Source organism: Theobroma cacao, chromosome 3 (genome assembly GCF_053813885.1).
Source record: "Theobroma cacao isolate CCN51 chromosome 3, ASM5381388v1, whole genome shotgun sequence".
In the NCBI taxonomy this organism is placed as follows: domain Eukaryota; kingdom Viridiplantae; phylum Streptophyta; class Magnoliopsida; order Malvales; family Malvaceae; genus Theobroma; species Theobroma cacao.
The window spans coordinates 2285095-2352329 of record NC_142641.1 but is presented as its reverse complement, the minus strand read 5'-3'; the positions used below and the strand labels follow the sequence as shown (position 1 = coordinate 2352329).

The window sequence follows — 67235 nt, the reverse complement described above, 5'->3', positions numbered from 1 at the left end:
GGTAATGGGGTTCTGGCACCAAGGAGTTGGTAGCCAGAGCCCCATCACTCATGGTGGTTGAGGAAGGGATGGCTGGGCATACGCCCAACCATTTCTCTCTTTTTTTTTATATTTTATATTTTATTATTATTTTTTAGAGGTGTCTACAGTTGCCCCTCTTTGTACATTCTTGAGAATCAAGAATAGTGCAAAGACGTAGACACCACATTTGACTTATTTCGAAGCCAGTTGATTTAATCAATTCGATTTAGACTCGACTTATCTCAAAATAAGTTCGATTTAAACAAAATTGAAATTTCTAGACTTAATCTAGGCTTGACCCATATTAGAACAAATTCGATTAAAATTTCTAGACTTAATCTAGGCCCGACCTATCTCACAACAGGTTTGATTTAAACAAAATTGAAATTCTTAAACTTAATTTAGGCTCGACCTATCTCACAACGGGTTCAATTTAAAATTAAAATTTCTAGACTTAATTTAGACTCGACCTATCTCACAACAGGTTTTTAAAAATTAAAATTTCTAGACTTAATATAGGCTCGACTTATCTCACAAACAGGTTCGATTTAAAAATTAAAACTCCTAAACTTAATCTAGGCTCGACCTATTTCACAACAGGTTCGATTTAAACAAAATTGAAATTTCTAGACTTGATTTAGGCTCGACCTATCTTAAAATATGTTTGATTTTTAAGATTAAAAATTTTTAGACTTGATCTGGGCTCAACCTATCTTAAAACAGGTTCGATTTTAAAAATTGAAGTTTCTAAACTTGATCTAGGCTCGACCTATCTTAAAACAGGTTTGATTTTAAAAATTGAAGTTTCTAAACTTGATCTAGGCTTAACATATCTTAAAACAAGTTCAATTTTGAAAATTGAAATTCTTAGACTCGATCTAGGCTTGACCTATCTTAAAACAGGTTCGATTTTGAAGATTAAAATTTCTAAACTTGATTTGGGCTCGACCTATCTTAAAACAGGTTCGATTTTAAAAATTGAAGTTCCTAAACTTGATCTAGGCTCGACCTATCTTAAAACAGATTCGATTTTAAAAATTGAAGTTCCTAAACTTGATCTAGGCTCGACTTATCTTAAAACAGGTTCAATTTTGAAAATTGAAATTCCTAGACTCGATCTAGGCTCGACCTATCTTAAAATAGGTTTGATTTAATTCACCGAGGCCAACTTAATTAGATTAATCATCACAATGAGAGACTCAAATCCTTCCATCAAAGTTTTACAACCTCATCACTTTAGGTTAGTGGATTCCTACTTTCGAAGCTTGGGACATGAATTAGTTTGGATTCTTGTTTTGAAAATGACCGTGTGCACAGCTAGGCATGTATGCATGATTGAAATGATGAAATGTTTTCATGTTTATGATTCATCAAGGTTTCAAGACCATTCTCTTGCTTCATCCGATTTTTCACTGCAACTTTCGATCTTCTTTTCCTGTTTACTTTCCTTCTAGAGACTTCAGGTAACTCCAGATTTTTCCTAAGTACCCTCTCTTTTGACATTTGACTTTGCCTTAGGTTCAAGGCTCTGCCATTCCTTTTCCTCATCATTAAGTCTTTTGCTGAACAATGAGTGTAATTTCTTGCTTAATTAGTTTATTTTTTTTACCAGTCATCATTCATTTCTATGACAATTACTATGTGAACCATGGGATGGTAAATAACGAAAGGGTTAAAATAAAGAGGTGAAGGAGAATTTCATATATGAGAAATCAAATAATTCAAGGCAAAGAGAATTTACAGAGCAAACATTAGATCTTTAAGTGATGGAACACTCAGACCATTCAGAGAAAACAATCTGATATTCGATTTCAAGAATTGTCCTTGATTGATGCTTTGAGCAAATCTGTAGGTTACAGACTCCTTAACTTTCCCTGTTTTGCGAAATTGTGGAGCTCCATTCATAATGTATTTCTATCTCAATCTTGTGTTCCATTTAGGTTGACATCTTTAAATTTCATTCTAACTTCCTGCTTTTCGGCCTCAAGCCGCCCTTTTCGGGTTTTCAGCATGAACCTCCTCCTTTAGGTACGAGCTGCCTTTTTCAGGTTTTCAGCACGAACCCCTTCCGTTTGTTTTTTAAGCGTAGTACTGTCGTGACGTGCGGGTCCGGGAACCCGTCCGCCAGACGCGGGGCGAAGATTAAAATCGCAAGGTGTGGGAGTCGCCACTAATCTTTTTTATCTAGGTGTGATTGGTCACCTATTAACCCGGTTCTTAATCGACGAAGTCCTAAATTAATTTTAGGTCCGTCGAAAGAACGAGAACTGGTCCACGTTTTTTAAAGATGGGTTCGGGAGTGCGGTTACGCACGGAGAAGGGTTAGCACCTCCGTGACGCCCGTTCTACGAACGGTACCATTTAATCTTAAGTTATCTTAATATTGCCTTTTCTTAGTTTAATCCCTCTTTTATTAATTAAATTTTTATTGAATTGTCAGACTGAGTTTTTCACTTGGTCTTACGTATGCATATGATGCAAGCGTAGAATGATGTCGTGACTTGTTTATTTTAAATGATGGAGTCGGTAATCTTTTATTGGAAAATTATTCGAAGACTATCCCAACGCTTTGGTGAAGTCTCGAAATTCTCCTCACCTAAAGATATCCCCGGAAGAATTCGTCTCTACGAGCTCCTCGGGGAAATCCCATCATCGGGATTCCCGCGCCATTTGCAAAATAAGAGTGGCATGCAATGACAGTATAAAATGATGGTATCTACATGCACGCGTTTATTGATTATTTAAAAATTTTGATTATTTGTTATTTATTATTATTATTATTATTTTTTAAATATATACTTTATTTTTTGGTTATTTAAATCCATGTTTGTTGTTGATCAATTTTTTTTACTTGTTTACAAAGCTTATCTAAATAATCAATTAATTAACTTTTAAACGATTAATTTAACTTTGTTTAGTAATATTTATTTGAAATAACAAAATCTTTCTACATATATTAATTTCTAATGATGACTATTTGACTTAATGGGTTTTGAAATTTAGAGTTCAGATTTATCCCGACGCTTCGGTGAAAATTCGTCTCGAATTTCGTACCCGGAAAACATCCGCCCGAAAGAGGCAACTCTTTGCCCCCTTTTTGGCGGTAATACTCAAATATTTTCTTCTAATTATATTATTTATTATTATTATTTATTTATTTTTCATTTTATTATTATCTTTTAATTTTTATATTTTATATTTTTTTATTATTTTTTTTATCTTAATATAATATAATATATATATATATATTTGCATCATAAATTACTATTATTATTATTTATTTTATTTTTTGATTCTTAATATTAAATATAAGTGCCCATATTATATAAATATTTATTCCCTAAAAAAAATAAATGCATTTAAATTAAAAATGGGCTAGACCCAAGCAAAACAAAACAACAAGGGTTATACCTTGTTGGGCTGCGATTGGCCCAACTCGGCGGCCCGTGGGAGCCCAAATCCAGCACCCGGCCTGTTTCTGGAAGCCCGCAAGGAGAAGTCCAAAACGCACCGTTTTGATGCCTGCGAAGCAACTCAAAACGACGTCGTTTTGCTTGGTCCTTCCAGCTTCTGCTTGCCTCTCTAAAACGACGCCGTTTTGCCCACGAACCCTAGGTATTTAATCCCCTTTTCTCTCTTTCTCTCTTCAGTTTCACTCCTCACTTTCTCTCTCTAGCAGCGGCGCCCTCTCCCTTCTCTCTAAAAATCTCTTTTCTCTTCCGGCGCCGGCGTCCTCCCCTCTCTTCTCGGATTTCTCTCTCTTAGCCGACGAATCGCTTCGCCTTCCGTTGGCCGAACCCTTCCCTTCCCGTCGGCCTCTCTCTCTCCTCTCAGATCTCACCCTTCCGTCGGTCTCTCTCTCTCTTCGCTCAGATCTCACCCTTCCGACGGCCTCTCTCTCTTTCTCTCAGATCTCACCCTTTTCTCTTTGTTTTTCTTTGTGTTCTTTTCTCTCTCTTTTCTGTGGCTAACTGCTGTTGTTTGTTTCTTTTTTGTGCAGGGTTTTAAAGAGCCGGGTTGTCCAATTTTTTGGACAACCCGGCGAGGGGGTTCTGGCACCCCTAGAGTTGGTGGCCAGAACCCCCTATCCCGTACGCCCAGCCATCCCGATTTTTTTTTGATTTTTTTTTATTATTATTTTTTTATTTTATTTATTTATTTATTTTATTTAATTTATATTTATATTTATATTTATTTATTATTATTATTATTATTTTTTAATTTATGTGTCTACAGTTGCCCCTCTTTGTACATTCTTGAGAATCAAGGATAGTGCAAAGACGTAGACACCACATTTGGCTTATCTCGAAGCCAGCTGGTTTAATCAAATCGATCTAGAATCGACTCATCTCAAAATAAGTTCGATTTTAAACAAAAATGAAATTTCTAGACTTGATCCGGGCTTGACCCATGTTAGAATAAATTTAATTAAAATTCTTAAACTTAATCTTGGCTCGTCCTATCTCACAACGAGTTCAATCTGAAAATTGAAATTTCTAGACTTAATCTAGGTTCGACCTATCTCGCAACAGGTTCGATCTAAAAAATTAAAATTCTTAGACTTAATATAGGCTCGACCTATCTCACAACAGGTTCGATTTGAACAAAATTAAAATTTCTAGACTTAATCTAGGCTCGACCTATCTCACAACAGGTTCGATTTAAACGAAATTAAAATTCCTAGACTTAATCTAGGCTCGACCTATTCTCACAACAGGTTCGATTTAAACAAAATTAAAATTTCTAGACTTAATCTAGGCTCGACCTATCTCACAACAGGTTCAATCTAAAAATTGAAATTCCTTTAATGCTAACTTAATTGGAATAACATGAAATGAAAAGACTCAAATCCTTCCATTGAAGTTTTACAATCTCAACCCTTTAGGTCGAGTGACTTTCTACTTTCGACGCTTGGGACATGAATTAATTTTGATTCTTGTCGAGTGCATGGCTAGGCATGTATGCATGATTGACATGATAGAATGTTTTTTCATGTTTATGATTAAGGTTCCAAGACCTTCTCGCTTCATTCGATTTTTCACTGCAACTTTCGATCTTCTTTGCCTGTTTTCTTTCCTTCTGTAGAATTCAAGTAACTCCAGACTTCCCCTTAAGTACCCTCTCCTTTGACATTTGACTTTGCCTTAGGTTCAGGGCTCTGCCATTCCTTTTTTCATCATTAAGTCTTTTACTGAACAATGAGTGTAACTTCTTGCTTAATTAGTTTATTTCTTTTACCAATCATCATTCATTTCCATGACAATCATTATATGAATCATGGGATGGTAAATAACGAAAGAGTTGAAATAAATAGGCGAAGAAAAACTTCATATATGAGGAATCAAATAGTTCAAGGTAAACAGAATTTACAGGGCAGATATTAGATTTTTTAAATAATGAACACCCAGACTACTAAGAGAAAACAATCTGATATTCGACTTCAAGAATTGTCCTTGATTGATGCTTTGATCAAATCTGTAGGTTGTAAATTCCTTAGCTTCCCCTACTTTGTGAAATTATGGAGCTCCATCCGTGATGTACTTAGGCTGACATCCCCAAATTCCATTCTATCTTCCTGTTTTTCGGCCTCAAGCCGCCCTTTTTCGGGTTTTCGGCATGAGCCTCCTCCCTTAGGTACGAGCTGCCCTTTTCGGGTTTTCAGCACGAACCCCCTCCTTTAGGTACGAGCCGCCCTTTTCGGGTTTTCAGCACGAACCCCTTCCATTTTTTTTTATTTATTTTTTTTTTAAATAGTTTTTTTTTTTGTTAGGCATAGTACTTCTTCACCGCATCCGCATTTATTGGATTAGGCAGATCTCCCCCATCCATGTCAGCCAAAATCAAAGCTCCTCCTGAAAAAGCCTTCTTTACCACGTATGGCCCTTCCCAATTCGGCATCCATTTTCCCCGAAAATCAGTTTGGTTAGGGAGTATTCTCTTGAGAACCAACTCTCCTTCTCGGAATTGCTTGGGATGAACTTTTTTCTCGTATGCTCGCATCATCCTTCGTTGGTACATCTGACCATGACAAAGAGCCGCCAGCCTTTTCTCCTCAATCAGATTCAACTGTTCGTAGCAGGAGCGGACCCACTCAGCATCTTCCAATTTCGTTTCCATCAACACCCTCAATGATGGGATTTCTACTTCAACAGGTAGAACTGCTTCTGCACCGTATACTAATGAGTACGGAGTTGCCCCGGTGGAGGTACGCACAGCAGTTCGATATGCATGTAGGGCAAACGGAAGTTTCTCATGCCAGTCTTTATAAACTTCAGTCATCTTTTCGACAATCTTCATGATGTTTTTGTTGGCCGCCTCTACTGCTCCGTTCATCTTCGGACGGTAAGTTGTCGAGTTATGATGCTTGATCTTGAATTTAGCGCAAACATCCTTCACCATCGCACCATTCAAATTGCTTGCATTATCCGTAATGATCCTTTCTGGAAGCCCGTACCGACATATGATCTCTTTTTGGATGAACTTGCACACCACTTTTTGTGTCACATTGGCATAGGAAGCTGCTTCTACCCATTTTGTGAAATAATCAATGGCCACCAATATGAATCGATGTCCATTAGAGGCTTTTGGCGTAATAAGTCCAATCACGTCCATTCCCCACATTGAAAATGGCCAAGGTGCCGTGAAAACGTGCAATGGGGCTGGTGGAGCATGGATTCTATCAGCGTAAACTTGACACTTGTGGCATTTTCGAGCAAAGTTTATGCAGTCTGATTCCAATGTCAACCAATAATAACCAGCTCTCATAATTTGTCTAGCCAACATATGTCCATTAGCATGAGCTCCACAAGTTCCTTCGTGGACTTCTTTAATTATTTTGTTGGCTTCCGCAACATCCACACATCTCAAGAGTACTTGATCTCGACTCCTTTTGTAGAGCACTTCTCCGCTAAGGAAGAAACCCATTGCTAACCTTCTAAGAGTTCGCTTGTCATTATCCGTGACATTCTCAGGGTATGTCTGGTGCTTGATGTATTGCATGATATCATGATACCATGGCTTACCATCAACCTCTTTTTCAACATTCAAGCAGTGTGCGGAGACTTCACGGACTTATAAATCAAAAGGGCGTACATCGGCCGCTTCTTTTATTTTGAACATCGCTGCGAGGGTGGCTAAAGCATCAGCAATCTGATTCTCTTCTCGAGGCAAATGGTTGAAGCTGATTTCTTTGAATTGTTTGCTTAATTCTGTAACCAGCTTTTTATATGGAACTAGCTTAGGATCTCTAGTTTCCCATTCACCTTTCATTTGGCATATCACTAAAGCCGAATCTCCGTAAACATCTATCGCGTCAGCCTTCATCTCAATTGCTGCTTGTAATCCCATTACCAACGCCTCGTACTCCGCCATATTGTTGGTACAATTGAAATTCAATCTCGTCGTGGCTGGATAGTACTTTCCATTTGGAGAAATCAACACTGCCCCAATTCCGTGCCCCAAAGCATTGGATGCCCCATCAAAATAAACCTTCCATGGATTAAGTTCATTGGGACCAACTTTTTCTACATGCAAGACGGCCATCAAATCTTCATCTGGGAAATCGAAACTTACAGATTCATAATCTTCATTAGCTCGATCTGCAAGGAAATCGACGATGGCGCTCCCTTTGATTGATTTTTGGGACACATACACAATGTCATACTCAGACAATAGCACTTGCCATCGAGCTATTCTTCCGGACAGGCAGGGTTTTTCAAAAATATACTTGATGGGATCTAATTTCGCCACCAACCATGTTGTGTGATACAACATATACTGCCGGAGCCTCTGAGCGGTCCATGCTAGTGCACAACACATCTTTTCGAGCGCAGAATATTTGGACTCATACTCCATGAACTTCTTGCTCAAATAATATACGGCTCGTTCTTTCTTCCCAGTTTCATCATGTTGTCCCAATACACATCCCATAGAATTCTTGTTCACAGTCAAATACAGAATGAGAGGTTTTCCGACCGTCGGTGGCATCAACACCGGTGGATTTGTGAGATATTCTTTGATTTTATCAAAGGCTATTTGACATTCTTCATTCCACTCTCCTGGGTCTCGTTTTCGAAGCAGCTTGAAGATTGGATCACATTTGCAGGTGAGCTGGGATATAAATCGAGCAATGTAATTCAGCCTCCCTAAAAATCCTCTCACTTCTTTTTGCGTTTTTGGAGGTGGTAGCTCTTGAATAGCTCGTATTTTATCCGGGTCCACTTCGATTCCTTTTTCACTGACTATGAACCCCAACAATTTCCCAGAGGTTACACCGAAAGTGCATTTTGCAGGATTCAACTTGAGCTGGAACTTCCGCAATCTCTCGAACAGTTTCTTGAGATTGACAGTATGATCCCTTTCTGTATGAGATTTTGCAATCATGTCATCCACGTATACCTCTATCTCTTTATGCATCATATCGTGGAACAAAGCTACCATTGCCCTTTGGTAAGTGGCGCCTGCATTCTTCAATCCAAATGGCATTACTTTGTAACAAAACGTTCCCCACATGGTCACGAACGTTGTTTTTTCCATATCTTCGGGTGCCATCTTAATCTGATTGTAACCAGAAAAGCCATCCATGAATGAGAACAAGGCATGTTTTGCCGTGTTGTCCACAAGAGTATCAATATGTGGCAAAGGGAAGCTATCCTTCGGACTCGCTCTGTTCAAGTCCCTATAATCGACGCACATTCGAACTTTTCCATCCTTCTTAGGAACTGAAACTATATTAGCTACCCATTCAGGGTACTTAGCCACCTCTAAAAATCCAGCATCGAATTACCTTTTTACTTCCTCTTTAATCTTCAGCAACATCTCTGGCTTCATCCTTCTCAACTTCTGCTTAATAGGCTTGCAATCTGGTTCCAAAGGTAACTTGTGAACAACCATGTCAGTATTAAGACCTGGCATGTCCTGATATGACCAAGCAAACACGTCCACATATTCATGGAGCAATTCTTCCAGCTTTTGCCGTTCATCGGATGACAGCGAGGTGCCAACCTTAACCTCTTTCTTCTCTTCCCCATTTCCGAGGTTAATCATTTCTGTGATTTCCTGATGAGGTAAAATCTCCTTCTCTTCCTGTTCCAACATTCTCGACAAATCAGGGGGTAAGCTGTAGTCATCCACCTCCTCTTCATTTTTCAATTCATCAATGTTCGGAATTATCTCAAAATCGATATTCAAATCGTTGTCTAGATTGTCTTCGTGTTCATTATTTAAAGACCTGCAAACAGGTAAAGTTGGACGGGTGTATGGGCAAGTATTTATTGGCTAAAAGAATAGATGAAAGGAAACATGCAAAAAGATTGATGAATTATGAAACACATCATGCATTGTCATTTATTCAAATGATGAAGGTAACAGAAAGCCCTACTTAAACAGGAAATTAATCTTAACACCCTTGGGTATAGGCATTTAGATAAAATTGTTCATTACATTTTGGAAGACTTAAAGATGATGGGCAGTTCCGTGGCTGTCCAATTGCTTAGCTCCTCTCCTGGCAGTACTGGATACACCACAGGGATCTTCCCATCAGGTTCTTCATCTCTGATCATATGGATTGATAGCTCATCAAATATCTGTAGAACCTGATTGACCTTTGGTGGCGCTTCGGGATGAATGAAACCTGCAGAGCGAAAAGTCTCGTATAGGTGTGGGATTGTCCGTTCCCCGAATTCTTCTTCCTTTCCCTCAAGTTGAGCCATCCTTTTAATCTTCTTCTGAGCTGTCAGTTTCCTTCTCTCTTCTTTGGTAGGCTTGTACCCCAAACCAAACCTTTCTTCGTTCTTCATTGGAGTCAGAGGACGGTTAATTCCTTGTAAATTTTTTCCTAAACCCAAACCAGCACAGCATCCTTTACCCACAGTCTGCTTAACTCCCATTTTAGTGGCTACTGACAAACGAGGGGTTGGTATCACTTTCCTTTCCCCCACATAAGTAGCATTAACAAATTCAAAAGATCTGAAAGAGCATTCTGGGACTTCTTCTGTTGCCTCTACATAGGGAGCAGATGATGGTTGAATAGCCAGTATGTCTTCTTCCGCACATACACTTATCAGTTGGCCTTCAGCTATGAACTTAACCTTTTGGTGAAGGGAAGATGGTATGGCTCCAGCCATATGAATCCATGGACGCCCTAACAAGCAATTGTAGGACGGGGCAATGTCCATGACTTGAAATTGGACCTAAAAAATGCAAGGGCCGATTTTTATCGGTAGTTCAATGTCTCCTACCACCTCCCTTGTGGTCCCGTCGAAAGCCCTTACAACCATGCGGCTGGTCTCATATACGACACATCTACTGGCAACTTGGTTAAAGTAGAGCGAGGCATGACATTTAAAGCGGAACCATTATCGACCAAAACCCTAGGTACGGCATGGTCCTTGCATTTGATGGTGATGTGTAGCGCTTTGTTACCTCCTCGACCACCCAATGGTATTTCTTCATCATTAAAGGCAATGAAGTTTCCCACTGTAATGTTCCCCACGATGTGGTCTAACTTTTCCACTAATATATCTTGTGCCACATAAGCTTGGTTCAAGACTTTGAGCAGTGCGTTCCTGTGTGCTTCCGAATTCAACAGTAAAGACAACAACGAGATGTGAGCGGGCATCTTGGTTAATTGTTCTACCACACTGTATTCACTGTGTTTGATAAACTTGAGAAATTCACCCGCTTCTTTCTCGGTGACAGGATTTTTGACCTCACTGTTCGGGGCAACTACGGATTCGTCAACTTGGTCCTTGGCAACGGTATCTGCTTTCTTTAGGCCTCCCTCTCCCTGTGATGGTTTCCCTTTTCCAACTCTTTCTGCTACCTCAGGGGAATAACATCGCCCGCTTCGCGTTATACCCCCCACACCAGTTAGGTCTTCAAAAGATGCTTGGGGGGCGGATGAAGCTGTGCCCAAAATATTGCACTCATAATTCCATGGGACAGCCTTATCGCTCTTGTAAGGGAATGGGCTGGGGACTTCGATGGTGATACCATTTCGGATCATAGTTGGGGACGTATCATTCATCGGGCTTCTGTTTTCTTCATAGAAGATGGTGAGAGGTTTAGGTTTGTTTGCCCCGAATGAACTTGATGCCACTTCAGCTGGGGTGTCTCCGTTTATGGTTCCGACCAAATTCTCTTCAGCTCCTTCATAAAACTCAATTACCGATGAGTCCATCAATTCTTGCAACTTACGGCGAAAGCCATCACAATTTTGAATGGAATGTCCAACAACCCCCATATGAAATTTGCAAGAATAAGCGAGATCATGCCCCAATTCCTTTGTGTCGATGGGTTCTGGAGTGATGACATTTATCTTGGACAACGCCTCAAACACTTTATCCATCGGCGTTTGAATCTCATCAATACCCTTTTTCACCCTTCGAATCATCCCTTCATGTATGGCATTCACAGTCGGTCTTTCATGATTAGGTAACGGGTTCCCATCAACACTCGAGCTGTCTTTTTTGGCAAAATTTAAAAGCCCTGCCTTAATGAGCGCTTGGACCTTGTGTTTTAAAGCAGTGCAATTCTCGGTGGAGTGCCCTTGAATTCCAAAATGGTAATCACAATGCGCATTCGGATCATACCATTTCGGGAAAGGTGGTCGGAGTGGTTCTAAAGGGGTTCGAGCAAGGAGTCGATTTTCTATGAGTTGTGGCAGTAATGTGGTGTAAGGGACTGGAATAGGATCAAATTTTGGTCTTTCTGGGGTAGTTTTAGGTCCTCTTTGACCATGGCCAGGATTATTGGTTGAAGCTATCGGCCTTGGTGGTGGAGTTTGTGGAAGAACATTGGTTTGAAATGTTGGTTGCGGGACGGGTTGGTACACATATGGGTTTTGTGTGACGTTGCCTATGTGCGGATAGAAGGGTTGGTATGGAGGGTACGGGTAATATGGGTTAAAGTTGTGGGCTTGTTGGCTGTCGTGAGCGACTGCTTGCACATCCCCTTCTTTCTTCTTGGGCGTACTCCCTTTCTTTGAGCTGGGAACTTCATGCCCTTCAATTTTTCCGCTTTTGATAGCTCCTTCTATTATTTCTCCCGATAAGACCAGATCTGTAAAGTTTTTCATGGCATTGCCGATCAAGCGCTCATAGAATGGAGCTCGGAGGGTATTTATGAACAAAACAGTCATCTCCTTATCAGTGAGAGGTGGCTGAACTTGCGCTGCTGTATCTCTCCACCTTTGGGCATATTCCTTAAAGTTCTCGCTTTGCTTCTTCTCCATGGTTTGTAATGACAAACGATCAGGGGCTAATTCAGCCACATGCTTGTATTGGGCTATGAAGGCTCTTGCTAAGTCTTTCCAAGTCTTGATACGGTTTCGATCTAGCTGTACGTACCACCGAGCAGCTGACCCGGTTAAGCTGTCTTGGAAAAAATGGATCAGTAACTTATCATCGTGAGACTGTGCCGTCATCTTCCGACAATACATAGTAATATGTGCCATGGGACATTTTGTTCCGTCGTATTTTTCAAATTCCGGAACCTTGAACTTGGCAGGGATCAATACATCCGGCACTAAGCATAGCTCGGTTGCGTCCATGGTACCAAACCTATCAACTCCCTCGATAGCACGAAGACATTCTTCCAACAGATCATACTTTTTCTGGTCTTTTTCATTTTCCCCTGTTTGTGACGAGTCCTTTCTTAGTTTTTCTTGCTCCTTCGGATCGTCTAAATCTGGGACATTTATTGGTTCAGCAGGATTTATCCCAGAATATGGCCCAAATTGCCCCTGAATCGGTTGATGGCCTAGCGGGGGTGGTGCATTGTAATAGACGGGTGGGATCACTTGAGGGTGGACCCTTTGAGAGGTTTGGGCATGTGGTGGAGTGAACCCTGGGGGATAGGGTGGATCTTCCCTTTGGTTTCCACTGTCTTGTGCTGGTGGGTTTTCTGACGGAGCTGGCTCTTCGATCGCTCTTTTTCCTTTACTGAGACTCATCATCAATTCCATCATCTTTGCTAACTGTTCTCTCATTTCTTCCTGAGCTCTTTCCATTCTGTCCATTCGCTCTCTTTGTTCTTCTTCCATGATCCTTGCTCGTTGACGCGTATTATGAACACGTTGATCACTTGGCTTAGGTGGTCGAGCTATTTTGGAACCTTATTATTGATCATAAACATGGATTAGATGCGTATTTGATGCATGAGTGAACCCATTATCTTTATTTTTAAATGAAAATACTTATTGCCATGAAATGATGATTTATGAATGTATGAATGATTATGTGCTAAAAGTATTCATCACATGACACCCAACAACAAAAGTCATCCATTGCATAACATACTTGTCTTAGATTACAACTCAAAGGCCATCTAGAAATATTCGCCAATCTTATTATAATGGCTATACACCTTATCTAAATACTTGATCAACTGTTGCTCTTGTTTTCCATCTGGAAAGATCTGACTTCTTAATATGTCCGTCTTCCAAGCCATGCTTCTCGCCTTGTAAGCCACCTCCCTCATTTGCCAAACCAAGTAATCCATCTGGTTGTACTTCTCTGTATAAGCTTGTCTGTAAGATTCACCCCATTCTTGGATTCTGGTGCTCTGTTGCTTGAGGCGCTCATATTCCTGTTGATAAGTCGTCATGACCCCTTCGAGCTCTTCATACTCCTGTCTTAGTAATTGGATGGACTCTTGTTGGAATCGTACTTGTCTTCTTAACCCATCATTGTGCGTTTGAAGTTCATTGCCCTGATTTTCTCTCACCTGTATTTCCCTTTGAAGTTCACTGGTTGTGGCAGAAAACTTATCATTCAGGTTCTCATACTTCCCTTCCATTTTTCGGACTTTCTTTCTTTGCTCACTTACTTCTCTTTTCATTTTCTCACACTCTTTTTGGAGGTCTTCATACCGTTGCTTCCAACTGGCATTTTCAGCTTCGGACTTCTTTCGAGCCAACTCACTTTCGAGCAAAGCGTCTCGTGGTTCTGGATCAACTGGGCCACGTAGTGCATCTTCTTTCGGATATACCACATCCTTAACTCGTTGGTCATGCCATATCTGATATCCGGTAGTCACTTCATCGGTGTACCTCCCTTGATCAACTCGGCTAGTTTTCTTCCAAGCTTGCGCAATTTCCTCGATCCTTTTCAGAAAACCCGGCTCTCCATAAGCAAACTCTAAAGTATTAAGTCGGTGTGTCATCGGTACAAACTGTTCTGACCCAAATTGTCTTCTCACCATAATTGGGGCGTAACTGATGGCTCCCCATGGCCCCATTAACGGTACCCAAGGTTCGTTTCCACATTTGTACAAGACCGGGTGATGCGGCATCCACGGAGCTCTCCATGTCACTTCCACACTCATGAGTTCCCGAAATCTAGAGATCCATTGCTCCTTAGTCCTATTTTCAGGCCATTCGCTCTCACAAAATTCTCTGATAGGGGCGGTTTGCGGATGAAATGGCTTTCTGAACTTATCGACCTTGCATTCAAAGTGACTCACTATCCAGATGGAAAGAAGCTGTGCGCATCCCACAAATCGTCCCTCACCTCTTCTTCGACAGTAATTCAGTGATCTGAGAGTTTCCGCTAGAATAGAAGGCGAAGGATTGGCCTTGTTGATGACTTGCTCGAAGAAGTCTATAATTCCGACTTCTATATGTCCCAAAACTTTGGGGAAGACCACTAGCCCATAAATTGCCAAGGCCATCACAAGCTGTCCTTGCTCGGTGTCTCGTTGCTTCATGATATAACTACGTAGAAAACTCCACGGGATACATTCATTGTCCCCTTTTTTCCTTAGGTTCTGATCAACTTCCGCCGAAGTAATACCCATCATCTTGGCTAACTTTCGCCTGTGTCCGGTCTTCTGTCCTCTCTAATATATCTTGTCCGGATTATCGAGATCGATTTGCAGGAGAGCCGAGTATTCTTCGATCGTGGGGACCATATCCACCTTATTGAACACGAAGCATCTATACGACGGATCCCAAAATTGCACAATGGCCTTCAACAACTGTTCATCTACCTGGACCTTAAGGAGTCGAGCAATGTGACCATATTTCCTATCGAAATTTGCCCGAGTGGTAGCCCCCCACTTATCCCATATGTTGAGCAAATCGGTGAAGTCGTTCTGTTTGAGATCAAGGTGGACCCTATCAGGTAGTGATGAGAAGTGATCCTTTGACAAGCAATCTCCTTCACTTTGTTGGGTACTCGCCATATGCTGAGTCACTTGATAAATTCCATCGTAACTGGAGGATGACCATGACGACTCCATGTATGCAATTGGATCTACTCTGTTAATGGTGGTCAGGTGACAAATACTTTTCCTATTATGATGCAAATATGCATATGACAAAAAATTCAAGTTAGCACTATAAACAAAAATTCCAAAAGATGAATGAAAGTAATTAGTAACCTGATACCTTTATTATTCGCGGAGAAGAATTTAGAACAAGGGGATTATGAAAATTCCTTCATGTGTACCTAGTCAAAAGGTATATTCTCACGGGTGAAGCTCTACCTAGGCAAAGGCGACTCTCGGTATTCTACATGCTGAGTTTGGGTTGAAAATGGAGCTAAAGGTTCCCAAATCGCTCCTCACTGTCATCCACACGGACTAGTAAGGCACCCCGGTCCTCACCCATTACAGGCTTCAAACGGACTAGGTTCGATTTGAGTGGGAGTCTTCACTAGCCCATGCGGAGGTTATCACCTCACGAGAGCGTAACTACTTAACTCCCTCCTAATTAAGGATAAAGCCCGGGTGGAAGGCTTATGCATGAATGCAAGATGTGTAGTGTGTGAGAAGGAATATACCGACCTTGGACCAATAATTTCACATTCCCCTTATCCTAAATTTCCCGTAATTATTAAAATAGTGAAGTAATAATAACAAACAAATAAATAAATGCACTAGACAAAAATATGCAAAATTAATGCTAGGGAAAACAACAAATTATTTAAGGCTTAAGATAACTTATGATTAATTAATGGCTTGACTCTCGAGTCCCCAGCGGAGTCGCCATCTGTCGTGACGTGCGGGTCCGGGAACCCGTCCGCCAGACGCGGGGCGAAGATTAAAGTCGCAAGGTGTGGGAGTCGCCACCAATCTTTTTTATCTAGGTGTGATTGGTCACCTATTAACCCGGTTCTTAATCGACGAAGTCCTAAATTAATTTTAGGTCCGTCGAAAGAACGAGAACTGGTCCACGTTTTTTAAAGATGGGTTCGGGAGTGCGGTTACGCACGGAGAAGGGTTAGCACCTCCGTGACGCCCGTTCTACGAACGGTACCATTTAATCTTAAGTTATCTTAATATTGCCTTTTCTTAGTTTAATCCCTCTTTTATTAATTAAATTTTTATTGAATTGTCAGACTGAGTTTTTCACTTGGTCTTACGTATGCATATGATGCAAGCGTAGAATGATGTCGTGACTTGTTTATTTTAAATGATGGAGTCGGTAATCTTTTATTGGAAAATTATTCGAAGACTATCCCAACGCTTTGGTGAAGTCTCGAAATTCTCCTCACCTAAAGATATCCCCGGAAGAATTCGTCTCTACGAGCTCCTCGGGGAAATCCCATCATCGGGATTCCCGCGCCATTTGCAAAATAAGAGTGGCATGCAATGACAGTATAAAATGATGGTATCTACATGCACGCGTTTATTGATTATTTAAAAATTTTGATTATTTGTTATTTATTATTATTATTATTATTTTTTAAATATATACTTTATTTTTTGGTTATTTAAATCCATGTTTGTTGTTGATCAATTTTTTTTACTTGTTTACAAAGCTTATCTAAATAATCAATTAATTAACTTTTAAACGATTAATTTAACTTTGTTTAGTAATATTTATTTGAAATAACAAAATCTTTCTACATATATTAATTTCTAATGATGACTATTTGACTTAATGGGTTTTGAAATTTAGAGTTCAGATTTATCCCGACGCTTCGGTGAAAATCCGTCTCGAATTTCGTACCCGGAAAACATCCGCCCGAAAGAGGCAACTCTTTGCCCCCTTTTTGGCGGTAATACTCAAATATTTTCTTCTAATTATATTATTTATTATTATTATTTATTTATTTTTCATTTTATTATTATCTTTTAATTTTTATATTTTATATTTTTTTATTATTATTTTTTTTTATCTTAATATAATATAATATATATATATATTTGCATCATAAATTACTATTATTATTATTTATTTTATTTTTTGATTCTTAATATTAAATATAAGTGCCCATATTATATAAATATTTATTCCCTAAAAAAAATAAATGCATTTAAATTAAAAATGGGCTAAACCCAAGCAAAACAAAACAACAAGGGTTATACCTTGTTGGGCTGCGATTGGCCCAACTCGGCGGCCCGTGGGAGCCCAAATCCAGCACCCGGCCTGTTTCTGGAAGCCCGCAAGGAGAAGTCCAAAATGCACCGTTTTGATGCCTGCGAAGCAGCTCAAAACGACGCCGTTTTGCCTAGTCCTTCCAGCTTCTGCTTGCCTCTCTGAAACGACGCCGTTTTGCCCACGAACCCTAGGTATTTAATCCCCTTTTCTCTCTTTCTCTCTTCAGTTTCACTCCTCACTTTCTCTCTCTAGCAGCGGCGCCCTCTCCCTTCTCTCTAAAAATCTCTTTTCTCTTCCGGCACCGGCGTCCTCCCCTCTCTTCTCGGATTTCTCTCTCTTAGCAGGCGAATCGCTTCGCCTTCCGTTGGCCGAACCCTTCCCTTCCCGTCGGCCTCTCTCTCTCCTCTCAGATCTCACCCTTCCGTCGGTCTCTCTCTCTCTTCGCTCAGATCTCACCCTTCCGACGGCCTCTCTCTCTTTCTCTCAAATCTCACCCTTTTCTCTTTGTTTTTCTTTGTGTTCTTTTCTCTCTCTTTTCTGTGGCTAACTGCTGTTGTTTGTTTCTTTTTTGTGCAGGGTTTTAAAGAGCCGGGTTGTCTAATTTTTTGGACAACCCGACGAGGGGGTTCTGGCACCCCTGGAGTTGGTGGCCAGAACCCCCCATCCCGCGTAGTGGGTGGGGGATGGGACGGCGACGGGATGGCTGGGTGTACGCCCAGCCATCCCGATTTTTTTTTTATTTTTTTTTATTTTTTTTATTTTTTTTATTTTTTTATTTTATTTATTTATTTATTTTATTTAATTTATATTTATATTTATTTATTATTATTATTATTATTTTTTAATTTATGTGTCTACAAGTACTTCTTCAACGCATCCGTATTTATCAGATTAGGCAAATCCTCCCTATCCATGTCAGCCAAAATCAAAGCTCCTCCTGAAAAAGCCTTCTTTACCACATATGGCCCTTCCCAATTTGGCATCCATTTTCCCCGAAAATTGATATGATTAGGGAGGATTCTCTTGAGAACCAACTTTCATTCTCGGAACTGCCTGGGACAAACTTTTTTCTCGTATGGTCGCATCATCATTCGTTGGTACATTTGGCCATGACAAAGAGCCGCAAGCCTTTTCTCCTCAATCAGATTCAATTGCTCGTAGCAGGAGCAGACCCACTCATCATCTTCCAATTTTGTTTCCATCAACACCCTCAATGATGGGATTTCTACTTCAACAGGTAGAACTGCTTCTGTGCGATATACTAATTAGTACGAAGTTACCTTGGTGGAGGTACGCACAGAAGTTCAATATGCATGCAAGGCAAAAGGAAGTTTCTCATGCCAGTCTTTATAAACTTCAGTCATCTTTTCGACAATCTTTTTGCTATTTTTGTTGGCTGCCTCTACTGCTCCGTTCATCTTCGGACGGTAAGTTGTCAAGTTTTGATGCTTGATCTTAAATTTAGCGCAAACCTTCTTCACCATCGCACCATTCAAATTGCTTGCGTTATCAGTAATGATCCTTTCTGGAAGCCCATACCGACATATGATCTCCCTTTGGATGAACCTACACACCACCTTTTGTGTCACATTGGCATAGAAAGCTGCTTCTACCCATTTCGTGAAATAATCAATGGCCACCAATATGAATCGATGTCCATTAGAGGCTTTTGGCGTAATAAGCCCAATCACATCCATTCCCCACATTGAAAATGGCCAAGGCGTTGTGAAAAGGTGCAATGGGGCTGGTAGAGCATGGATTCTATCTGCATAAATTTGACACTTGTGGCATTTTCGAGCAAAGTTTACGTAGTTTGATTCCAATGTCAACCAATAACAACTAGCTTTCATAATTTGTCTAGCCAACATATATCCATTAGCATGAGCTCCACAAGTTCCTTTGTGGACTTCTTTCATTATTTTGTTGGCTTTCGAAACATCCACACATCTCAAAAGTACTTGATCTCGATTCCTTTTGTAGAGCACTTCTCCGCTAAGGAAGAAACCCATTACTAATCTTCTAAGAGTTCGCTTGTCATTGTCCGTGACATTCTCAGGATATGCCTGTTGCTTGATGTATTGCATGATATCATGATACAACGGCTTACCATCAACCTCTTCCTCAACATTTAAGCAGTGTGCGAAGACTTCACGGACTTCTAAATCAAAAGGGCGTACATCAGCCGCTTCTTTTATTCTGAACATTACTATGATAGTGGCCAAAGCATTAGCAATCTGATTCTCTTCTCGAGGCAAATGGTTTAAGCTGATTTCTTTGAACTGTTTGCTTAATTCTGTAACCAGCTTTTTATATGGAACTAGTTTAGAATCTCTAGTTTCCCATTCACCTCTCATTTGACATATCACCAAAGTCGAATCTCCGTAAACATCTATCATGTCAGCCTTCATCTCGATTGCTGCTTGTAATCCCATTACCAACGCCTCATACTCCGTTATATTATTAGTACAATTGAAATTCAATCTCGCCGTGGCTGGATAGTACTGTCCATTTGGAGAAATCAACACTGCCCCAATTTTGTGCCCCAAAGCATTGGATGCTCCATCAAAATATATCTTCCATGGATTAAGTTCATTGGGACTGTCTTTTTCTATGTGCAAGACGGCCATCAAATCTTTATCTGGAAAATCGAAACTTACAGATTCATAATCCTCATTAGCTCAATCTGCGAGGAAATCAACGATGACGCTCCATTTGATTGATTTTTAGGACACATACACAATATCATATTCAGACAATAGCACTTGCCATTGAGCTATTTTTCCAGACAGGAAGGGTTTTTCAAAAATATATTTGATGGGATCTAATTTCGCCACCAACCATGTTGTGTGATACAACATATATTGTCGGAGCCTCTAGGCTATCCATGCTAACGCACAACACATCTTTTCGAGCGTAGAGTAATTGGACTCATACTTCGTGAATTTCTTGCTCAAGTAATATACAGCCTGTTCTTTATTCCCAGTTTCATCATGTTGTCCCAATACACATCCCATAGAATTCTTGTTCACAGTCAAATACAAAATAAGAGGTTTTTCAATCGTCAGTGGCACCAACACCAATGGATTTGTGAGATATTCTTTGATTTTATAAAAGACTATTTGACATTCTTCATTCCACTCTCCTGGGTCTCGTTTTAGAAGCAGTTTGAAGATTAGATCACATTTGCAGGTGAGTTGGGATATAAATCGAGCAATGTAATTCAACCTCCCTAAAAATCCTCTCACTTCTTTTTGCGATTTGGGAGGTGACAGCTCTTGAATAGCTCGTATCTTATTCGGGTCTACTTCAATTCCTTTTGCACTTACTATGAACCTCAACAATTTCCTAGAAGTTACACCAAAAGTGCATTTTGCAAGATTCAACTTGAGCTGAAATTTTTGCAATCTCTTGAACAGCTTCTTGAGATTGACAATATGATCCCTTTTTGTATGAGATTTTGCAATCATGTCATCCACATATACCTTTATCTCTTTATGCATCATATCGTGAAACAAAGCTACCATTGCCCTTTGGTAGGTGGCACCTGCATTCTTCAATCCAAATGGCATTACTTTGTAACAAAACATTCCCTACATGGTTACGAATGTTGTTTTTTTCATATCTTCGGGTGCCATCTTGATCTGATTGTAACTTGAAAAACCATCCATAAATGAGAACAACGCATGCTTTGCTGTGTTATCCACAAGAGTATCAATATGTGGCAAAGGGAAGCTATCCTTCGGACTCACTCTGTTCAAATTCCTGTAATCAACGCACATTCAAACTTTTCCATCCTTCTTAGGAATTGGAACTATATTAGCCACCCATTCAGGATACTTGGCCGCCTCTAAGAATCTAGCGTCAAATTGCTTCTTCACTTCTTCTTTAATCTTCAGCAGCATTTCTGGCTTCATTCTTCTCAATTTCTGTTTAATAGGCTTGCAGTCTGATCTCAAAGGCAACTTATGGATGACAATGTCAATATTGAGACTTGGCATGTCCTGATATGACCAAGCAAACACATCCACATATTCACAGAGCAATTCTTTTAGCTTCTACCGTTCATTAGATGACAGCGAGGTGCCACTCTTAACCTTTTTCTTTTCTTTCCCATTTCTGAGGTTAATGATTTCTGTGAGTTCTTGATGAGGTAAAATCTCCTTTTCCTCCTGTTCCAACATTCTCGACAAATCAGGGGGTAAGCCATAGCCATCCGCCTCCTCTTAATTTTTCAATGTATCAATGTTCGGAATCATCTCAAAATCGATATTCAAATCATTGTCTAGATTGTCTTCGTGTTCATTATTTAAAAACCTGCAAACAGGTAAAATTGGACACGTGTATGGGTAAGTATTTATTGGCTAAAAGAATAGATGAAAGAAAATATGCAAAAAGGTTGATGAATTATGAAACACATTATGCATTATCATTTATTTAAATGATGAAGGTAACAGAAAGCCCTACTTAAACAAGAAATTACTCTAAACACCCTTGGGCATAGGCATTTAGATGAAATTGTTCATTACATTTCCAAAGACTTAAAGATGATGGGAAATTCCATGGCTGTCTAATTGCTTAACTCATCTCCTAACAGTACTGGATACACCACAGGGATCTTCTCGTTAGGTTCTTCATCTTTGATCATATGGATTGATAGCTCACCAAACATCAGTAGAACTTGATTGACCTCGTCCGACACCTTGGTATGAATGCACCCCGCGGATCGAAAAGTTTCATACAAGAAGGGAATTGTCTTTTTCCCAAATTCTTCCTCCTCACCTTCTTCATAAAACTCGATTTCTGACAAATCCATCAACTCTTGCAACTTACGATGAAAACAGTCACAATTTTGAATGGAATGTCCAACAACCCTTATATAGAATTTGCAAGAATGGGTGAGATCATGTCCTACTTCTTTTATGTCTATCGATTCATGAGTGATGGCTTTTACTTTGGACAACGCCTTAAACACTCTATCCATCGACGTTTGAATCTCTCGACATTCTTTTTCATCCTTCGAATCATCTCTTCATATATTGCATTCACTATCGGACCTCTATAGTTAGGCAAGGGATTCCCATCAACATTTGAATTGTCCTTTTTAGCAAAATTTAAAAGTCCTACCTTAATAAGCGCTTGGACTTTATGTTTTAAAGCGGTACAATTCTCGGTGGAGTGCCCTTGAATTCCAAAATGGTAATCACAATACGTATTCAAGTCATACCATTTCGAGAAAGGTGGTCGGAGTGGTTCTAAAGGGTTTCAAGCAAGGAGTCGATTTTCTATGAGTTGTGGCAACAATGTAGTGTAAGGGACTGGAATAGGATCAAGCTTTGGTTTTTCTAGGGTAGTTTTAGGTCCTCTTTGAACATTGCCAGAATTATTGGTTGAAGCTACCAGTCTTGGTGGTCGAGCTTGTAGGAGAACATTGGTCTGAAACGTTGGTTGTGGGGCAGGTTGGTATACATATGAGTTTTGTGCGATGTTTCCTATGTTCGAATAGAAGGGTTGGTATGGGGGGTACGGGTAATATGGGTTAAAGTTGTGGGTCTGTTGTCTATCATGGGCCACTACTTGTACATCTCCTCCTTTTCTCTTGGGCATATTCCTTTTATTTGAGTTAGCAACCTCCTGCTCTTCAATTTTTCCACTTTTGATAGCTCATTCTATTATTTCTCCAGATAAGACCAAATTCGTAAAGTTTTTTGTGGCGTTGTCGATCAAGGGTTCGTAAAATGGAGCTCGGAGTGTGTTTATGAACAACACAGTCATTTCCTTATCAGTGAGAGGTGGCTGAACTTGGGTTGCCGTATCCCTCCACCTTTGGGCATATTCCTTGAAGTTTTCACTTTGCTTTTCTTTTCATAATCTGCAATGACAACCGATCAGGGGCTAATTCAACCACATGCTTGTATTGGGCTATGAAGGCTCTTGCTAGATCTTTCCAAGTCTTAATACAATTTCGATCTAGCTGTACGTACCACCGAGCAGCTGACCCAGTCAAGCTGTCTTGGAAAAAATGGATTAATAGCTTGTCATCATAAGATTGTGCAGCCATCTTTCTACAATACATAGTAATATGTGCCATGGGATACTTTGTTCCGTCATATTTTTCAAATTTTGGAACTTTTAACTTGGTCGGGATCAGTACATCAGGCACTAAGCATAGTTCGGTTGCATCCATGGTACCGAACCTATCAACTCCTTCGATAGCATGAAGACGCTCTTCCAACAAATCGTACTTTTTCTGATCTTTTTCATTTTCTCCTGTTTGTGATGACTCATTTCTTAGTTTCTCTTGCTCTTTTGGATCGTCTAAATTTGGGACGTGTATTGGTTCAGCAGGATTTATCCCAGAATACGGCCCAAATTGCCCATGAGTCGGTTGATGGCCCATCGGGGGTGGTGCATTGTAATAAATGGATGGCATTTCTTGAGGGTGGACCTTTTGAGAGGTTTGGGCATGTGGTGGAGTGAACCTTAGGGGATAAGGTGGATCATCCCTTAGGTTTTCGGTGTCTTGTGCTGGTGGATTTTCTAACGGAGCTGGCTCTTCGATCACTATTTTTCCCTTACTTAAGCTTGTCATCAATTCCATCATCTTTGCTAACTGTTCTCTCATATCTTCTTGAGCTTTTTCCATTCTATCCATTCGCTCACTTTGTTCTTTTTCCATGATCCTTGCTCATCGACTCGTATTATGAACACGTTGGTCACTTGGCTTAGGTGGTCGAGCTATTTTTGGAACCTTATTATAATCATAAACGTGAATTAGATGCATGCATGAATGAAATGAAAAAATGAATCCCTTATCTTTATTTACAGGCGAAAATACTTATTGTCATGAAATGAGGATTTATGCATGTATAAATGAATGATCATGTACTAAAAGTATCTGTCACATAACACCCCTCAACAAAGTAATTCAGTGCATAAGCTATTGTTTCTTGTTGCAATTCAGGAGTCATCTTTTACAGCTACTCCGTCAATGGTTGTCAGATGACATACTTTTCCTATATGCAAAATTATGATGCAAACATGCATATGCAAAAAGTTCAAGTTAGTACAGTAAACAGGAATTCCAAAAGTTATTATGATTAAAAGTTATTATGATACCTTTATTACTTTGCGGAGAAGAATTTATAACAAAGGGATTATGAAAATTCCTTCATGTGTACCTAGTCAAAAGGTATATTCTCACGGGTGAAGCTCTACCTAAGCAAAGGCGACTATCGGTATTCTACATGCTGAGTTTGGGTTGAAAATGGAGCTAAAGGTTCCCAAATCGCTCCCACTGTCACCCACACGGACTAGTAAGGAACCCGATCCTTACCCATTACAGGCTTCAAACGGACTAAGTTCGATCTGAGTGGGAGTCTTCACTAGCCCATGCAGAGGTTATCACCTCACGAGAGCATAGTTACTTAACTCCCTTCTAATTAAGGACAAAGCTCGGGTGGAAGGCTTATGCATGAATGCAAGATGTGTAGTGTGTGAGAAGGAATATACTGACCTTGGACCAATAATTTCACACTCCCCTTATCCTAAATTTCCAGCAATTATTAAAAACAGTGAAGTACTAATAGCAAAATAAATGAATGCATTAAACAAAAATATGCAAAATTGATGCTAGGGAAGACAACAAATTATTTAAGGCTTAAGATAACTTATGATTGATTAATGGCTTGACTCTCGATGTCCCTAATGGAGTCACCATCTGTCGTAACGTGCGGGTCCGGGAACCCGTCCGCCAGACGTCGACGAAAATAATGTGTTGTGGGAGTTGCCACCAATCTTTTTTATCTAGGTGTGGTTGGTCACCTATTAACCCGATTCTAATCAACGAAGTTCTAAATTGATTTTAGATTCGTCGATAACGAGAACTAACCCACGTTTTTTCAGAGATAGGTTCGGGAGTGTGGTTACGCACGGAGAAGGGTTAGCACTTTCGTGACGCCCGTTCCGCAAACGATACCATTTAATCTTAAGTTATCTTATTGTAGCTTACTTTTGATTTAATCCCTACTTATTAACTAATTTTTTATTAAATTGGCTGATTGAGTTTTTTATTTGGTTTTACGTATGCACATGATGTAAGCGTAAAATGATGTCATGACTCGTTTATTTTAAATAATGGGGTCGGTAATCTTTTATTGAAAAATTATTCGAAGACCATCCCAACGCTTTGGTGAAGTCTCGAAATTTTTCTCACCTAGAGATATCCCCAGAAGAACTCGTCTCTACAAGCTCTTCGAGGAAATCCCATCATCAGAACTCTCACACCATTTGCAAGATAAATGTGGCATGCTATGACAAGATAAAATGATGATGTCTATATGCACGCATTTATTGACTTAAGCGGTTCATAATTCATTCAATTATGTGCTTAATAATTTATCACCTTGTTTATATGTTTAGTATTATTTGTTGTTAATTATTTATTATTTTTTAGAGTTTCCTATTTAAATCTATATTCTTTAACTAACATAGTGGATTAATATTTCATCTTATTTAACTATGTATTATTTTCTTTTTTTAATCAAATAAACAATTAATTAAATTAAGGGTTAACTTAATTTTATTTAATGATATTTATTTGCTAATTAACTAACTACACTAACCTAGATTTAAATGTAATATTATGTAGATTTATTTTTCTTGATATATATTATTATTTTAGCAATGATTATTTGAGTTAATAAGTATTGGAGTGCTGAAGTCGGATTCATCCCGACGCTTCGGTGAAAATCCTTCCGAACTCCGCACCTAAGAAATCCACCCGAAAAAAAAAACCAACTCTTTGCTCTTTTTTAAGTGAAATTCTATCATCGGGTCACTCAAAATAATCGTTGTAATTTTATAATAATTATATTTTATTATACTTACAAGTATCTAATATATTTATACTATAAATATTTCCTTCTATTTAGACATCTCTCCTTTTTTACTATTAATACTATACTTTAAAATATTATCTAAAATAAATTTTAGGACACTAAACTAGATAATTTAGCTTAATTTTATGCCATCTAATTACATATTCAACCTAATGAATTGGACCATACCCAAGTAACATAATTCATAATGCATTCATAAAGAAAATGGTTAGATTTTTACCTGATTTGGATTCTAACAATGACCCAAACAGTTTGTGTACAGCCCACCAAGCCTTTCAATTAATTGAGCTGTTGAAAGCCCAAAAGAAAAAAAACTCTCTTCCTTAAAAAGAAAGCACAATGTCGTTTGAACCTTTCTCCTTTTTTTTTCTTTTTTGTTTCTTTTTCTTTCTCTTTTTATTTCTTTCTCTTTCTTTCTTTCTCTCCCAACCGTTCCCCCTTTCTTCTCTCTTTCTTTTTCTTTTCTCTTTCTTCTTTCTTTCTCTTTCTTTCTTTCTTTCTCTCCTAGCCGCTCCCCCCTTCTTTTCTCTTTCTTTTTCTTTTCTCTTTCTTCTTTCTTTCTCTTTCTTCTCTTTTCTTTCCCCCGCTAGCTTTTCCTTTCTTTTTCCTCTTTCTTTCTTTTTCCTTCTCTTTCTCTCCTTTCTCCCTGTCAGCATCGCTCTCTTCTCCTCTTCTCTCTCCCTCTTTTTTTTTTTTCTTTTTGCTCTATTTTTTTTGTTTGATTGTGGCTTTTTTTGGGTTAATTGTTGTGTTTTTTTTTTGTTTGAGTGTTTCCGTTTTTTTGGTGGAGGGATTTTTTTGCAGGAGATCAATCCGTTTTTTTTTTTTTTTGTTTTTGTTCCCCTATTCCTTAAAAAATGGGGTTGTCCAAAAATTTGGACAACCCGGTAATGGGGTTCTGGCACCAAGGAGTTGGTAGTTAGAGCCCCATCACTCATGGTGGTTGGGGAAGGGATGGCTGAGCATATGCCCAGCCATTCCTCTCTTCTTTTTTTTTATATATTTTATTATTATTTTTTAGAGGTGTCTACAGAACCATGAACCATCTCTTCAAAACTCTATTGCTCTACAAAACCAAGAAAATATAAGAAAAATATACCAGAATATTATCACAAACCAAAATATAGAAAGTATAGAAAAAAAAAAACCAACAACAAAAATAGATAGAACAATAAAATGTTTTTGATGTGGAAAAATAAGTCATATTTCAAAATACTGTAAAATCAAAAAGAAAATTAACCAACTCCAACTAGGTCAAGAAACTGAACAGAAAATCAACGAAATACTAGTAGAATCCACTACATATGAAAAGGAAACTTCTATAAGTGATGAATCTTTAAAATAATTATAGATAGATGAAATACATAATACATCTTAATCTTCAACAGAAGATGAGACTTTAATCAATATCTTAACCAAAAGATCAAGAATTTATGATTGAGATTATTGATAAAATTCAAGACTCAACATTAAAAAGGGAATACCTTGAAAAATTTAAAACCTCAATAAAAAAATTGAAAAACCTGCAATAGCAAATCAAGAATACATGTGCAATATCAAAAAAATCATTTTTGACAAATTAATACGAAATTTCTAAATCAAGACAAATAACAAAAGAAGAATTACATACGGAAGTAAGGAAAATAAAGGAAGAAATCTCTAAACTAAAAAGAGAACAAACAGGAATAAAATCTCAAATAGAATACTTGACAACCTCAAAAGACCAAAATGAAAAATCCTCCTCAAAAACAAAAATGGAACAAGAAGAATCACAAGAATATATGATGATCTTTACAAAAGTATCAATATAGAGATATCTAATTAAAATACACCTTTTAATCAATGAAGAATTTCAAATAGAAACAATAGTACTTTTTGACACTGGTGTAAATCAAAACTGTATCAAAGAGGGAATAATTCAAACAAAATATTATGATAAAACCTCAGAAGGCTTAAAAACTGCAAATGGTGGAAAGCTCAAAATTACATATAAAGTTACTAATGCAGAAATCTACAATAATGGAATCAAATTTAAAACACTTTTTTTAATGGTAAAAAACATAACCCAAGAAGTCATATTAGGTACTCCATTCATATCACTACTAAAACCATATAAGGTTATAAACCAAGCAATTACCACTAAAATATTGAAAACTAAAATAACCTTTCCTTTCATACAAAAACCAAAAATAAAAAATCTAAATTTATTAAAATCCTTGTCAATTCAAACAAATCAACTCAATTCTTTAATAAAGTATAAACAAAGACAAATTGCTTACTTAAAAAGAGGAGATTTCTTTTGAAAGAATAAATAAATAGTTAACCAATAACCTTATCCAACAAAAGGTTCAACAAATAAAAAACAAAATAGAGAAAACAATCTATTTTGATATTTTCAATACTTTTTGGGATAAGAAAAAACATGAAGTGGAATTACCCTACCAAAAATATTTTGATGAAAAACAGATTCTTACAAAAGTACGACCAATTCAAATGAACAAAGAAATGGAAGAATTCTACAAAAAATAAATCCAAGATCTACTAAATAAAAAACTTATAAGGAAAAGTAGTTCACTCTGGAGCTGTTCTACTTTCTATGTTATAAAAAATACAGAATTAGAAAGGGGAGTACCAAAATTAATAATCAATTACAAACCATTAAATAAAGCATTAGAATGGATTAGATATCCGATCTCAAACAAAAATGATCCTCTATAAAAACTATGTAATGAAAATATATTTTTCAAAATTTGATATGAAATCAGGATTTTGGCAGATCCAGATTAGAGAGGAAGAATGATATAAGACAACATTTACTGTTCCTTTTGGACAATATGAATGGAATGTTATGCCTTTTGGCCTAAAAAATGCACTGTAAGAATTTCAAAGAATAATGAATGAAATATTTAACTTATATTCTCAATTTACTATTGTGTATATAGATGATGTTCTAATATTCTCAGAAAATTTAAAGAAACACTTTAAACATCTCAAAATTTTCATCAATGTTATTAAAAAGAATGGACTAGTAGTCTCCAAATCCAAGATTAGTTTATTCCAAACCAAAATTAGATTCATACATCACTATGTGACTCAAGGAACCATAACACCAATAGAGAGATCCATAAAATTTGCAAATAATTTTCCTGACAAAATATTAGACAAAACTCAACTCCAAAGGTTCCTAGAAAGCTTTAATTATGTTCTTGATTTTTATCCAGGTCTTAGCAAAATATGCAAACCCCTGCATGAGAGACTTAAAAAGAATCTTGCACCTTGGACTCACATCCATATTAACCTAGTCAAACAAATTAAAAAGCATATTAAAAAACTCCCTGGCTTACATTTAGCAAATCTGAATACTCCAAAAATAGTAGAAACATATGCCTCTAACATAGGGTATGGTGGGATCCTCAAATAGCTCAAAAACAAAAAATAAAAAAAACAAATAGTCCAATTTACTTACAAACATTGAACTCCTATGTAGCAAAATTACAATACTATCAAAAAAGAAATTTTATCAATAGTCCTGTGTATTTCAAAATTTCAAATTGATTTACTTAATCAAAGATTTCTTTTACGAATTGATTGCAAATCGACTAAAGAAGTTTTACAAAAAGATGTACAAAATATTGCATCAAAACAAATTTTTGCCAGATGGTAAGCCATTTTAAGCATATTCGACTTTAATATAGAATATATCAAAGGAGAATCAAACTCTTTACCAAATTTTGTTATTAAAGAATTTTTACAAAGGAAACCACGCCTTCAAAACTAAGAGACCAGAAAAAGAAAAACAAGATAAGGAGAGAATTCCTCCCAAAATTCTACCACCCAAAAAATAATTAAATCATGGTATGAGATTTGTAACCAAGAGGAATAAGAAAGTTCCTCTAGACCACAAGATATCTATTAGGATGCTCAAGATCCAAATGAATTAGATTCGTAGGTAAAAAAATGGATAGAGTGCTTTTCTCAATCTCTAGAAGTGGCCATGGCATTAGCCTCTCAAATAGAAAAAGAAACCATTTTCAAGCAAATAACCATCTCAACACTTGAGACATCAAAAGGAAAAGAGATTGTTTTACACAAACCAAAACCTCTTCAAGCCACTTTTTCAAGATCTCAAACAGTGTCTTCTTCCCAAAAGTCCTCAACCCAATACTTCGAAAAAAATCTATCCAAAATGTTTTATTAGTAGAAGAATGATTTTACGAAAAATACCCAAATATTATAATCAAAAAAGCTTTTCAGGGATGGCATTACAAACCATGGGACTTGCAGAAACCTCAACAGTATTATGAGAATATTTCGATCCAAACAAGGTCTGTTTGTTTCAAACACTATCCAGAAAAAAGATGATCCCAATCTTATTACCCATTCTATAGCTTAAATCCTTAAAGTACTTCAACCCATTGACTGTGGAGAAAACGCAAACCAACTCCAAAGATTTCTAACCAAATTTGCAACAACCATAGACCATTGTCCTGTTTTTAATTATTGGGATTATCAACAAGCCTGATTCAATACCTTTCTTTTCAATAGTAAACACACTAGACATTCCTGGTTAGTGTTCTTCAAATATGGAAACCAATGCAAATCTCCACTATGGCTCACACATTGGTGAAATTAGTTTGGCCTGCTAAAGGAAATGCTTCTTCTAAAATTTGATGATTTATATAAAAAATTTTCCCAAATTTTTCAGCTCGAACCTGATCAAGACAAATTACATGTCTCAATTCATTTTTTTTTTCAAACTTAATTATCTCTTGGATTACATCATGGGACTATGCATATAATGTTGATCCCCAAAATGGAGCACTTACAATTATCCGCACTTACAATTATCTGCACTTTCAAAACCAAGTGGTGGAACAAATTCGATGACAAGAAGTATGACCACCAGTTCCTTGACAACTGGTTTAACAAAAATTCAAAATTCTGCAAAACAGGCCAATTATCTCAAGAAACTGCCAGATTTTTGTAAGCAAAATCAGATACAAGTGCATTACTAGCTCAAGCAAAAAATAGGGCAGAATATAAAAAAATATGGCAGAAATGCTCAGCTCTCTTGATTCTGATGAAGAAGAACAAGAAGACTCTGCATCATCAAGAGAAACAACTCACCTGACTCAAGATGAGGATTACATTCCTCCAAGAAAAAAGAGATAAAAAAAAAAACCTCAATAATGTAAACCAGTCAAAGAAGGCAAGCTAGTCTCAGCAAAAGCAAACGGAAAAAACGACAGCCAGTCTTTCAAAAGAAAAAGAAGACAAGCTAGTCTCAACAAAAGCAAAAGAAAAAAAAAAGACAACAGCCAGTCTTTCAAAAGAAAAAGAACTAAAGTCAGTCTCAGCAAAAGCAAAAGGAAAAGAAGACAAGCTAGTCTTTCAAAATAATGAAGGACTCAATAATGTAGATTCCAAAAGCAAACGGAAAAGATGACAGCCAGCTTTTCAAAAGAAAAAGAAGACAAGCAAGTCTTAGCAAAAGCAAAAGGAAAAGAACACAAGACAGTTTTTCAAAATAATGGAGGACTCAATAATGTAGATTCATCTCAATAATGTAAATCCCCAGGAAACTACTATAACAAGGCTTCCAAGGGAAAAGAGAGGGCAAGGTTTTCAATCAAGTTTTCAATCTATAAAATTTTCTTCTGTAAAATTTTTTCAATATCAATAATAAATTTTTCCTGAAAATTTCCTTTTAAAAATTTCATAAAACATACATACAACCTTTTCTTCTGGTGATCATTTTCATACAACATACACAAAATTCTTTGGATTATAAATTTCAATCAATTAATCTATATTCAATTCCATTCCCAACATGTTAAGAACCTAATGGGTCACACACAATGATTGCATTTGAATTAAATTTAGAGAGTGATGATTTAAGTTAGATTTTAATCACATGCTAGGAAATTAAGTTTTGGACATAATATATAAATAGTTATAATTATAATGACGAAATTGCAATAATATAAAGAAAATTTTTTCATTTTAATTTCCATTGGGCTTAATTAAAATAGTTTAATTAAGTCATGGGCCTATATTGTAATGTGCTATAATTTAGAGGGCCTTATTGTAAAATTAAAATTAATTTTAACCTAGTTATATAAACCACATTTAACTTTTTTTCTATAAATGAAAAAAAAAAGTTGTAAAAAAAAAAGGTTTTCTACTTGTGTGCTGTCACTTACTTTGTGAAGAAGAAAAATTATTTTTGAAGCAATTTTTCAAGTGTGTGATTCGGCCATCCTTGCAAGAAGTGAAAAGGGACAAATGTTGTCCCCTTTTACTAGCACAAAAACATTATTAAAATCTCCCTTCTTTGCTGAAAGGTTCAAGTGAAATCATGTGTACCATCGTTGAAGGCTAAGAGCTTGATTGGCTAAGCTTCTTGCTTCTTGTAGTGTTTGTGGGTTGCATTAAGGAGATTGCTATTCCAATCAGAAGAACGTTAGCAAGGTTAGCTTCTGACTTTATGATTTTATATGTCATTCTATCTGTTAAAATATCACCATGGTGATTTGGGGGTGAAGGTATGTTTTTTTTTTTTTTTATAATTGAGGGAGGGAGGATTCGAACATTGCTCTTAAAGTAAGGGGATTATGCACCAACCAATGAGCTAAATGCTCGGGTACGGGTGAAGGTATGTTTTTGTTTTTAAAGTTTTAATTTTCTTTTCACTGCATAATTTAAAAAATGTCATCCATAGCCAAACCCAACATTGAGAGGCTGCAAGGTACATAGTTTCTTAACGTTGTGGCAATATGATCTGTACAGTTCGAAAGCCAAGCTCGTGGAACTGTAAGAAAAATATTCTAAGGATTGGACTCTAGGCCTAGTAGTAAAAACTACATCGTGGGTTTTAAAGAATAGCTCGGCAGCTTAGGGCAATGACATCACAATGATTGGTAATTGACCTAGTCGTATTGATATATGAGACCATATGTTTTGGCTAAATGGTGAAAGGTTTGGTGTGGGAGTTTACCTTGTGAAGAGTTATTTGTTACTTAGTGGTTTGTTACTTTGTCCTAGTTTTTATGAGGTTAAAAGATAGTGGGTTGTTTTAGGTATTTGTTTATGATATAGTGTCGATTTATAGGCTATTTTTATGAATTACAATTAGAGTTCTTTTACGTTTCCTTTTCATAAGCACCTTTTGTCATTCAAGTCTTTGAAACAATAATATCAAAGCTAGGTTAGGAATTAAAAAAAAATTGAGAAATCTGTGAGAGAGAGAAAAAAAGATTATATAATGAAAATAAATAGTGAATAGAGTGAGAAAAAAGTAAGAATTCATTTGCAATAGCAACCATCTTACTCTAGCAAGCATATTTTATTGCAACAACAATATTTCATCTCCATGGCTTTAGAAAATTTTGTACAACCAACTATTACTCACTTTGATTTTCATTACGATCATTGGAACATGCTAATGGAGAACTTCTTTAGGTCCAAAGTTATTTGACAAGTTATTAGTGTTAAAATATAAGAACCAATAATCGGTACACCTCTATTAGATGCATTAAAGGCGAAAATAAAAGGCTTAAAGCTAAAGGATTTGAAGGCAAAGAACTATATATTCCAAGTAATTAATCAATCTATCTTGGAAATGAATCTCAGCAAGACACTTCCAAGTAGATTTGGGATTCCATGAAGAAGAAATTTCAAGTATCAACAAGGGTAAAAAGGTAACAGCTTTAAGCACTTTGATCAAGTTTGAAACACTTCGAATGAAAACAGAGGAGTTTGTCTCTGAGTTTTTCTCAAGAACAATGGCAATTATCAACAAGATGAGCGTCCATAGAGAAAAGATGGAGGACGTGACAGTGGTGGAGAAGATTCTACAATTAATGACACCAATGTTTAATTGTGTAGTTTGTGCAATTGAAGAGTCCAAGGATCTTGATGATCTTTCAATTGATGAATTGCAAGGATCGTTGTTCATTCATGAACAAAAGTTGAGTTATTAAGATAAAGGAGAACAAGTTTTGAAAGCTTCCAACAACAATTCGTCTTCAACACCAAATAGTTCATACCAAAGATGAAGAAGAGACAGAGGATGCGATAGAGGCAAAGGTCAAGGAAACGAAAATCGCTGGCAATAATACAACTTTGAGGTTGGTCATTCAAACAATACCCAAGAAAAAGGAAGAGGAAGAGGTTGAAGAAGTTATTGATCAAAGTTGGTTGACAAATCTCACATTGAGTGCTATTAATGCCATAGGTATGGCCATCATATGTCAAAATGTCAAACAGATTCATCCAAAGAAGGTGGTGAAAGAGCTAACTTTGCAAAAATAGAAAAAAATGTGTTGTTGTTGATGGTCTATCTTGCCATGGAAGAAACTCATAAGAATTTATGGTATCTAGACACTAGCTGCAACAATTATATGTTTAGAGATAAGTCTGTATTTTCTTATTTGGATGAATCCTACTGTGAGACGGTAAATTTTAGAGACAACTCCAAGGCATTCATGATGGGGATAGGCAAGGTAACTATCCAAACTAAAGAAAATCTTATTCACTGTATCGCTAATGTTTTTTTTATTTCAGAATTAAAAACAAACTTATTTAATGTAGGCTAATTTCAAGAAAAGGGATATGCAATCTTTATAAAAAATGGAGTTTGCAAATTTGAAGATGAAAAGTTAGGCTTAATAGTCAGGTTAGTATGACAGTCAATCGCATGTTTCCACTTTATCTTCACAACACTTTTCATTCTTACTTCAATGCAAGATTGAAAAAGGAAGCTTGGATGTGGCATTTTTGCTATGGACATCTGAATTTTGGTGGATTCAAGATACTTCATCAAAGAATATGGTGACTAGTCTCCTTCAAATAGCAACTCTCCCTCAAGTTCGTGAAAAATGTGTAGTTAGTAAACAACACTATGCTTAATTTCCACAAGGAAAATCATGGAGAGCAAGAAATCCTTTTGAGTTGGTCCATTCAAACATTTGCAAGCTAATCAATCCAACTTCTAATAGAGGTAACAAGTATTTGATTACTTTTATTAATGACTACAGCTAGAAAATTTAGATTTATTTTTTGAAAGAAAATTTTGAAGCTTTTTTGACCTTTAAGAATTGTAAAGTGCTTGTTGAAAAAAAAAGTTAGTACGTCGATAAAGGTTCTTTGCACTAATCGTGGTGGAGAATACAACTCACATGAATTTGCAATTTTTTGTGAGACTTATGGCATCCAAAGGCAGCTTACCATAGCTTATACACCACAACAAAATGGTGTTTATGAAAGAAAGAATCATACCATCCTTAATATGGTGTGAAGTCCCTTGTTAAAGAGTGTAGTTCCAAAAACATTTTGGCTTGAAATAGTTAATTAGAGTGTGCATATTTTGAATATAAGCCCCACACTTGTTGTTCAAAATATGACAGCAGAAAAGCCATGGAGCGAACATAGAGCAACTGTTGATCATTTCAAGGTTTTCGACTATATTATATATGCCTACATTTTAGATCAAACGAGGAGTAAGCTTGACGACAAAGGAGAAAATGTGTTTTTCTTACTGTTAGTGAGCAACCAAAAGCTTACAAGCTCTATAATCCCAACACCAAGAAACTCATTGTTAGTCATGACGTTGTGTTTGATGAAGAAAGGACCTGGCCTTGGAATGAAACAAGTGTTGGACGAAGTTTGGGTATCCCAATAGATTTTGATGATGAAGATCAAATATAGAAGCTTGTGGGGAATATGCAACCATTAACAAATTTGCAAACTCATTTAAGAGATATTGAGCACACACTAATAGCAGTAGCAGAAAAAGAAAGATGATCACAACGCATTAGAAGAAGATTAGCATGGATGACTGACTATAAGGTACCCGAATCTTATCAGTCTAATGATTCACTTGCACATTTTGCTTTATTTTCAAATTGCAATCCTATAGTTTTTAAAGATGCTATTGAAAAACCAATATGACATAAAGCAATGAATGATAAAATTTCAGCCATAGAAAGAAACAACACTTGGTAATTGACAGATCTTCCAAGCAATCCAAAGACAATCGGAGTCAAATGGGTATACAAGACCAAATTAAAAAAGAATGGTGAAGTTGATAAATACAAGGCACGCTTAGTTGCTAAAGGCTACAAGCAAAAGTATGACATTGATTACAAAGAAGTTTTTGCTGTAGTCTCAAGGCTTGATACGATTAGATTGGTGATTGCATTGGTTGCACAACACTCATGGCTTATTTTTTAATTAGATACAATCAGCATTCTTACATGGTGACCTGCGATAAGAGGTATTTATCAATCAACCTCCTGGTTATGTGAAATCTGTTATTGAGCATAAGTTGTACAAATTAAAAAAAACATTATATGGACTAAAACAAGCACCTAGAGCTTGGAATAGTCATATAGATGCTTATTTTCACAAGGAAGGCTTTCAAAGATATCTATATGAGCACACACTTTATATAAAAATTGAAGATGGAGGAAAAATGCTCATGGTCTGCGTAAATGTAGATGATCTTATATATACTGGGAATGATAGTGTCATGATTCATGTATTCAAAAGGAATATGATGATTGAATTTGATATGTCTAATTTGGGTCTGATGCATTACTTTCTTGGTATTGAAGTTATGCAGTCACCCATTAGTATTTTTATTTCACAAAATAAATATGTTCTTGAGATTTTGGATAGGTTCAAAATGAAGGATTACAATTTAGTTTGCACCCAAATTGAATATGGCTTAAAGTTGATGAAAGATGATGGAGGGAAGAAGATAAATGCTACTTTTTACAAGCAGATAGTTGGAAGTTTGATGTACCTAACTTCAACAAGGCCTGACATCATGTATGGTGTTAGTTTAATAAAGCGAGATATGGAGAATACAACTGAGAATCATCTCTTAGTTGAGAAAAGAATTCTTCATTATTTGAAAGATAATTGATTTTGGAATTTTTTATAGAACAGGAACAAAGGAAAATTTGCTTGGCTTTTTTTTATAGTGATTTCGCTAGAGACCTTAATGATGGAAAAAACATAATTGGGTTTGTTTTTATGATGAGTTTTGGAGCTGTATCATGGATATCAAAGAAACAACATAATGTTACTCTATCAACTATCGAAGCAAAATAAGTTGCAACAACTATTTGTTCATGTCAAGCTATTTGGTTGAGGAAATTGTTTGAAACACTACAAAGTCAGTAGTAAGGTCCAACAACAATTTACTGTGATAATGTTTCAGCAATCAAGATTTCAAAAAATCCAGTTTTACTTGGAAGAAGAAAGCATATTGATGTTAGATATCATTTTTTGCGTGATCTTTGCAATATTGGGATAATTGATTTGGTGTTTTGTAAAAGCAAAGATCAAGTGGCTGATATTATGACTAAACTGCTTAAGCAAGATGTGTTTGTGAAGCTTCAAAGAATGCTTGGAGTATTCTTTTCAAAAGATGTTGTTCAAGGGAAGGCATAGTTGAAATGTTGAAGTCCGTTTATTCCTAAACTGATTTATGCAAATATCAAAAGGGAGGGTGTTAAAAGTTATTTGTTTCTTATTGGCTTGTTACTTTGTCTTAGTCTTTAAGAGGTTAAAAGATGGTGGGTTGTTTTAAGTGTTTATTTTATAAGGGATTGTTTAAAGTAATTATTTTTCTATTTTATAAGAGTTAATTATAAAAGTTACTGATTAGTTAATGATATATTTTTGATGTAATGCCTAGTTATAAGCTATTTTTCTATCAATTATAATTAAAGTGCTTTCACGTTTCTTTTTCATATGTGCCTTTTATTATTCAAGTCTTTACAACATGCCTAGCATGTGGAGGTTATCAAAGATTGGTAGGGGTCGGGAACAAGGTGGGAGTTTCTAGTCATTTTTGGCGTGTTTTGGCTACCATGAGCTAGCGTGTAGCTTGTGAAGGAAGTACAAACATAAAGATTCAAGAAGGACTAGCAGAAGGGTTAAGGCTGAACGAGACATTTTAGGTGTTGCTTTGAGATAGTAAAAAAATAAAATGACAAGATTGTTTTAGAAATAATATAGTATTTTTTTAATTATAATAAAAAGTGAAGTGAATATTTTATGCAATAAATTCAAAACTTATCATTTTCGTTATTTTTTTTATATTTAAGAGTAAAAAAAAAATAAAAAGCGTATCTAGACGTAAACATAAATAATATTTTTTAAACCTTGGACCTAAAAGATGTAATTTTAGCTAATAAATGAATAATTTTACTAATATATATAAACTCATTATATTATATAATAATATTATAAATTAATCATATCATAGCTGATATTACGTTTTAGGTTTTTTTTTTTTCAGATTATGTGGCACACACATGAATGTCTCTTTAGCATGTCATATGGACATATTCGTTAGCACTGAAGAATAATTTAATGGAAGGATAAAAAAAATTACTTATAAATAATTTAATGGACATAGATGAAATTTAGTCTATACAAAATTTAGAGCATCTTCCTTAAACTTAGTATTTTAACATTAAAAAATATTTTTTATTTTGAAAAAGTGAATATTATTACAAAAGATCTTCACATAATATTTTAAAAAACCTCTTGAACTATTTGAGAAGATCCAAATAAGTTCTTATTTTTTTATTAAATTCAATTAAGCCATTATTATTTTATTTCGAGTCAAATAAATTCTTATAATTTATGATTGATTGATTGTTATTAATAAAAATATCACTTGTCATTTTATACGTATATAATATTGACATCATGATGATATAACATTGACGTAGAAAATGAAAATATCATATGAGTATATTATTTTTTAGTATGATATATCAGCATATTACGTTGCATCATGTGATATATAATATCAAGTGATATTTTAATTAATAATAATTAATTCACCATTAGTTATAAGTAAGAATGTGCAATTGGTCGATTTGATCCGTTATAACTAAAAATTAAATGGATTAAATTTTTTTGAAAAGTTGATCAAAAAGATCAAATTTAAAGAGAAGATCTAACAACCAAAGATTGAATTAGTTTGGTCATTTTGGTTTTTTATCAAAAGAATCGAAATTTTGTCTTTTTTATCTTTTATAGTATTGAAATTTATAAATTTCATATATAATTATAAAATATACAAATAATCTAAACATAAAAAAACATAACATTTGTCTTTTTCACTTACATAAATTATAATATTTGATATTAACAACATCCACATTCTTAAAAAATTAGCATCCACAACCACAAGAGCCACCAAATTAATATTCAAGAATTTTAATCTCTGAATTTAATATTCAAGATTCAACATAACAAAAATAATAAAATTAATTGTGACAATAACTTAGAAAGTAGTAAATAGGAAATATATATTTTATATAAATATAATATTAAGTTTGATTTTTTAGTTGATTTGGTCTAAAAGTATTTTAATTGAGAATCGATTAAATAATCTAATTAGATCAAACTTTTTTATTTAAATTATTTTCAATTTGGTTGGGTTACTGGTCCGAAACAATAAAAAACTAAAAATTTAATTTAACATAATATTATGTCAATAATTAATTTAGAAGAATTATATTTATTTGTTTTATTATTATTATTATTATTATTATTTTGATATCTTAAAACACTTTTTGGCATTTATGACATTAATAATTAATAATGGATAATCTTTCAAAAAAAATAATTAATAATGGATAAGAAAAGGAGAAAAGAAAAAGAAACCAACCCAAAAAAAAAAAAAAAATGCAACGAGAAAAAAGAGAGCAAAACGCAGGTGAGAAAGCTGCTCAGGTGAAGTCGAGCTATCACAATACGTAGTCAAAAATCAATCAAACAAATTAACAGTCTAAGAAAGAAGCTTCCTTCTGCTCTTCCTCGATTAAATTCCTTCGTCTTTTCAAAATCTCTCCAATTCTTCTACAGAAAACCCCAGAATTAAAGTAAAAATGCAAATCAGATCTCGAAAACCATAGCAACCAATCAACTCATCGGAGAAGGATTACAACCAGTATCAGATCCAAGCCATATAATAAAAAATGGCGAGAATATTTGAGTACTTCGTGGTGTGCGGGCTTGGCCCCGAGATTCGTACACTAGACGGGACGAAAGGGTACCACGGAACCGAGTACATGTATTTGCCATCTCTGCTTGACCAGTATCCGCCTCCCAATCATTCCCTCTATCCACCTCCTCCTCCTCAGCTCCCCACCGTAATGTCCCTTCAATTTCAATCATTTTAAATATTTTGAATTGCTTTTTCGAATGTTTGTGGTTTTGATGTTGAAACCTTATGTTTGCAGTGCGTCTTGCCTGCTGGCGTGGAGTTTTATTCATCAGGGTTTGATTCTAACGATCCCTCGACTTACCCGCGGAGCTATCCCATTGTTTTGACTGGTATGATAGTGTATCCTCTGTTGTTTTTATGTAATAATTTTTTTTTTGTATTTAGTGTCGCAAGGAAGAGGATTTTGTTTTCATGAAGTCGATTCTTATACTCATAATGAGAATTGATTGAGCTTAATGTAGGTTTTGCGTGATTGGAACTGCCCCTTTAGTATAATTTAGACAATGTGCTTGTCAAATGGTGCTGGCGGGTTCACTGGCCTTCTGCTTGCCTTGCCATTGGGCTTGATATAGATTGGAATTGCAACTTGGAGAGATTTTTGAAATTAATTATGTGAAATAGAGGAATGCAACAACTATCAGAGAAATGCTTGATAGCAATCCGTAGTTCAAATTCCTTTGTGGTCTGTTCTGACTATTTTCCCTTGTATAGCTATCTGCTTGTGTTGTTGCATGGTTAACAAGCAAGTCTAACAGTGGAAGAGTATGTCAGAACTCACAAGCTTTAATTTTCCTCTTCCACTTACATGATGAAGTGAAGGATCCAAAACCACTGATAGCTCTTCGAACTTGAGATGTAGAAGAGATCAAGTCCGAGTTTAGCAACAGATAGTTATTTGAAGTAAGGTGGAAACTGGAATGTTGCTGTACTTGATGAATAAGTTTTATTTCCATAAATATTTTGCATTAGGACTTTCACAAGACCCATTCTTTGAACCTGGTCAACTGTGACTAATTGGTCAGCCTTTACTTAGCTTTAGTGTTATGTTTCATAATCAAGATATGCACCCTATCTTTAGAAGTTTTGATTTTGCAGTTCCCATAAGATCAGAATGCTCTAGGTTTGGCACCTTTGATCTTATGAAATTCTAGTTGTTGTCATGGAGGATATTGTCATCAGATTGAAGATGCTATCAATGTGAAAAACCTCTGCTGCGTTTATTAGTTGGGGACAGGCTTTAGCCTGGTTTAGAGAACTCCAGCTCTTGCATTGTTGCTGTTTTGCAGACTTAGCGGCTGACAACTTCTCTAAGATTCTTTTCATCTCATCACATGTAAATCTATTGCTTGCTATTTGATTGCCTCATGGTAGTGGCAAGTGAGTTTGGCATCAATCTTCTTTGTGATAGACAATGAATTTTATTGAATGATTGATTTGGCTAGGTAAATTAAGTATTTTACGGAGGATCAGGTGGATTCTTCACACTCAAAGAACAAATTGATAGTGAACTGCATGTAGAATGTTCCTATTCTGGCTTCCCAATTTGGCAGCATTTGAATTGTTTGCTGTTTCTGCAGCCTTTTTTATTTTTATTTTGCTTTTTCTAGATGGTAGATGACAACTTTCTTACACTTAAGGGTCTCATGGTGTTTTTAAACCAGGCATCTATCTCCTTTGCAATTGATAATGGATATGGTTGTGGTTGGTTATTTGAACTTTAGCACCAAATGGAGGACTTCACCTATAATGTTCAAACTCTGTTCTGGAAATTAGGAATTAGTTCTATCATTTGGTGTGGAAAACATTAGGGAGAACTAGAGATTTGTAGGAGTTCTTTTCAATGAAGCAGTCCCTAGATAAACATTTCTTACCTGTTTAGAGAATTTTCTTTAACCATGACATGTTTCATGACATCACATTTGGGATTTGCTCGTTTCAGTTTGTTTATTTTATTTCGTTTTTATTACAATTCTATTTCATGTGAATGCGCTGTAAAGCTCAATGGCAATTGTTTATTTGTTTTGCCCCAAAACACCATTAACTTGTTTGTCGGTTTTGATGAATTATTTTCTGCAGAGGGAGATGGGTCAAAAATTTATGTCAGTTGCATCGCATTTAGGGATCCAGTTAGTGAGGATATTGCGGAAGCTTATCGTATACCCACAAACTCATTTGCTGACAAATGTATCTGTCTTGTTTCACGCTCACCTTGTTTTCGTGTTCTTCGGGATGCACTAGAAGAGCTATTTGCACTTTGCTTTTCCCCTATTGGTAGTAGGTGAGTTTTAATTTGTCATAAACACTAAATTGCTTGTGATTTTGTGGGACCAAAAACATCTTGTTTTGAAAACTTTAATTGTCTCCTTTTGTTTTTTTTTGCCTTAGTTGATTGAATAGGTGCCCATATCATGTCTTAAATGGTGTCTATATGTCAAAAATTTTAATATGTTTGTGCTATACATGCTAAATTGGTATCTACATGGGAAAATTTAATGATGTAACTTATTTATCCATGAATCAAGCTAATGTAATCATATTTGATCTTAATTAAAATTTGAATGTATAAATAACCTAATTTTAGAACAGATAGATCACTTTTGAGAATAAATATTTTAGATTAAGAAATCTTCTTTTGATTTCTTATTTGTTTTCCTTATATTCCCATTTTCTTTTCTCTTTTTTGTTTGTTATCCGCAATTTTGGACTAAATGCCAGACTACACCAATCTGGCATCAATAGTTAGACTTGTGTCGGATGGCATTGGATCGGGCCATTTGGCACAAAATGAGCACCTTTTATACTGAAACCAGTGCAAGCATTATATTCAAAGCTATATACCATATTTGTGTTGTCCAGCCCTGGTTAGGGTTTTATGTGTTGCCAATCGGTATCAAATGTCAGATCTGGGCCAATCCATGCTGAAGCACACATCTAATACCAGATCCACTTCCAACGTCAAGTTGATGCCAGGGTGCCAGATCCCGTGCTGTAATTTCAATCTCTGATGTTGATTGTGACTTGTGAGAACCTTATAATGGATGTGCCAAATGGCATAAATTGCTTGGTTGAAGATGCCTTTTCCCCTTTTTCCTTTTGCCCCATCTCTCTGTCCTCTTTTCCCCTCCTCCTTCCATCAGTCCTCCCATTGCTATTCTAGATTTTTTCTTCATTTTTGGCTTGACATGCAATTGCAGATTGTGAAACATGGACATATTATAACTTCAACTTTCAATGTTCATTTTTTATTTTTGTGATATATTGAGGGTTAATTATAGTTATTAATTAAAAAAAAAGTTTAAGGCCAATCTAATTTTAATTATCTTAATTTAAAATAAATGGATTAAAATTATGAATCTTTTTGCCATCTATCCACCAACATAGGGTTTTTTTAAGTTTGTGCTACGTAAGTGCTATTAAAGACCAACAACTGGGTTTTTTATGAGTCCTTAATTAACCCAAAATTATAGTTGAAGGGCCAAGGGCTGAATTGGATACAAGTATAACAGATCAGCTGCAAAATTATTGATTGTTCCAGCCCTTATTTTGGCTTTTCATGTTTTCAAGATGAGATCAATATTTTATACCTGTCTTTTTTTTTGTTAATGATTTAATACGTTTGAATAATATTACATGATCAATGGAGATATAGAAATCTGTGCTTTTCTTTTTAATGCATTTAATGTTGTCAGCTCTGTGACAATTTCAGCAAGCCATTGTGGGATATTATTGCATATATGGTCTCCAAAGTACCGTTGCCTACACCTGGGAAAGATCGGGTCTTGTTTGCTATTGACAGTTGCTTGCTTTCTGTGGAGGCTCCCCCGAAAGATGGTCTACCTCATGCAGATGTATGAGTTTCTGTTTCTTCTCTGATACGTTAGCTGCATGATAATGCATTTTTGCTGATTGTATTATTGAAGCTCTGTTTGGTTGATGCCTTTGCTATTTGCTATATATATATATATATTGCAAAAAATGAATAGAAAGGAAAAGCAAAAAAATAAAAAATGAATAAAAAAACAAAAGGAAAATAGCAAAAGCATCAACTCGAGCAGAGCCTAAGAAATTATTTATGAACAGCAGAACATAAATAATAAAATAGCTGACATATATTTCACCGACTGCTGCAGATATCATTTCAGCCTTTGGTACAGTGCTTGGATGTTGACAACTTGATTAAATTTTTTACAGCTGTGTTACTTGAAAGGAGGATTTTGCTTCGATCTAACAAGTAATTTTCTAAATCTAGAGCAAAGGAAATTCTTTTGAGTTCCTGCCAAGTTGTAAATATTAGCACTTTTGATGGAACGGTTGTGAGCTTTTGCAAGCTGTTGTGTGAAACTGGCTATATCACTCATGACTTTTTGAAAGAAAAGTATAGTTTCTGTTAATTTTTTGTTGATTTTCTTTAAATTGTTGTAATATTTTATTTTATTTCCGTTGGACAATGTGCTTTTTATGCAGTTTTTCTCTATTTAATGCTAGCATGTTAAATACACAAGCTTTTTGCAGTTTTAATTGTGGTTTTGAAATATCAAAGGGATATACTTTATTTCTACCATAGCTCATGGTACATCTCCTTGAGAGACCCTTTACTTTATACAAAAGCACTTTCAAAAGTTTCGTCAAATTGTTTTTATTTATTTCCTGTTTAAACTTAGTGAAGTGATTTTCCCTGAAAAAAGAACCTTAGTCAAGTGATTAGTAACTCAGATCACGTCGTCTTAGAAACCATGTTTGTTAGGCCCAATTTGTTTGATGAGGCCTTATCTAATTGGTTACTTGCACCTAGGACTGATGTGGTTGCAGTGATAAAATGTATTTAAGGTTGCCGAGAGATGTTATTGACATTCAGATTGTCAGTATCTTCTTTGATGTTGATTTTTTTGTCACCATTTTCATCATAATCGAACAGGTGGTTATTGTCCTAATGTGTTTCCCTTGCTTTATTTGATTTCTGGCAGGTATTCACTTTTAACTCTAGTCTCAGAGGCCATATGCCATTTGATTTATCCATTTCGGTGGCAGGTAAGCTTTATACATTCAACTCACTGTTCTTTTAATTAATTAAAAACTGGTAGGTACTATCTGCTGTATGATGGATAAAATCACAGCTAACCTTTCATCGTTTCCCTTTTCATATATTTAGATAAGCCACTGCTGAGTGTTTTTTTTTTTTTTTGTTTGAGTGATTTGTAAACTATAATCTAATTCATGAACTTTTTTTCGTGCTGAAGCATGTCTACATTCCATTACTGTTTTTCAGTGGAGTAGACTACATTGACGCTCCTACACCATACATGATGGGTCTCCATTCAGGTGTTGATACATCAAATCTTGTTATGGATGGTGTAAGTAGTTTGCATGAACTTCAGTATTTATTACGTTTGTGTTCTTTTTCACTGTTTTCTGTTTGTTTCTGTAGTATTTGTATATGATTTGTTATTGCATGCTGCTCTCAATTATTATTGTTGCTTCCCAATATTTCCCATCTTAACTCATTTCGTAAATGACCTTGCTGAGCCCACAGTGGGGTGGGGTTTGGATTGAGATCCCAGTTTTGAACTGTAGCACTCTCCCTTGTATTAAAAAGGACAAATGACTTTGCAAAACACTTTGGAATTCATTTATTTCTGCTTGTTGAACGGGCAACAGGTATCTAAGACTTTTAGTCATTGTGGAAACAGCTAGCAGAGTACTCATTTCACAACTTTTGCTTGATTTTAGACTCACAGCATTGAAAAATACCATGATTGGGAGCTACGAAGCAAGTTTCTTTCTGTGATTCTGGGTCGTCTGGCTTCTTTTTAGTCAACAATTGCCTTATCTGTTTACAAATTAAGTCTATAATTTACATATCTGATTTTCAATTTATAAGATTTTGGATGTCAAGCTGAATATCAAAATCATGGGAGCTCGTCATTAGTTGTAATAATTAAATGGTTGCTTTTCGTTAAATTAATCTTTCTTGTAGATAACTACTTAACTGATTGATGGCAAAAGATATTGCATTATATAACATAGGATCACTCATATGTGTTTATACATATTCAGGATACATGAAGTGAAGTTATTTTATCTAAAGAATAATCCCTATTCACTTGCAATGAGAATTAAGGTGGCCAAGTTACCAATCTAGAAACTTCATGTATTTACCAAAAGCATGGTGATGGTGAATGTTTGATGTCTTATGCCTGAGAATATTTAGTGCTTTGTTTATCTCTCTCTCCTGGGAAATTTTCTTTTGTTCCAATGCAGCATAAATGGGGGAACTTAGAATTTCAGACACTCATCCCAACGTCATTTCCTTTTCTAGGCTTCTTTTTCAAGATCTTACAACGCCATACCTCTTCTTTCCTCTGCCCTTCCCTTTCCATTTTATTTCTTAAAAAGGGGAAATCACAAAATGGAGCAATGTGGACCAAGTCCTTGTGGGACTTTGGATCCAGCTCCTATCTCTGGGATTATTTCTAGGCATTACTATACTCATAATATCGTGTTTGCTCTCTATGCATCTATGAGATCCTGAAAATTAGAATATCTCAAGCAGATGATTTTCCATAAGATTTTTGAGCTTAAAAATTTGCTACCTAATATTTAGTAACTGATTTCAGTGTAGAATTTATCTTCTTGACATTGAAACTTTTAATTTTATATTTTAAGCTTCTTTTTCCCTTGATTTATGTTGTAGGTAGTTGTTGTGGATCTTGAGTTTAACCAAATCACCACGACAGAAGAAATACCACCAATTCCCGACCCAGAATTAAGTTTGTTGCGTGGTGAAATACTGAAATTGTTGTATCCAAATGTGGTGGGTATAGATCAGATGAAGGCTGATTTATGTGGTTCATCAGATCAAAATTTTAAAATCAGCAACAAGCCTTGGGGAGAGGATCATGACCTTCAGCTTAGGTGATACTTGGATGCCACATGAAATGTTATGAAGTATATATTACATTCCTATAGCAAGTATTCTATACTAAGTGCATTGACATATCTTGTTGTGAAGATTCTCTCATATTGTTTTCTTGACAAGATTGTAACCAGTTTCTATCTGTTTTCTCTGTTTTAAACTGCAAAAGTCTTGTTTTATGATATTTGGTTTGGATTGTTGCTTTTATGAAGTGGAGTGCATATGTTCATTTTTCATTCTCATTTTACTTGTAGAGGAGAAAAGGGGTACTATGGCAAGAAAAAGAGAAATATCAAATTACATTATTATCTTGGAAAAGTTATCGCATGCTGGTTATGCTTGATCTTATTATCTGAGCTTTCATGTATGTTGATTCAGACTGCATTATTAATGTTTGAAATTATCATGTGGCTCTCTTCTTTCTCTCTCTCTCTGTAGATGTGTGAATGACCTCTATATATTTACTTAGTTAGCTATCTCCTTTATTGATACACATTATTTTTGCATGTACCTCAAACTCTGCCTTTGTAATTTGAGACAAAAACTGAATTGATGGCTTCTTTTTGGTAATGATTTCAGATAATTGACAAAATGAGAAAGATTTTCTGTGGCTGTATTCGTTTAAATCAATATTATTGAAGGAATAGTTGTATGGACTGCAACTTAAGACATTGCTTGAATAACATTAAGTTTCACCTTATGTACTGGCAAAAATTTTCTATCGGACATTTACGTGATTGCTTGAGCTATTCTTGTTTTGGAACATTACCTTCCTGGTGGAATGTAAGTATGACATTAACAGAAATAATTGCCCATGGTAATTTTTCTGTTGCTACAAAACTTTTTGTAGTTCATTTCTCTTAGTGGAGGACTGGCTTTAGGGTTTATTTTTAAGTAGGAATATTTGGAAGTTTGGCTTTATCTAAGGCTCTTATGTCTTGTATCTATAAATCTTTGGTTGGTTAATTTTATTGAGGAGCTGGTATTATGAATTATTGTGATTTGAATAGTTTGAGTATTGAGATATTTGCCTCTTGATTCTATCCCTACCTTTCCCAGTTGACTCTATTTCTCTCCAGGCATCTTCTGATTCTCACCATGTTTTTTGTTTTTGTTTTCTCTCTCTCTCTCTCTCTCTGTTCTGTATTTGAAAGCCAAGCTGTAAAAATTTATGATATGCATTTGATTAACCTTCTACGGAAATTTTGTTTTTATTGCTTATCTTGTATATGGTGCAATATTCAACTTGTGATTTAAGACTTCTTATTTACGTATCTGATTAATTTGAAGAATTAATTGTGTTAAGCAAATTGTTTGTATGCGCAGGTTCATATTCCTAAAGTTCTTTGCTTCAATCTTAGGTGGCTACCGCAATTTCATAGTATGAAAATCGGTCATTGATCTTGTATGAGTTTGGCATTTACTGTTTGGACCAACCTAACCTGAGTATCTTGGTTGAAATGATCTTTGTTAGGAAAACAATGCCACTCAGGCCTTCAACACTCAGGCATTTTTGAAGAAGCGGTCTCGGTCAACCAATCAGCCACCAGAGCCTATGGTGATGCTATGTCTTCTTTCTTAAAATTATCTTTCATAAATGAATTTGTTAGTGATGGTTCAGTTCTGATGTATATTATGGTAGAAATTTCTTGTTTGCCTAATTTTTAAAGCATATTCCCTGGTTTTTACATCATTATTCTACTCTGTTAGTACATTTTTTTTAGGATTGTGTATACAAAGTCAATGCTCTTGATGTTGGGCAGTTTGAGGAGTTTGCTTAGGGTTCAGAAAGGGTTAGGTTAGACATTTGGATTTTAAGGTTATGGCTGGGGTATAAAATACTGTTGAAGGTTTTATTAGCAATTAGGGATTCATTTAGTTGAGATTTAATCTCAATACAGAGGCTCGAACTGAAGGATGCTTTACTGGAAGTTTTGGGCAGCAGCAGAGCTTGGAGCAAGTTTATGGGTCCTGTTTTTATGCTGACTTGAGTAACTTGAGAACATTGTAGCAAGAGAGGAGGAGAAAAGAGCATTCTATACTTTTAGGCATTTTTGCTTCAATAAACAAAGACATGAAAGTTACATAGGTGTTTAGTAGACATCCATGCCTCAATAATTTCGCCAAAAAAAGCATGTGCTATAATATGAAGATTAGAAGGCATTTATTAAGACATCTAGGCTTCTACTGACCTACTAGACTAGTATTCCTAATCGATAACTAGTTTTTAAACAAGTGAATAACCAACTTGGGTTCGAAAATCTAATTTCTGAAATTCCTAAAACAATTTAAACTCAATCAAATTTTACCCCAGCTGCCGGATTTGCGTAAATTACAGTAATCCCTGTACATGACACAACCAGAATTTATAAAACAAAATCCTAAATGGCTGGTACTGAAATTAAATTAATGAAAAAAACCAGTTTCTTCTTCCATAGCTGCATTCGCTCTTTTGTTAATTTAAGAATCTTTATTTTTGATTTTTCGTCAGTTTTCTGAAAATTTTCTCATCTCCTGTTGGTGCTGTTGTTGTTGTCTTCTTTTTTTCCCCCTTTTTTGGGCAGATAGCACAATTTCTAGATTCTCACGGTTTCTTGGATTATCTGGAGAGAGGTATAGGTTCAGATGAGAACAATAATAACCTTCTTGACAAATTACAAGATGCCATAGGAAGAGGTCAAAATCCTCTTTTGATTATTTCTTCCACAATGGTGGAGCCTGAAATCATAACAATATCAGATCCAGATGTTGGAGTATCAGGTATATTTTTGTGAATCTTTGTCAAAGTTCTTGATTCATTCACATCAATCTTATTCAAAGTGACAAATACATGGGAGGATGTAAATAAATCAATGTTTCGCTTGTTCTTATTTTCTTCAGGATCAGGTGCCAAGTATAGCTATGACAGGTTCCCTTCAACTGTTAGAACAGAAGAGGAAGAAGAAAAGAGAAAGCAGATTCTTGCTGCAGCAAATGGGGCTTTTGAATATTCGGGAAGGCAAACTCCAAGGTACATTATAAGTTGAGATATTTTGTGTACTTGCTCATACTTGTTAAACTTGTTCCTAACAAGTTCATTCTTGCTTTCCCAGTTCACCTTCTGTAAGTTCATTGGAGAGAGCTGTAAGTTCTATTTACTATCAGTCCTAGGTTTCATTAGTTTTTTTTTTTTGTCAAGATAAGAATTGCTGTAAACGAATTCAAACTATCATTGTTTTGCAGGCAGAAAGAGAGCGCATGGTTTTGGACATTAAAGTTAAGTTGCAGGTATAAGTTCATGATCTTTTTTTCTTTTCAATTTGTTTTTTTAATACATTTTGTTTTCAATTCTTTCGCTTCATTTCATGTCTACGATTGATATTGGAGGATTGAAATTGCCTTTTGTTTGATTTAGTTCCTTCTATGAATGGTTCTGTACGTTATTGTGTCTTTGTTGACACGAAATTCAGCTAGTGAATTTGCTTGTATATGTAGGAGAGAAACTGGTTGTTGTTACAATATGAATGTGAAAAGAGAAAATTATTGCTTTGTATTATTTCTCAAACAAGATAAGAGATTTTGGTTGTTTCACGATGTCAACCTGAGGCTGAAATTGTTATAGTGGTCTTTTATTATTGTGTCTTTGTTGATATGAAGGCCAGTAGGAGGGTTTGCTTTCTATGTGTTGGAGAGAAACAGATTGTTCTTAAATATGAATTGCATAGAGAAAAATTATTGGTTGTTTTTTTCTTTCATCAAGTTGTAATTCTCTAAATAAGACAAAGAAAAAGATAATTTGCTTGGTTTCATAATGTCAAGTTGATGCTACGTTGTTATGGTGGTACTTTTTGTCATTTTCTCTCTTAAATTTTGTGCTTTTCTTCTTTGGCAGGGATTATGGCTACGTCTTTTGAAATTGGGAGCAACAGAGGATCCGCTTTCATCATTTGAATACGGCACAATTCTGGGTATGTTTCCTAAAAGAGCTCAGTTCTAATTCATACTTTAGGCTGACATCTTATGTCTGTAGTTGTAAATATTATCTGCTTCCATTAACAAGAATATGTGCTTTCATTTCGCAGCTTTGATTGAGTCTGATGCAGAGGGAATTGGTGGTAGTGGTTTTGTTGAGTGCATAAGGGAGCACATAAATTCAGTATGTATAGCTATTAGAATCATACCGTGATTAACTGTTTTAGTGCGGTAGTAACTTTATACTGGATTTCATGCTCAGGGATGGCATGGTCAGTTGACTGAAGAACAGTTTATAGCAGTGAAAGAATTGGTATGTAATGTAAATTGTGGCTGTACTTGGGGTTTTAAATAGTGGAGCTAGTAATTCATGTTTTACCATTTCATGTGACGGTTTTTCGTTTTCAGTATTTAATGGTTTTAGAAATTTGAGTAATTTATGAATAATTAATATTACTTAAGTATTTTTGTTAATGAAGCAAATTATTCACCAACTTCTGATAGGCTGTTTTTTTTATTTTTTACTTTCTGCTCTGACATGTCTTTTGATGTTCATCTTGTAATAATGTTTTTCTTTTTCCTCCTTGTCCCCCAAATGTATTAATGCACAAATTCAGCTCAAAACAGCAATCAGTCGAGCAACTTCTCGAAATGATGTTTCGACTATTAGAGATGCCCTGGAAGTGTCTGCTGAGATGTATAAGAAAGATGCCAATAATGTTCCAGACTATGTCCAGCGTCATCTTATTTCTCTGTCTATATGGGAGGAGTTACGGTATGTATTACTGTGTACCACTCACTGGACTTATGTTTAATGGTCATTTTTTTCTTATTTAAGTAGGATTTGGTTTCTATAAATCAAAAGTTAGTCAGTTATGCCTTTGCGTAAGGTTTACTTTTAGTGGTGGTACATTATTTCTGTCTTCCAAAATTTAGACTATTATTTGTTCCTTCAGTTGCCTTTGAGAACCTGTTTGCCCTTAGGGTTCTGTACAAAACATTGAAATCTTAGAAAGCAGCTGGATATTGTTTCAGGTTTTGGGAAGGATACTTTGACTATCTTATGGAGCAGTCTTCAAACAAGTATGTTAATAAGTTTAGTATTTTTAAAATGTAATTTCTGAAATATTATTTGTTAATTCTATTATCTTGTGCATGAAATATAGTTATATTGTAGTAATCTTTTTTGAAATTTGGCTGCTCATCGAACCAGCTATGCTTTAGGATGAGGTTTTTGGCAGAAATCATAGTGGACTGATGTGACTTGCAACTGTTGTTATGGTTTTACTGAGTTTCTTTTTAGTTCTTTTCACTTTTCAGCTGGATTTTAACTTGTTATATGTGTTATTCCATTCTATGGTTTCTTCAACCAACTTGACATGATCAGGTCTATAATTGCAACTTAATCTGAGATAATTACACTACTAGTTACCAATGCTGGTGTCTTTTGTTGGTTGAAACATGCTGAAACTCTGCTTATTGTTGAGTTATGGCTATATGAGTCTGCCTACCCCAATATCTTGGTAAATCTGTTGGGGTGCATTTTAGTAAATCTAAATCTCTTGCCTGCAGTTTGTCCCATTTAATTCTCAATACAAATGCCAATGGATGATAGGGTTTCAAAGGGAGAAGGGATGATCCAAGAAATATGGAAAGAAGTTCCCTGGGTGGTGCGGAGCAAAATTGTTTTGGCCTTCAAAAAGGGTCCAATCTTGAACATATAGAAATGACAGATGAAAAACTTAGAGATCAAAGAAATAGATTGAATAATTGTTGCTACTCTACTTTCCTTGCTGGCTTTCTCTGATTTAAGTTCATCACATAAGATCTATCACACTGGTGGATTTTTACAGCAAGCATGGAATCTCGTGTTGTGCTAGGAGAAGTCAACACAGTAGAAGTTAGTTCTGGGATAAACCACTGAAAATTTGGGTTTAATTCTATCACATAAATCTGAAAAATATGATAAGATAGCCACTAACCTGACATTAAGAGTCTATTTCCAATAGGGTTGCTGTAGCCCTACAATCAGTCCTTGATCTCTTTGCAATCTAATTTAATCTAAACTGTCCAAGCTCATTAAAAGTTACATGCAATTGCTTTTTTGTCAAGAACAGTTACATGCTAAACTGTCCCAGATGAATTTCTGGGTTCTTTTCCTTCTCTCTTTTCTTTTCAAATATTGTTCTTTATCCTTCCCAGACAGAAAATTCTAGCCAATCGGTTTTATTTTTCTGGCACATTCAATTTCACTGAACCTCTCTCTTTCCCAAGTGAAAGTGGAAACTATTGCTTATCTATTGTGGTTGTTGTTTTTTATTTTATTTTCAGATCTGCCAATTATGCAACTATGGTGACAGCACAGCTAATTGTATTGGCTTTGCACATGGTAGTTTGTTTCATAATTTATAATCTTCTTCTACCACTTGTATGTATTTTATTGTTTGTTTTCAAATCTGTAAGCATTAATCATATTTCCTGTTATCTTGAAGGCGGGCCTGGGACTTGCTGATAATGATGGCTGGTACATGATTGAAACTATAGCAGAGAGATACAATATTGGATATAAGTTGCTCGTAAGTAAATCTTCCACACTGCAGTATGTTATTATGATTGACAATAAAGTACAATGTTTATAGAAGGGTCTTGGCCTTCTTTTTTCTTCTAACTTTCAACAACATATGTATGCTTCGGGATTATCTCTGCAGCCTGATTGATTAATTTTTGATGTATTGCTTGATCTAAGGATTCTTTCTGTTTTAAGTTTCTAACTGGTTCTCATGTCATTTATTACCATTCAAGTAATGAATATTGGATGTTCCTTGACAAAGGAATCTATCTGCTTTGGATTTTTTAGAAGTGTTCTGAAAAGATGAGAACTTTTTTTTTTTTTTAGCCAAAGATAGGGACAACACTAAGCATCTGAGATGCTGATTAAGCTACAAGTTGAAAACAATTAAAATCTGCATAAGCTAAGCCAAGGGTTGTAAATTTAAGAATTCACTATGTTCACTTCTATATATGATATGAATAAAGGATGAGGAATATTTGAACTGTCCCAGATATAGGTTCATCAATGAGGTTAATGGCAGAAATTGTACTTGAATTTATAACTTCATGTTTAATTTGGGTACCTGAACTGAGCATTTGTTTAATGTGGTGCTTAAACTATTACATCTGTTTAATTTGCTAACTTAACTCACACTATTAATTATAGATGATGGTGTAGTTTTCTATCAATAATATTTAAATGTTACTTATGTGGAAAATATTTTTGATAACCTGAACTTAAATGCCTGCATTTTGACCCTTTTTTATGAAGAAAATTAGTTGCTTCAGTTTGTTTTTTTCTCCCCTTTTCTTCATTCTTCCTCCAGGTTTTGGAAAACCCATCAGCCTCTATTTAACATACTTGCTGTTTTTTTTCTCATCAACAATGTTTACAGCAGATTTCGACACTGTTTTCCTCTCTCACTCCCTTTTCTTTTCCTCTTTCACCTTGTTTGGTCTTCTTCTCTAAACCCATGGCTCACACTTTCTTCTCTGGACCCACACCCTGTTCTTTAGCATCAGGTATTTTGGCTTTCCCCTATTCTAGTTCCAAAGGCTCTATTAATTTGCTGACAGCTCCTAGATAAGAGGCTGCATTTATGGAGGCATATATAGAAAGTGATAGTGAACATGACTTGTTTAATACTTCTCTCTCCTTCATGCAGCCTTGCCCTCTCACTCCATTCTTCCTGGTTCATTGTCAATTTCATTTTTCATGCCTTGAACATGATGTTCATTTTATTTGGTTAATTTGATTTTAATTCAATTTGGCAAGCACCTTTTTAATCTTCTATTGATACTGTTATTTGGGGATACTAATGTAAGAAATTATGCTTTAACATTTAATAGCAGGATTGCAATTTTTATTTTGTTGTTGACGTAGTTATTTACCCTCTCATTCTTTGAATAGTCAATCTGTAAATATCCCTTTTTTATTTAAAGTATATGAATGCAGTGTCAGTATTTGGACCTTTATTGTCATTTATTGTCTTTTCTTTAAGTTGGGCTTTTGAGCTTTCAACTTATTATCTCGAAGTTGAATTTTGTACAAGCTACAAGTCTGTTCTTTTGCTCAAATGTGATTTTTTTTCTTTCTCATTTGTGTCCTCCATAGTTGTGGTAGTCTATGTAGCTCAGAAATCATCCCATAGGACCTCTGCTTTCATACAAACATACACACTGGTAATTGTAATTTATATCCACATAATGGACGTGCATTGCAATTTAATTTGGTGAAAAACACATCATCAACTTTAACTAATGGTGTCAATTAAATGAGTATATTTCTATATTGCACAAAAAAAAAAAAAAAAAGGCTCAACCACCTTTGACGTTATAGTTAGGTACCATTTATGTACTGTTGGTCCTTTTCTGTACATGTACCTTTGGTGAAACCTAGTCACCTGTCTCATTGCTTGGTATGTATGGATGCATTTAAATATCTTTTATCATCCCATTCAAAACTCATGTTTCTTTAAAGGTAAATTTTAGCATATCTAAGTTGGCTGTTGGTAATGGAAGTGAACTGGTTTTCCTTCATTTGTTGATTGGTTTGGTTATGTGATTAAGAAGTAGGAGAAATATTTGTGCAAGATCCTGTTTATATGATTACGGAATGCACTTCCATTAAGCTTGCAAGCTCAGCCACACAAAGAATAATTTAATCTACTCTGACATGTTGGAATTCATTCTAAACGGAATATTCATCCTAGTCATCCTGTCCTTCCTTTTTTAACATCTCTCTCTCTCTCTCTCTCCAGTATGAAGCACTTTATTTATGTTGAAGCTGATGCTCATGACTAGTAATCATTTTGTTCAATATTCCTGGCCGTCTTGTCCACACAGCTTCTGCTTTCAATTCATGAATATAATTTCTGAATCGATTGTTCCCCCAATATGTTTCAGATAAAACTTAGAGGACTTTTGTCACATATCCAGCAACTTCGTATCAATTACTGGGGCATCTCATCTGTGAAGTCACAATCACTATTGCCTCCTGGATTGTCATCCCCGCGCCCAAAGGATGCCGCAGATGAGAATCAACAACCTGCAGAGGCTTCTGGTGTTGGAAGGAGCTGGGTGCAGAGCATGTTCAGCAGGGATACAGCATCAAGAGCAAACTCTTTTAGTCGTGTTCGTAAATCTACTTCTGATGGTGGGCCTTCAGGTATATCTTTTGTTAGCATTAGATGCTTGGAATGTTTAATATTTAGGCCATGCACCCTAGATTTTCATGGTTTATTATCTTTTAACTGCATCAGAGAATGGGAATCCGAGCAAACAAGATTTGTCTGCTGCTGGGCAGAAGAAAATGCAAACCAATGTTCGCATATTGAGGGGTCATACTGGTGCTGTTACTGCTTTGCATTGTGTAACAAGAAGAGAGGTGTGGGATCTGGTGGGTGATCGTGAAGATGCAGGTTTCTTTATTAGTGGGAGCACTGACTGTTCGGTGAGTTACCATATCATGTTATTTTTTTCATGCACATGATTAGAGTGCTACATTGCCTGTTCAATGTTATTGATCTTGTTTTGCCTTTAAATGGCTTGAGTTTCTTGTGGAAAGCAACAAGTAGGGAGTCCCTCCAATTTTTCCTTTTTTTTTTTTTTGGCTTTGTTATATTTTCCTCTTCTGGCTATTTTTTGCCTATCTAACAGCTATTTCCGGAAAGAAGAGGAAAAAAGATCAAACTTTGGCTGGTTTAGTTTTCAAATGATAGGAGAAGTTATTATATTGTTTGTTCAGGTCTGTGGTTATGTTTCTAAAAGAGAAATCTTTTGTCAAGCTAACACTCTTTGATTGTTCTGTTCTTGAATCGTGTTCAGATGAAGAGGAACCTCTAGGTGTTTTTGTACTGTCAAATGGTCATTGATTGGTATTTCAGCTGGCCAGAATCACTAGACAACATTTGGGTTCTTAGACCTTCACACCAAATATTTGTTGCTTTTATTGCCTGTAAACTCCATCAGATTCACATCTGTATGCTAGTTGCTTTTCTCACTTTCAAAATCCGATTATGACATTTGACATGTCTAGTACAGAGATGTCTACTGTATCTAAAATTGTATTCAATAATTAACTATCATTGCTTGTGTAATGGAATGGAATCTTTGTGTTTCTTGTTTGTCCTCCATAAAATCTTGGTTCATTGAATGGTGCATATAATTATGATTGTTCAGTATCATAAGTTCAGTGGACATCCTGAAGCATTTAATTCTACATGCATTAAAATTTTGAGTTGATTGTTTTTTTTTTTTTTGTGGAGAAAGTTTCAATTGGATATGTAAATCTTCCAGGTTAAAATTTGGGATCCTAGTCTTCGCGGTTCTGAACTTCGCACAACCTTGAAAGGACATACAAGGTCTCTGTTATGGAATATTTAAACCCTTTTGTTGGTTGTGCTTCTTGTTGCAATGTTCCTTTGGTTGTTAAATTTATATTCTTGTTCATATTATTTGATTTAACAGTTTCCGTAACTCTTTCTCCATGCAGAACCATCCGTGCCATTAGTTCTGACAGAGGAAAAGTTGTATCTGGTTCTGACGATCAATCTGTTATTGTATGGGACAAGCAAACATCCCAGTTACTAGAGGAGCTAAAGGGTCATGATGCACAGGTTTGCTTGTTCATAACATTCTGGATTGCAAACTGGGTATACGACTGGAATGTTCCTTTTCTAATATGTGTAAATGGTGAATACAGCTTTTGCTGCACCTGTTGGCATTGTTGAAGATATATCTGCATATTTATAGAACAATGCCAATTATTATCAGCATTATGTTAATCATAATGTAGGACATCTTAACTTTTTACCTTGATGGTAGTATCAGTAGGTTTTGAACCAGTCAAGGATTTGCTCGGTTATCTGAGAATGTTGCATAAAAGAGTTCCAATTATTTATATATTATGTTTAGAAAGAAAGGAAGTGCTATTTTCCTGATAAAGTGGGTCCATAATTGCGGCTTTATAAAATGATTTCTGTTGTTGTAGCTCACTAATGTGTACAACATTGATTATCATTGACTGTTTAAAATACTCAGAATGTAAAAATGAAGAAGGGGAAGGGGGTGGGGCAAGGGTTGGTCAGGGGAGGAAGACATTGACGTAGCTTTGGAAAGAAATGAAAGGAAAAAAAGGGGTTTTTCTTTAAGCATAAGACCTTTCCTTTTCACTCTGGTTTCTTAGCATTCTCTTTTTTTAAACCAAATCTGTATTTTTATCAATGCTCAGTAAAGTCAGGAATATGGCATACAAGTGTGGACATGCTTATGTAATTATGTATATACACATTTGAGGAATAATCTATAATCAAAGTTGAAGGAACCTCTCTACAGCTGTATGTTTTTGTTACCTTTTGTTAGAATTATTTATTGCACTTTTTGGATTACTAATCATGTTTTAAACTATTATCTACTACATGTGATACTTGCCCTATAGAGATGTCTTTTTTATCATGGATAAGCAAGCTGCTCAGCATATTTATTCCGCTTCTCATGAGTAGGGATCATTTCTATGCAGTGTTTTGTGGCTCTTATGTTCTGGTGCAAAATTTTATTCTCAGTTGCTTTCCTGTCAACCTCTTTGGAAAGCTTTTGTTTTCTTATTTTATTAATTATTTTTTACTTTTAGTAGTTCCTAATTCTAAATGCTTTTTCTTTGGAGATGTATTAAAAAGAGATACAATCTCAGCTGTTTGTCCTTTTCTTGAATGTACATGAATTAGATGATTGAATCACAAGATCCCTGTTTTTCTTACTGTAGGTCAGCTGTGTGCAGATGCTGTCAGGTGAACGTGTCCTAACATCTGCTCATGATGGAACTGTGAAGATGTGGGATGTCCGAACTGATACTTGTGTGGCAACAGTTGGTCGTTGTTCTAGTGCAGTTTTATGCATGGAGTATGATGACTCCACTGGCATCTTGGCTGCTGCTGGCAGAGATGCGTATGTACCAGAACACTTGCAATGCTCCTGTAGATTATAAAATTAGATTTATGGCTTGTTGCCTTGAAATCAATCTGATGAATCCTTCGCATTGTAGGGTAGCAAACATCTGGGACATCCGTGCTGGTAGGCAGATGCACAAGCTTCTAGGGCATACAAAGTGGATACGGTTAGCAAAGAAATGCAGAATTTTTTAATTTTTTGGTTCATTGGTGTGTGTGTGTGTGTCTGTGTGAAAACCTCGGAAGGAACAGTGTTCATGTGTCAGTTATGCAGGTCAATTAGAATGGATGGGGACACTATGGTCACAGGTAGTGATGATTGGACTGCTAGAGTTTGGTCTGTTTCCCGGGGAACATGTGATGCTGTTCTTGCCTGTCATGCTGGCCCACTGCTTTGTGTCGAATATTCAGCATCAGACAAAGGAATAATAACTGGTTGGCTCTGAGTCTGTTTATGTCTTTACTGTAACCTTTACATGTTTTAGTGCATTTTTATAAATATGAATGAATTGCAGCAACAATTTTATCTCTAGGGCAGGAAAAAGAATAGAATATAGTAATAATATTTTGAAAAATATTCTCTCAGGTTCGGCGGATGGGCTGCTCCGATTTTGGGAAAATGAGGAGGGTAAGTGCAATAATCAAATTCTGAGCATTATTCAAGTTTCTTTTAGGTTTGCTTTTATCCAACCTGGTTAAGTCAATTGCTGAAGATTTAATCTAAAACTAGTTTGACTCTTCATTGTGCTTGTTGATGATAATTATTTGATAGTTATCTCCTTAATTCGTCTTTTACTGTCAATAATGCTACTAGTTCTATTTTGTTATCCATGCAGGGGGTATAAAATGCGTGAAGAATGTAACTATTCATAGTGCTGCTATCTTATCTATAAATGCTGGAGACCACTGGCTAGGAATTGGAGCAGCTGACAATTCTATGTCTCTCTTCCATCGGCCTCAAGAGAGACTTGGTAGCTTCTCTAACACTGGATCAAAAATGTCTGGGTGGCAACTTTATCGGACCCCGCAAAAGACCAGTGCTGTGGTATGCTTATTTTTCCCTGCACTTGTATGGTTCTTGGTTGCTTTTTCTTGTGCACTTCTTTATTTTTTTTAAGTAATTATGTTAGCACTCACATATACACAAAAGCACATAAAATAGAGTCAGAAAATAGCCCCTGATTGGGATCTTCCTGATGGGGGTTGTTGTGTCCTTGTCATCTCATGCCTGTGTCTTGTGGTTTATAGCCGTGCTTCCAGATATTAAAGGAAGAAAGATAGAAGAGAGGAATGGAAAATGATAAATTATATCCTTCAACTATAGTTTAGACTTAAAAGAGGGGACAAGAGAGATAGCATTGAACGGATCTTCCATAATCCTTCAATGTGGAGCTATAAGGCTCACCCAAACTCCTAACCAAGATCAATTTAAATGTCTTAAAAACTGTATTTGTTTCACATATATGCTTTTTGTTGTTGCTTGCTGAGTGGATGTTGAGGTAGTTTAATAATTCCCAAAGTCTTCAACAAGCAGTTTCGATTTTCTCTACTTTCAGTGGCTATAAGGTCAAAAACTATGTTAGTTGAGATTTGATACGTTTTTGCTGGTTTGATTCTGGCCTCTTTTGTGGTAACCAGGTGAGATGTGTGGCTTCAGACCTGGAAAGGAAAAGGATATGCAGTGGCGGTCGTAATGGAATTCTTAGGCTTTGGGAAGCGACGATCAACATCTAAGTTTCTTCCCATATTTGTGTGTTTGTGACTGCCTGATTGTTAGAGGTAATGAAAGCAGAGGCTGTGATGGCCATTGTCAAACCTTTTGCAAGAAAAGTTTTCTTGGCTGATCTTCCGGCTTGTACCTGTGTTCATTTGTAATCATATCATGTATGAGTTTTTTTAATTGATCCTTGTTTGGTCTCTGGGCGGCTGTCTTGATTTGTTTGGTTCGTCAATGCATGCCAAAGGTGTCTGTACTTCCAACAGTTTTGTACATAAATTCCTGCTAGAAAAATTTTTGTTTGATGTTTATTATATTTTTAAAGTATTATTTTGCATTTTTTTATTATTGATATTTTAATTTTTTTAAAAAAATTTTAAAATTTTGTTTGATGTTTATTATTATTTTTAAATTATTTATGTATTTTGTAGGTATGTATATGATTGTTTTGAATAATTTTTATTAAAAATATGTTTTTTCATAAAATATTATTAAGATTTATTCAATTTGTAAATTTTGACTGTATTAAATGATTTTTTTTAAAATTATTTTATCTTAATTCTAATAATATTGAATAATTTATAAATTATGATTAGCACAAATTTTCAATTGACTTATTAATTGTCTTATATATAATTATATTTTATTTATAAAAAAATCAACCTTACACTTCGAAAACATTTTATATATAATTATTATGTACAAATAAATATAAAACAAGTATATACGTGCAACACACGTGATGATAAATACTAGAAAAAAGTGATAAAAGTATAAAGGTAATAAAAAAGTCTCAATAAGAAAAGAAATAATTAAAACCCAAATATTAAGAGAGGTAGTGAAAGAAAATGATCTCCAGTCTAGTTGATACCAAAAAAATAAAAAGTATAATAATTAGTATATTTGAATCAAAACGTGCTAATTATTTTGAAATATGGGATCAATGTGAAAGTCTGCTACTATTTTAATAGGAAAATGATGATAAAATCATAAAGTTGTGCATTAAGTAAAATTTTTAATAAAACAAATAAGTGATAAGGGATTGTTTATCATAAGAGACTTGGCCCAAAAAAAAAAAAAAACCCAAATTAACAAATGAATTATTTTCATTCCTCTCAATTCAAACTAATTCCTTAACCAAAAAAGGATTAATTGATCTGGCTTGCTTTGATTGATAAAGCTCACAAAAAAGGATAAACTTTTTCGAAGCCAGGAAAGTCTTAGACACCATTTTAAAATTTCAGACTTATAGACTAAAATGTACCTGTATATGAATTTAACATTATAATTAAAAGTGAGGTGTTTAGTGCTAAAAATGATCATAAATTATTGATTAATTTGTAATCAAATATATATCTCTAAAACCTAAATCAATTTACAAGTTTAACATACGAAGAGCATTATTACATGCATTGATTTTTTTTTTTTTTTATTGAGAAGAAAATGATGGAATTTCATTACCATCATAAATTTACAAAAACCACCCTTCCATTCGGTGGTGTGCATAACTAAGTAGGAGGGACAGAGATCCTCCTTTTTTTTTTTTTTTTGGATTGGTACAGAGATCCTTTTTTTAATCAGTCTGCCCTTATGGTAATTTATAAAGAACAAAAGCCATGGTTGCACTCGAGATCACTCTGCATAAAACGTAACCTCCCTACCCGGTATATTACATTAGGAGTCAGTCCTGAAGATCCTCTCAAAATCATCCCCCTCCAACCATCTTTCGCTACACAAACGCCAAAACCAAAGCAAAACAATATTCATAAGTAAAAGTAAAAATTTTAATCTCGTAGTACTTATTTCAGTCGTCAATGACGGTATTTATATATCAATTATACGTTCATTTAAGATTTTACAATCAAGTCTGAATTTAAAAAAAAAAAAAAAATAACAATAAGACGTTTCGTAATTTTATTATTATTATTATTACTTTTGAAGCGAGAATTTTTTTATTACCTCGAATCAGGTTTTGCTTTTACTAGTAGAAAGCTGAGGAGACATAAGAGAAACACTAATCAATCACAACAAATGTATTGCAAAGAAACGAGGGTTCAAGAAGATGAGATACCTGTAGTTTGAGGGCCTTCAGTCGCAAATTGAGAGCTTTTCTCTTTTCCAAGCAATCCTTTACTTTCTCTATCGACTGATTAAACCATAGCATGGGGGAAAGAAATCACAAACATTATTTATTATGCGTTGGTTCTGAATATAGAAAAGGAAACAAACTAAATATATCGTGGAAAACAAAATGCAGATTGAGATTTACATACCTCTAAAAGCTGACGCTTATGTTGTTCCCAGAACGCTACTTCATTTTCCATTTCTTCTTTCTGCTGCAAAACTCAAATCCCTTTTTCATTAATTATAGCTAAAAATGCTTACTTTAAAATAATCTAAAAATTTTTTTTTACGGGTGTTTTTAAATTTTTCTTACATATAATATTTGATTACATAATGAGAAATAATACTTTCTTGTCTCATAAACTTCATTTATCTGATTTTGATATTTGAATTTGAAATGTTTAAATTGGAGCCTTAAATTCTAATTAGTGTGTTTTATGATAAAAATATTTTCATATATAGTAGTGAGATATGTGGAAGTTATTTTCATGTATTTTGTAATTTTTTTTTTGTTTTGAAGATTTTTCATTATGTAATTTAATTCTTAAGGTATATTTAAGTTTTAATTTGATGGATACTTTTACTATTTATTATTATTTTTATTCATTTTTATTTTTTTCTTACATAATATTTAAAAATGTTTTTGAACTATTTAGGAAAATTCAAATAAATTTTTATTTTTATTACATTTAATCAAGTTTTTATACTTTGATTTTAGAACAAATAGGTCCTAATAAATTATTAACTGTTATTAATTAAAATAACACTTATCCATTTTATGTCACATTATACTAATGTGGCCTACTAATTTGTCATAATAAGTGATAACGTGACATGATGAAGTAACCATGAGACAATCTCACCCACTACTATGATAAGTTAACATGCCATGTTAATACCATATATGACTATAAAAAATTGATATCATTTTAATTAATGACAGTTAGTCAACCGTTAATCATAAAACTCTATTTACTCTAAAATAAAAGTACATATATTTGATTGATCTCAATAAAAGAATAAAAATTTATATGAGTTTTCTTAAATAATTCAAGAGTTTAAGCTTTAAAATATTATGTTATATTTTTTCTATGCATATTTTTTTAAAAAATAAATAACAAATAAAAATATCAACTAAATGCGACCTAAATATGCTACAAAGATATATTCAAAGATCATATGTAACAAATTTGGTACTACCTCCCAATTCCCAAAAGGAATGTCCCAATAGTTATATAGGACTTTAGTGCATAAATAGACATAAAGGCTTTAACTTTGATGTCTTGATTTGATTCTTATAATACTTTGAAAGATATTTATGGAATGGAAGATAATAAACTTTATAAAAAGATAATCCTTATTATAAATTATGACAAGGGGCATGGACTCTAGATTTACTATCGAACTTACATGATTTGTTTGGTTTGAATTTATACATATAAATTTTCATAAACATAACCTCAATAATGAAATTAACCACTTGGAAATTAAGAGAGAGGGGAACAGCTAGTGAAGCAGAAGATTACCTTTCTCTTGGCAGGCTTTGTATGAGGCATGAAGGAATTATTAGCCTCTGGCACTGTGGTTGGCACAGCTTTGATGTTTCCGGATCCCTTTAATTATTATTTTTTTTACAATTAATGATGTAATTTGAAGTTTAAAAACAAAAAAAAAATAGAACTGTAAACAAATGAAAGATATCTGCAGGAAATTAGAGACCTACCCGAACTAAATGACCTTTGGGCACAGCCAGGTTACTCAATCCTTCTTCGAATTCCTCTTTGTCCTGAAAACAAGGAAAAAAGAAAAAAAAATCATTATGTAGAACTTGATGAACAAAGGACATGACCAAATCGTTTCATTTATCATCAGGCAAAATCACCGATAATTCTCTGTTAATCTTATACATAAAACATGATTATTCTAATAGAAAATTAATGAAGAGATAGACTTACCCTTTTGTTGCAAGTCTTTTTCATGACCGTAACATCTTCAGGATGGGTATCTGCTTCATGCTTGGAAGGTTTATCTTCAATTTGTATATATTTCTGAGTATAAGGAATTTTAGAAGGATGGTTAAATTTTATTTTTATAATCTTATGTTGAGAATTGCAAAGAGTGGTTGGTTCAAGGTTTGAAGGTTTTTTCTCTTCCATATATGAAATATGCTGATCACTAGTACTATACTTCGAATTCTCATTCTCACCATTACATGAAGGAGTTTCCAACTACGAAGAAACACTATAATAGCTATAGGAAGATGGATGGATTGATCAGAAAAAGAAGGGCTTTCTTTAAGGGTTGATCTTCTTGCTCTAAATCTTCATCCAGAAACTAAAGGTTATATCCAAAGCCTAGGCAATTCTAGCAAAAAGACTTTAATAATTAATGATTGACCAAATGTGATTAGTCAAAATGACATGTGTCTATTTTATGCCACATTGAGCTAATGTGGCATGTTGATTTGACAAATAAATGATAATATAATATGATGAAGTAATCATATGACAATCTCATCCTCCACTATAATAAGTCAGCATACCGTAGCAGCATCATATAAATAAAAAAAATTAATATCATTTTAATTAATGATAATTAATCAACTATTAATTATAAAAATTTAATTGATTTAAAATAAAAATACAAATATTTGATTGAATCCAATAAAAAAATAAAAACTTATTTAAATTTTTTTAAATAATTCAAGAATTTACTTTTTAAAATATTATGTTATATTTTTTTATACATTTAAAAAGAATAAAAATCAAATAAAAATATCAACCAAACGCAACCTAGATATGCTACAAGGATATAAAGATATATTCAAAGATCATATGTAATAAATTTGTTACTACCTCCCAATTCCCAAAAGGTATGTCCCAAATAGTTAAATAGAACTTGAGTGCTTAATTATAACTAAAGGCTATTGGTTCGATTCTTGAGATACTTCAGAAGATAAACGTTATACTTCTTAAACTTTATACAAAGATAATCCTTGTTATGGGCTTTAGATTTACTATCAAACTTGTGTGATTATTTGCACTTAATTTTTAAACTTGAGATAATTGGTTTGAATTTATACATATAAATTTTCGTAAACATAACCTCAATAATGACATTAACCACTTGGAAATTAAGAAAGAGGAGAACAGCTAGTGAAGCAGAAGATTACCTTTCTCTTGGCAGGCTTTGCATGAGGTATGAAGGAATTATAAGCCTTTGGCAATGTGGTTGGCTCAGCTTTGATGTTTCCGGATCCCTTTAATTATTATTATTTTTTAACAATTAATGATGTAATTTGAATGTTAAAAACAAAAATAATGATGTAATTTGAAGGTTAAAAACAAAAAAAAAAAAAAACTGTAAACAAATAAAGGATATTTACAGGATATTAGTGACCTACCGGAACTAAACAACCTTTGGGCACAGCTCGGCTACTCAATCCTTCTTCGAATTCCTCTTTGTCCTGAAAACAAGGAAAAATGAAAAAATCATTGTATAGAACTTGATGAACGAAGGCAATGACTAAATTGTTCCATTTATCATCAGGCAAAATCACCTATTCTCTGTTAATCCCACAAATAAAACATGATTATACTAGTAGAAAATTAATGAAGAGATAGACTTACCCTTTTGTTGCTAGTCTTTTTCATGATTGTAACATCTTCAGGATGAATATCAGCTTCAAGCCTGGGAGGCTTATCTTCAATTTGTATATGTTTCTGAGCATAACGAATTTCAGAAGAAGGATTAAATTTTATTTTTACAACCTTGTGTTGGGGATTACAAGGAGTAGTTGGTTCAAGGTCTGGAGGTTCAACTTTGTTTTCGGAAGAATATTTCTCTTCAATATATGGGACATGCTGATCTGTATCAAGCTTCAAATCCTCATTCTTAGTCTCACCATTACATGAAGGAGTTTCCAACCGTGAAGAAACAATATAATGAGCTTTAGGAGGAGGGATGGATTGATGAGAAAGAGAAGGGCTTTCTTTAAGGGCTGATCTTCTTGGTCTAAATCTCCATCTTATAACTACAGGTTCTACCCAAACCTTCGACAATTCTAGCAAGATATTGGCGACTTCTATCTCAGCATCAGCGGCATCAATATTGTTGGACAAGCCTGGATTGTTCATCATTATGGTTTTTAATGTTCCTTTGTTTTTCTTTGGGAAGAAGGGTTTTGGCAGATAATTGACTGAGGTTGGAGATACAGAAGAGAGGTGTTGTAAATTTAAAAAGAGTAAAAGG

The 67235-nt window shown here is 35.1% G+C and overlaps 1 protein-coding gene across 2 annotated transcripts; it reads left to right on the top strand.

Moving 5' to 3' along the window:
• Positions 1-39941: 39941 nt before the first annotated feature.
• SCD1 (stomatal cytokinesis defective / SCD1 protein (SCD1)) lies at positions 39942-61154 on the top strand. Of its 2 annotated transcripts, XM_018118077.2 has the most exons (31): positions 39942-40427; positions 40518-40611; positions 42359-42560; positions 43989-44130; positions 44413-44513; positions 45247-45310; positions 45520-45633; positions 46974-47194; positions 48522-48576; positions 48670-48753; positions 49760-49955; positions 50076-50205; positions 50288-50318; positions 50418-50462; positions 51067-51142; positions 51257-51330; positions 51409-51459; positions 51764-51921; positions 52182-52229; positions 53478-53535; positions 53639-53722; positions 56103-56364; positions 56459-56649; positions 57495-57559; positions 57691-57814; positions 58960-59141; positions 59239-59310; positions 59418-59578; positions 59730-59771; positions 59980-60188; positions 60782-61154. In XM_018118077.2, exons 1-31 carry the CDS (start codon positions 40254-40256, stop codon positions 60875-60877), a joined length of 3606 nt encoding a protein of 1201 aa, XP_017973566.2. In that variant the 5' UTR covers positions 39942-40253; the 3' UTR covers positions 60878-61154. The 2 variants fall into 2 exon arrangements, with proteins under 2 accessions (XP_017973566.2, XP_088660870.1); XM_088804744.1 differs by lacking the exons at positions 39942-40427; positions 40518-40611 and having other exon boundaries at positions 42427-42560; positions 43972-44130.
• Positions 61155-67235: the final 6081 nt, after the last annotated feature.

Excerpts from the sequence above, each read along its gene's own strand:
- SCD1 (XM_018118077.2), top strand. The coding sequence starts at position 40,254 with ATGGCGAGAATATTTGAGTACTTCGTGGTGTGCGGGCTTGGCCCCGAG. Across the intron at positions 45,311-45,519 it reads TTTATCCATTTCGGTGGCAG|CATGTCTACATTCCATTACT; the intron begins GTAAGCTTTATA and ends TTCGTGCTGAAG. Across the intron at positions 52,230-53,477 it reads ATGGAGCAGTCTTCAAACAA|ATCTGCCAATTATGCAACTA; the intron begins GTATGTTAATAA and ends TTTTATTTTCAG.